This window comes from Raphanus sativus, chromosome 3 (genome assembly GCF_000801105.2).
Source record: "Raphanus sativus cultivar WK10039 chromosome 3, ASM80110v3, whole genome shotgun sequence".
Classification (NCBI taxonomy): Eukaryota; Viridiplantae; Streptophyta; class Magnoliopsida; order Brassicales; family Brassicaceae; genus Raphanus; species Raphanus sativus.
In genome coordinates this window covers 10,960,216-11,032,304 of record NC_079513.1, presented here as the reverse complement: position 1 = coordinate 11,032,304, position 72,089 = coordinate 10,960,216, and the positions used below count along the sequence as shown (strand labels likewise).

The 72,089-nt window shown below is 35.9% G+C and overlaps 4 protein-coding genes across 4 annotated transcripts in view; 2 read left to right on the top strand and 2 right to left on the bottom strand.

Annotated features, from left to right (window-relative positions):
* Positions 1-26,550: 26,550 nt before the first annotated feature.
* On the top strand, positions 26,551-28,181 carry LOC108845122 (uncharacterized). The gene is made up of 2 exons (XM_018618385.2): positions 26,551-27,046; positions 27,178-28,181. Exons 1-2 carry the CDS (start codon positions 26,551-26,553, stop codon positions 28,179-28,181), a joined length of 1,500 nt encoding a protein of 499 aa, XP_018473887.2.
* A 1,839-nt stretch (positions 28,182-30,020) lies between these two features.
* LOC108845120 (uncharacterized) lies at positions 30,021-31,426 on the bottom strand. The gene is made up of 6 exons (XM_057006312.1): positions 31,180-31,426; positions 31,023-31,087; positions 30,735-30,908; positions 30,588-30,615; positions 30,449-30,462; positions 30,021-30,335 (listed from the first exon to the last, which is right to left on the bottom strand). Exons 1-6 carry the CDS (start codon positions 31,424-31,426, stop codon positions 30,021-30,023), a joined length of 843 nt encoding a protein of 280 aa, XP_056862292.1.
* A 16,685-nt stretch (positions 31,427-48,111) lies between these two features.
* LOC108846335 (protein CENTRORADIALIS-like) lies at positions 48,112-51,478 on the top strand. The gene is made up of 4 exons (XM_018619560.2): positions 48,112-48,442; positions 50,535-50,596; positions 50,683-50,723; positions 51,022-51,478. Exons 1-4 carry the CDS (start codon positions 48,239-48,241, stop codon positions 51,240-51,242), a joined length of 528 nt encoding a protein of 175 aa, XP_018475062.1. The 5' UTR covers positions 48,112-48,238; the 3' UTR covers positions 51,243-51,478.
* A 20,421-nt stretch (positions 51,479-71,899) lies between these two features.
* The window catches only part of LOC108845119 (uncharacterized), a 504-nt gene continuing 314 nt past the window's right edge, over positions 71,900-72,089 (bottom strand). Inside the window, exon 1 of the mRNA XM_018618383.2 lies at positions 71,900-72,089. This exon is cut by the window's right edge and continues 314 nt beyond it. Coding sequence (XP_018473885.2) covers positions 71,900-72,089 — 190 coding nt within the window.

Here is a 72,089-nt window from a genome sequence, read left to right as displayed (position 1 = left end):
GTTTAGCTTTTTCAGCGTGTAGTTTCCCAATATATAAAGAATAAAAACATAAAAGAGTTTAAGTAGATTAGAAGAGAAAAAATTGATGAAATATAAATTTGACATGATGCAAATCATAATTTCACTAACCTGATTTTAACCATCATTTGCAGACTGCCAACTCTCCCAAACTTTTTATTTTTCCATTTCTCAGTTCATTATAGGAATCAAATAACTTAGCAAACGAAATCATATATTTTGTTATCTTTGGAGATACTGTTATCTGTGTTGGTGCCAAAGCTTTGTGATCATCAACTTATTTGGATTTTTGTTTTGTCAAAAATCTCAATTCAAAAGACAAATGAAGAACGGGAAAGAAGAATGAGAAAACGCACAAGAGAAAGAGATCACATAGAAAGTAAAAATTAATAGATCTGAAGTTATATAGAAGATAAAACAGCTTTAAAATCATAACCATTATATACCAAGACTTTTTGAACGTGGAGTTGATGATTAGAGAAAATTTAGGATTTTGTTTAGAATTTTAAAAACTGGAATCGAAAATTCATTTTTGTATTAACATTAATCATAATTTTTTTCAAAATATATTTCATCTGTCATGATTTGATTGGTGAGGCGACTTGCTATTTAATATATAAAGAATGTGGTTGTTTGTACATGAGCTTGCCTTAGGGCATCTCTAACCCAACTCCATTTTTAACTCTAAAATGGAGTAAAAGTGATTATGGAGTAACATATGCTCCAACCCAACTTCATATCTCACTCCATTTTGAAGTTTACTCCATAAATGGAGTAATCTATTTTTTGTTTGTTCATGACTCCATTATGGAGTGAAAAATGGAGTTGGGTTGGAGCAATTTTACTCCATATTCACTTTTACTCCATTTTGGAGGAAAAAATGGAGTTTTACATTGGAGATACTCTTAGCTACGTCTCTCTGTTCCCGGTCATCACCAATCAGCTACCACAAACACATAAGCAGTAAGTGTCCCTTCCTACAATTCAGTCTGAGTAGGAAAACTTGAATCAGAAGCAGGACTGCCAATCTTATATCCAAGAACCGTCAAAGCTTTCTACCATTCAACTGTCGCAATTGGACGTCTCTTTCTTCTCCCTCCACTCAAGGCAATGCTCCGTAGATGATATCATGCGTGATTGGGTTTAGCTTCGTTTTTTTTCAGTTATGTATTTTGATGTTGTTGTTACAGCATCTCAAAAAAACTATATAACTCTATAACTCCAAAAAACTCTATATTTGAATTTATAGAAATTTTTTGTCACAAAAAAAAAATTTCAAAACTTCAAATTTGGAGTTTTGAGAAATGATAATTGGCGTAGCGTACGTGTGAGTGAACGGTCGATTAAGGAACTTTGAAGGTTCTTCAAGACCTGTTCTTGAATCGATCAAGAGTTTCTTTCGATAACTTCTCAATACCAACTTATTAAGAGACGAATTGAATCGAATCGCACAAGGTATTTAAAAGCAAAAGCTCTAAGTTTATATAACCCCTTCCCTTCGACAATAATATCAGGATAAGGATCTTATAACCTATTCTAATAAGGAATAACAAACAAGAAACACCGACATAAAAAAGAAATAACTAAAACCAAAACGAATTTGAATCTTTGCAACTTTGGTTATATTGGCGCCAAACTCAATGATGTTGCTGCATCAGGAGTCCCCGGGTAAGAAGGATTCGACCATGTATCTGAAGTATAACTGGCAGGAACATAACGGGTTAAGTACTTGACGTTGAATACATCTGAAGTTGAAATTATCATTTATGCGCTCCAAGACCTCAAGAGGACCAATCATCTTAGCCTTCAACTTATTGTAAGCATGAGCTGGCATACGATCACGAGTAAGTTAAGTCCATACAAAATTGCCAAAGTCAAAGACAAGACGACGCATATGTGTATCCGCGGACTTTTTTTTTGAAGTAGAGGCCTCAAAATTTGCCATGGCTTTGACATGAACATCTACAAGAGCATCCACAGAAGTCAAGGCAGTGCCATGGATGCGAGTACGATCCGAGAAAGTGGAAATGTCTACTGGAGCTCGTGGAATGATACGATAAACAACCTGAAAGGGCAAAATCCAAGGCTGCGGTTCAAAGAATGGTTATGTGCAAACTCGGCATGCGGCAACTGCACATTCCCACGTCTTGATTGAATCTCCAACGAGACAATGCAAAAGATTTCCCAGTGAACGATTTGTGACTTCTGCCTGGCCGTCCGTCTGACGATGGTAAGCAGAACTCATATCCAACGACGTACCCAGCTGCTTCCATAGAGATCGCTAAAATTGTCCGAGCAAACGCGAATCACGATCCGATAAAATTGAAAGAGGCAATCCATGAAGACGATTGATGTCACAGAAGAATAAAGACGTCACCTTCAAAGCATCAATAGTATTTTTTATGGAATAAAGTGAGCCATATTAGATAAGCGATCAACTACAACGAAGATTGAATCAAAGCCTCGTTGAGTCCGAGGTAAGCCTAAGATGCAGTCAATACTGATATCTTCCCAAGTTTGTGTGGGAATAGGCAACGGCATTTAGAGACCAGCATTAGTCGCATTACCCTTGGAATGTTGACACACGACATAACGAGTGAGTTCGACATCGCGCCAGAGAGAAGGCCAGAAGTAAGAAGAGACTAGCAGTTGTAAGGTGCGATCTCGTCCAACATGTCCCTCCATATTAAGTTCTGCAATAATCTGAAGACGCAAACTGCACATTAGAATACAAAGCTGCGTACTGCAAAAAAGAAACTCTTCAGGGTTAAGTGTAGTCAGCCGTATTGTTCATTGATGCTACCTGAAAGATAGGACCGAAAACGGATCTGTAGCATAGAGATCAGCAAATATATCAAACCCTTGGACATATGAATGTAAAACGGCCAAAAGAGAGTGGTGTCGGCTAAGGCCATCAGCCTGAAGTATGCTTGATCATGAAGATACACTGCTGCAAGTAAGCTATCCACGAAGCTTGACACAAAGAGACTTTCCCTTGACTACTAAAATGCTTTAAAGCATCATGATCAGTATATAGCACGAAGTTTTTGTGGAATAGATAATGGCGCCAATGCTTAACAGCTTGGACGATGGAATAAAACTCCACATCATAAGTGCTATACTGTGAGTGTGCGCATGCTAACTTTTCTCTGTAGAAAGCTATGGGTCGCCCTTTTTGACTAAGTACAACACCAATACCACCTTGGATGCATCACAATGTAACTTGGAGACAAAGGTAAAGTCAGGCAATGCAAGAATAGGTGCTAAACAAAGCTTCTCTTTAATAAGAGTAAACGCTTTATCAGCTTCTGGTGTCTAGTGAAATCGACCGTTGCGGATTGTATCCGTAATGGGAGCCAGCAAGCTACTATATTGATACACGAACCAGCAGTAAAGAAATGCAAGACCATGGAAACTTTGTACCTCCGTAATTGTAGTTAGTGTTGGACATGATTTGTTAGCTGAGATTTTTCCAGGATCCACAGACAAGCCTTTATCGGACACAATATAACCCAGAAACTGGACCTCCGACGAACTGAGCTCGCACTTCTTTAATGTAGCGAAGAACTGATCCCTGCGAAGGACCGTGAGGATTTAACGAAGATGACCCAAGTGTGCTTCCAAAGATGAACTGAATATTAGAATATCGTCGAAGAGCACAACGAATTTCCCAATAAAAGGACGCAGTGCTTGGATCATCACTCACATAAACGTACTTGGAGCATTTGATAACCCGAAAGGCATGATGAGCCATTCAAATAGACCTTCTCGAGTTTTGAATGTAGTTTTCCATTCTTTTCCTGGATTGATAATAATCTAATGATACCCGCTTTTAAGGTCGAGTTTAGAAAAGATCTTTGCAGTGCCGATTTGATCAAGTAGATCATCTAGCCTTGGAATAGGAAAGCAGTATCTGATCGTGATCTTATTGATGGCTCTACTATCAACGCACATTCTCCACGAAGCACCCTTCTTGGGAATTACCAAACCTGGAACTGTGCACAGACTTAGAATTTCACGCAAGAATCCCTTGGAGACTAGTTCTTCCACTTGGCGTCGCAACTCTTCATGTTCGCAGGGACTCATCCAGTAATGTGACCTGTTGGGTAAGGACGCATCAGGGATGAAGTCAATTCGGTGTTGAATGTCCCTAACAGGAGGGAGACCTTCTTGTAAATTGATACTTGCTCAAATTACCATATAGCAATATTATTCTCATCAAAAGAGGTCAATTGTAGTATTTAGGGATCAAATCCACAGGGAGCTGAGGAATCAGTAGATCTTATCTTAACTAAGCTAGGTTGGAGATTTTCAAAACAGTAAGTAACAAGTAAATTAATAACTGGTTTGAGAAGGACAATTACTCGATAGTTATTGAATTGAGTTAACAGGTATGATTTAAAGAAGTTAGATCTAGGATTACTATTCAGGTTATCAAGATTATAGAGGTATGCATGCCTATATGAGATGCTTGCATGATATTAAAGAATCCAACTAAGCAATAGCCCAACTGTCGTTGTGACCATCTATTACTAGAACCGATGAAACACCCCTTTGGCGAGTCATAGATTAGGGCGTCAACCGGTGTGCTGCCGCCAATGTCGATAGACATGTGCCTCGCGTCCATCAATCGATTACTCTATAGGAGTATCAATCTATGCGCTACTAGCAAGCTTTAAGCGTGAGGTTGAATAGAGTTCGCCAAGTAATCCACCCAGTCAGCCGTCGCTTGTTCCATGTAAATTACTAGTTCAGAGAAGATAGATCTAAGGATTGATATCTCTGTATTCATGTGTAGGTTAGCTACTCCTACACAAGCATTATGCATGATCTTCTAAGATGAATATCGCATGCTCAAGTAATCATATTTTGGGCTAATCCCTCATACCTATTTGAACCCTAAATCTAATAAAGGTGTTTACTCAGACATCAATACAATTAAATCAGGATCCTTTTTTTAGATTTGCCCTTACTTTTACTTGGCATATTACTTTTCATACCATCATGGATTTGCCTAATATTTAAAAACTCATTAAGGGTAGTTTTGTAAATGGAAAAGAGACCAACTATATAACCTATTAACTAATTAATCACCTTATTAACAGTAACAATAATTTCCACTCTATCGACATATTAAATAATCCTATATAGAAATGACACAAGTTACTTTATGCAGATTTATCTTCTTATACATTATATCACACGTTTTTTAATATATATTTTTCAAACACCATCAAGAACTTTATCCTTGGTGTTAAGATTAATGATTTAACAAATTCATCACAGAAACTGCATAAAGATTTGTGTAGAGTAACTTAATATATGATTATAGTAGCCGCTTAAAAATACTATAAAATTTGATATAGTACTTTGCATAGTGGAACTACATAAATAATATTTTATTTAGTCATGTATATTTTTTGAGAAAATAATTTAGTCATGTATTATAGAGTTCATAACGAAATTGACTGTTAAAAGTAATATGCCAAGTAAAAGTAAAGGCAAATCTAAAAAAAATCCTGATTTAATTGTATTGAATATAGTAGCCACTTAAAAATACTATAAAATTTGATATAGTACTTTGCATAGTGGAACTACATAAATAATATTTTATTTAGTCATGTATATTTTTTGAGAAAATAATTTAGTCATATATTATAGATTTCATAAAGAGATTGACTGTTAAACACAAGTTTTAATAGACATTTACTAAAGTAGTCTCAATTTTTACCTTATAGTTAGTAGATTATATATTAATTAGTATATCTCATTATAACCAAAGAAGTATAAATTAACTCAGTTTGTTAACTAAATCAATAAACAAATTATTTTCAAAATCCTGGAACTTCTAACTAATATATTCTCGCATTAATCTACAAATTTCATATGTAGTTGCCATTAAGTTATTATATATTGTAAGAGTTTTTATCTAATTTATTTTAATTACTAAAATCAACTTCAATATATATAGGTTTATAAAAGATAAGAAGTACTATTATGTATGATAACAATTATTCTAATATCCTGATAGAATTGAATCACTCCAATATTTTTAAAATATTCAAAATTTTCCAGTTTTTTTTCAAAAGAAGCTAAAAGTTGATTTTAATAAATATAAAACAAAAAATATATCCATCAGTTTAAGGGTGGCTCATAAATTTAATTCAACTATTTGAAAAAATTGATTTGCGGATACGGGTTATGAGTATTTTATTCGGGGTGGGTGTGGGTCGGTAGATTTTGGATTGCGGATATCTGCCGACCCGAAAAGTATTTAAAAATAAAAATAAACACTTTTTTAAATATATGGTAACAAAAAACAATGTTAAATTTTTAAAATATATAATTTTTATTATAAATATATTTTCATATTTTTATATTTTGTATTATAATTTTTTATAATAATTAAATTAAGTAATTATTTTTTTAAAATTTCTAACCCGCAGATATCCGAAAAATTAAATAGGGTAGGTGTCGGTACAAATTATTTGTCTGCGGGTTTTTGCCGGTCATATTTTTTGATCAAAACAAAATTAAAATTCACGGTTTGGCGGGTTTGACCGGCAATATTGCGGATTAATTTTTAAATTTCTATTATTTAATTAAAATATATTTTAACTAAGATTTATATACAAATATGATTACGAAGAAAAATACAAATATAATTACAAATAAAACACAAATATGAGAATTAAATTAAAATAAAAAATATACCCGCCCTTTAAAGGGCGGGTCAGAATCTAATGGTTTAGTAAATCACAAGCATAATCATTAAAAGCTTCATAGATAGATAAAATAAAAGGTGTTCAAGATTGCTCTCAATTTGATAACTCTCTCTCTCTCACCAAAAACAAAGAAACTAAAGAAACTCTTGTAAAAACCGTGTATGTGCCAAAGGCCCAAAACACATAGGCATGACATAAATACTAAGAAAATTAGACTGCGGTTAAGTGTCGATCGATAGCACTGAGTGTGTATTGATCGACGCATGTCTCTCCTTGTCGACCTCGGGTGGTCGATAATGTTCTCTCGCGTATGAACTCTAAAGTGCTCCAAAATGCTTCAAAATCATCATCTTTCTTCCATAGCTCCTGAACCTATAAATATGCAATATAGACCCAAGAATGGATATAATATATCCTAAAATACTAATATACCATGACTAAAAGTGGGTCAAATTTATGGTATATCAACTCCCCCGGACTTAACATTTTGCTTGTCCTCAAGTAAAAACAATTGGTAGTCTCTAGAAAAGGTTTGAAAACAGCAGGGACTCATGTCTATCAATCTTAATCATATCTTTCTAGTAGTGCAATCCAAATTATAAACATCCTAACTACAAAAGTTCACTATACAATCTCCTAGTATAACAACCAAGTTCTCCTAGTCAGCAACTTAACCTATCATGTCTAACATTCCCCTCTACTAACCTCAGTTCTTGCATAGAATAAATGTGTAGGCTTTACCTTGGGAATATCGATCACAAGATGCAAGGATGTTCAAACAAGTATCTCGACCTGCAGATAAACAGTAGTTCATATTCTTTCTCTCTTCTAATTTCTCTCCTAGTCAATTCTACTATATGTAGATTTATTGACCAAGATTGGACAGGCTTCTATGAATCAAGCTTTAATGGTTTTAGCCACCAAATCATGTTCACTTCTTTTTAACATATATCCTAGGATTTATATGAAGCAAGCCTTAATGGTTGTAGCCACCAAGTCATGTTCAAATCCTTTACCTATAAAATTCTTATGAGTCAAGCCTTAATGGTTGTTGCCACCAAGTCCTGTTCGAATTCTTTTCTTAAATAATAAATATAAATCTTTCTCTATTTTTTTTTTCATATATAATCTATCCTAATATTTCGAAATTGAGAGAGAAAGAAGCAAATGTACAAAGCTTTACCTTCCAGACTTGTTTGAAGAATCTGATCACATGTATACAAAACTCCAAGACAAGCAAGTGATGTCAGTATTAGGTTGGAGGTCAGCTTTGGTTCCTTCAAACATTCTCAGTAAGTGCAAACATAGTAGACATGTTGATCCACTTTAGTATCTCAAGCACTTCTGTAATCAGTAAATCTAAAACTGGTCTAGAAAGTGGTTAATGATAAGCAAAATATCAATAAGATCATTGTCCCCTTCTTGACTCAATAATTTTTTTTGAAAAACATTTTTATAAGACTCAAAATAGTAGATAATAATTAGTAATCTCTCCCAGACTTAAATTACACTGTCCCCAATGTAAAACAATCGGAGTTTATAAAAACCATAATTATAAGTACTGAATTTTAACAAGTTAGAACGTTATACATGATCGATACCATATCGACCGATGTGAATGAAAGAGTGTCAATTATGGCGGATGTAATGTCGCCAATCGATGTCGACTTGGTCGCGTCGGTCGATAGAGAAGGTAAACGTCTACTTGGATCCTTTTTTATAAGACCTGCATAAAATAATGACGAAAATAAGTAGTAAACATAGATAAAAAATAGTAGTAATACCTAATAGTAGGTTGGCTCCCACTCAGCGCTTTGTTATAAGCCCTGTTCGTTCGGTGAACGCAGCGTCAACCACTCGCGATGAAAAAAATGTAAAAGAAGTTAATTGACAGCTCAGCAACCAATCAAATTAGAGAGTTAGAAGGTGAAATCATGGACGCCAGCGACACCACAATGGATGAGCGGGAGACGCTGTTATTTGCAGCGGCAAGCAAAAAACGGAAAAGACGAGTACTGACAGACGCCGGCGACAATAATTATATAAAACAGACAGTTAAAATTTCTTCCATTTGTTCGTTAATTTTTGGTCGCAGCTTGTGACGCTGCGTCTGAAGAACGAACAGGGCTATAGTCTTTTAGCTTGACTTTGGAGGTTGAATGACTTAGTTGTGGTTGGAGCATTTGTTTGCTGGTGTGCAAGCATCTCATTCTTCTGTGGACTGAGTTGCAGTGAGGCTTCTTGTGGCATCATCTGATCTGGTCCATCTCTGGTGCATATCTGCTAAATCGTCTGTTAGCAGTTGTAGTCGCCTCTCAAAGTTCTCAATGCGATGACGGTCTCCAATCTTGGAATAAAAGTATCATGACATATCTGTCATTTCGTCTTGCATTGCATATAGCGCAGCCATGCTTGGTTCTTGTCGGACTGATGGTGCATCAGTATCAGTCGATGCAACTGTTGCGTAGTCGATCGATTTTGGGTTGCCTGTATCGAGCGATGCATGTGTTGGCATGTCGGTCGATTTCCTAGTTGAAAGATATCTCTGAATAGCCTTTATCTCCTTGCCCAAACTGTCTGTCCGTGGGTACAAGGTGTTGAAGTGGCCATCAAATGAATCATAGACCGCATCAAACTTTCTGTTATACTCATCCTCTGCAAACTGTAAGGCTTCATAAATCTCAGCGATCATCTTGTCAACTTCTTCTTTAGTGTGTGTAGCTTTTCTTCTTTGTGTGGCTGGATTTTCTGATGTATCTGTCCAGCTTTGCTTCTGTCCCTCATTGGTTCTAGATCCATACTTTGGTTTGTAATGGAATTCTGAATTCCATTCATCTTGGTTGGTGCAGCAATCGATCGATGCGACTTCTCTTGCGTCGATCGATTCTTGACGTCTTCTGCTTGTTGCGTAGAAAATCCAAACTCATTTTGCATAAGTTCTCCTCTCTTGCTTATCCAATCCATGTTGCCGTGGATGCTGCAGTAGAATACATCAAGTTTCTTCTGTAGGCTTTCTGCATCCCATTGGTTGTTTGTCGCAATGATTTTGTTTATCTCCCTTTTCAAAGCTTTGAAGAGTGCTGGTTTTCTCTCGTCGATCGGTAAAGCAGTGATGATGTCGATCGATTGATGGTATTTCGTGGCTTCTTCTTGCGGAAAAGGGATCGATATACGTGTAGGCGTATCAATCGATGGAAATATCTTCCTTCGAGAATCGAGTTGCTCGAAGTTTCTGTCGATCAATCTTGGGTAATCCGCATCGGTCGACGGTATCCATCTGTCATCGGTCGATGTTGAGGGCATATAATTTCTTGCTGGAGTTTCTCTTGTCTGTCTCTGGATAATGGATTTGATGTCATCTGCAAGGAACTCCATGTTTTTTGTTAGCCATGTAATCTTTTGATTGAGCGAATGGTAAACACTATCGATCCTCCACTTGAAATAATTGAGGGAATCGATTTGCGTGATGTGAGCCTTTGTGAGTATCTCATCTATCTCTTCTCTACTGTAAGGATTGGATATAGCTTTCATTGGCCTCTTTCCAGCTCCTACTTGGCCTTCTGTGTCCCTGAAATTACCAAAATCATATGGTGTTAGAAATTCATTTTCTAACTTAGCATGATTATGAGAATCGGATGGTAAGGGTTGAGTATCGATCGATGCTGAGGACTGCTTGTCGATTGATTTGTGTTGTGTAGCTGATGGGGAAGTCTGCAACTGAATGCTTCTCCATATGCTTGAGGTTTGGAATGTGGCTGATGCATCTTGACTGCTTCTAGGGTTTGAGAAATATCTTCTACCCCGTGGTTCCTTTATAGTGCTTTTTATCAACCACTTTTCCAAATTTGGAATTTCCAAATTTCTTCATGTCGGCTAGACCTGTATCGATCGATTCGCTAACAGGCGTGTCGATCGATTTTCCTCGTGTTGTCCTCGCCTTGGACTAGTGTCGATCGATGCTGACGGTATTGCATCGCTCGATTCTGGTAGTATGGTTCCATGTGATGGAGATCCATATCTAGTGAGAACTCCTTGTAGATCTATAGCACGTGCTTCCTTGCGGTTCATTTCGTGTTCTTCCTCATATTGGGAAGGTGTAGTAGCTTCTAGGGCAAAGATAGGATAGTAGTGTGCTGGCAAATCAAATCGCTCTGTAGAAACTTTTGTATCGATCAATACACAATGGGTTGTGTCGATCGATTTCGCTTTGTCTGATCTCTGGATCGGTTTGTGACTGGTGCCTTCCTGGTAGGTGTCTTCATACTGTCGTGATGGGATGAATGGGTGGAAAACACATCGGGTGGGCACTTCATCTCTGCGAAGGAAAGAGTACTCAATCTCTCTTTCTTCCCAGTAATCCTCATCATACTCATCATCCCTTGTATCCACTGGAGGGTGGTATACATCTTGGGTGTAAGTATATGGGATGTTCCTGTTGTAGTCTTCATCATACTCTTCTTCTCTGCGGAGGAACAAGTATTCTACTTCTCTTTCCCTTATGTATTCCTCATCATGCTCTTCTTCATGTATCTCTACTGCGCATGTAGGCTGGTAGTAGTCTGCTTCCCAACTCCCAACTGAATAATCATCGGAAATTAACTTCGTACATAAGTGTACTATCAATCGATTTGGAGTGAAAAACTGTCGCCTGAATCTATCGATGTGATGACAGACTGGTCGATCGATGGCTGGTTAGCTGTGTCGATCGACGATTATGTGTGATTGTCGATCGATTCCGAGTACTCTATCTCGTACTCGACTCACAGTAGCAAATGTCTACGAGTTTAGCTTCATCTGGAGGCTGGTTACATGATGTCTGTGGCTTGACAATCTTGACTGGATCATAGTGAATCTTCGGGTTGATCAGTGTCAAACACATCTTGTTTGTTTACAAATCACAAACAGCTCCAACAGTGGCTAAAAATGCTCTTCCAAGTAATAAAGAAGAGTTCCAATTTATTTTGATGTTTAGGACATGGAAGTCAACTGGAACTAGGGCATTGTCAATCTGTACCTCAAGGTCTCTGGTGATTCCCAGTGAACTTTTCTTTGAACAATCTACAAACCAAAAGAATTCCTTTGTAGGTTCTATCTTCAGACCTAGGTGGTCTGCCATAACTTTTGGTAGGATGCTGGTTGATGCTCATGTATCACATAGTGCATAGGTGAATTCAGTGCCCCTAATACGGCATGAGATAATGAACCCCCCATGATCACTCTTCTTCTTCAATGTAATCTTCTTCTACAGCTCATCTCTGATTTGGTTGAACATCTTCTCAATGTCAGCCTCTGTTACTCTTGTCTCTCTGAAGAACATCCACAACCTGTGTGTGAAGTATGCTTCTTCAAAAGGTCTATATGTTGGGATCTTCAAAACTCTCTTCTTGAAGTTCTCCAACTCCTTTGTGTTAGCCTCTCTTTTAAGGTGCTTGGAAACCTTCTCTTTCCTTTTTCTTAAGGTTCTCTTTGCACTTTCCTTTTCTATCTCCATAGGCTCTGATGTATCCTCGACCTTTTCTATTGGGTTATCTGAAGGTTTGGGTCGGGATTTGAGTGCATCGAGTAGGGCTACGTCGATCTTTGGAAGCGGGGTGTAATAGGTTCGCATCGATCGATGACAGAGGTGTCATGTCGATCGATGGGGGTAGCAGTAGGGTGATCGATTTCTTCCTCTTCTGATCGATCAGCGAAAGGGTGGAGTGGGTTTGGGTGTTTCTCTGCAAACTCTTCGTGTGTCATGATCCGGACTGGTTTACTCGTAGCCGTATACCTCATGGAATCTGTCGATCGATTCGGTATCTCAAACATTGAACGATAGTCTTCTTCCCATGTCGATCGATCGTAATCATCTTGTATCGATCGATGGGTGTCGACATTCATTGAGTCTCCGGCTTCAACATCCTTTCTATGGGGGTTCCCATGTTCATCCATTTCCCAGAAATCTTCTACCACAATAGCATTGATGAGATCTTCTTCTCTCCCTTTGATGAAGGCTTATTACCTTTTAATAGCTTCTGAAGTCTGAACCACCTGTGTCTCCAATTTCTTCACATGAGTGCTCAAGCTGTTGTACACAACATCTATCTTCCCATTGATATCCACTGTGAGCTTCTGTTGACCCTCTAGAAATGAGTCAAGCATGGCTCCAATCTTGCTCTCCTGAGTAGGTGGTGGTGGATTCTGGTAGAAAGAATTGGTGAGATTCTTGTTACTGTTGTAGTTGTTGTTGCTGAAGGGTTTCTGGTACTGCCAATTCTGGTTGAAATTACTCCTCTTACTGTTGCCAGAGATGTTCATGTTTTGATTCTGATTCCCATATCTATGGAATCCTTCTATGTAGTTCACATCCTCTTCCTCAGCTTTTACTTCTTCAGCGAAGCTAACTTGCTTCTTCGGTATCTTGTTAACACTGTTTAGCTTGGTTTGCATGTCTAACAACTGCTCCTTTCCTAGGGCATTGGCAGCTTTTCTTCTCTCATAGTCAGTGTTCTTGGTATTGTTGCTAGTTTCCAAGTTCTCAATAAATCCCACAGTCTCTTCTGGATTCCTGGTTTTGAAGTTTCCTTCACTAGATGTAACTAGAGTTGGCTAGTAGACCAGATCTAATCCTCTGAAGAAAGTGCTAAGCAGCTGCACTTGGTTGAATCTATGGTGTGGACAGTCTCTCTAATAGATCTTGAAACAAACCCAACATCGTCTGAAAGGTTCTGCAGGCTTCTGCATAAAAGTAGCAATCTTGCTCTTCAAGTCTTTTGTGCGTGCCTCATCAAAGAAGTTGATCAAGAAAGCATTCTTGATGTCATTCCAGGATGTAAGAGATCCTGGTGGTAGTTGCTTAAGCCATTTCAAAGATTTTCCAGTAAGAGAGTGCTTGATAAGCTTGCAAAGTAGGTAGTCAGCTGGTACTCCATTAGCTTTGACAACTGATATGAGATCCTCGTATCTCTCTAGATGGTCCATAGGATGCTCGTTAGATGCTCCACTGTAGGGTATCTGTCCTACAAGTGTAGTAAATAGGCTTCACCTCAAAATCAGCCCTCTGAATTTCTGGAGGACGGATTGCAGATCTTTTGGCGGTATGGATCTGGACGGTTGTAGTCAGCCAGTGAACTATTTCTAGTGGCCTCTTCTGCAGCTTGAGGAGCAGCTGCAGCAGATTCAGCTTCTAGATCAGGGATTGAAGCCCCCTGATCATTGATCTTTTGACCTGCTGCATTAAGCAGGTGACCATCTTGATTACGCATGTTTTCTTCTCTATCTTCTCGGAGTATCAACGTCGCGACCATGTTCTCAGTATCGATCGATATGCCAGTAGTGATATCGGTCGATCTCGGATGAAAGATGTGAGTCGACAGGTACTGAAGAGTATCAGTCGATGTGGATGGAATAGTATCGATTGATGTCAGAGTGAGATCGATCCATGTCAGTGAACTGGTATCGCTCGGCGGTGTCTGAAACTCAGTAGACGATTGGTGATGAAAATCAGTCGATTCACAGGCAGGTGTATCGATCGATGCGGAACGGATCTGTTTGCGGATTAAGCATTCCAAAGCAGCGGGGTCAGCAGACAATAAATCATTGTTTTCCTTGCTTCTGGTTATGCTGGGCATGCACCTGAAAAGAGAAGAAAGAAAAATTTACCAGTGACAAATTAAAAAGTAACAAAAAGTAAAACCTAAACTTAAATAAAATCTAATGACGATCAAAGCTCCTGGCAACGGCGCCAAATTTAATACTTGCTCAAATTACCCTATAGCAATACTAATCTCATCAAAAAGGTCAATTGTAGTATTTAGGGATCGATGGAGCTGAGGAATCAGTAGATCTTATCTTAAATAAGTTAGGTTTGAGATTTTCAAAACAGTAAGTAACAAGTAAATTAATAACTGGTTTGAGTAGGACAATTACTCAATAGTGATTGATTGGGGTTAACAAGTATGATTTAAAGAAGTTAGATCTATGATTACTATTTAGGTCATCAGGATTATAGAGGTATGAATGCCTATATGAGATGCTTGCATGATATTAAAGAACCCAACTAAGCAATATCCCAACTGTCGTTGTGACCATCTATTACTAGAACCGAAGAAACACCCCTTTGGCGAGTCATAGGTTAGGGTGTCGCGATGTGCTGTCGCCGATGTCGATCGATATGTGCCCCGCGTCTATCGATCAATTACTATATAGGAGTATCGATCTATGCGCTACTAGCAAGTTTTAAGCGTGTGATTGAATACAGTTCGCCAAGTAAATACCCAGTCAGCTGTCACTGGTTCCAGGTAAATTACTAGCTCTGAGAAGATAGATCCAAGGCTTGATATCTCTGTATTCATGTGTAGGTTAGCTACTCCTACACAAGCATTATGCATGATCTTCTAAGATGAATATCGCATGCTCAGGTAATCATATTTTTGGCTAATCCCTCATACCTATTTGAACCCTAAATCTAACAAAGGTGTTTACTCAGACATGGCTACGTAAATCACAAGCATAATCATAAAAAGCTTCATAGATAGATAAAATAAAAGGTGTTCAAGATTGCTCTCAGTTTGATAATTTTCTCTCTCACCAAAAACAAAGAAACTAAAGAAACTCTTGTAAAAACCATGTCTGTGCCTAAACACATAGGCATGACATAAGTACTAAGAAAATTAGGTTAAAACTCGTCAGGGGTGTTTTGGTCGATAGATGGTGTCTTGGGCTTCAAGTCGGCTGTGACCAAATCCGGGCTTCTGCGGTTAAGTGTCGATCGATAGCACTGAGTGTGCATTGATCGACGCGCATCTCTCCTTGTCGACCTCGGGTGGTCGATATGGTCCTCTCGGGTATGAACTCTAAAGTGCTCCAAAATGCTCCAAAATCATCATCGTTCTTTCATTAGCTCCTGAACCTATAAATATGCAATATAGACCCAAGAATGGATATAATATATCCTAAAATACTAATATACCTTGACTAAAAGTGGATCAAATTCATGGTATATCATAAATCCTTTGGAAATACAATGTGAATTCACAGACAATGCTAGTAAAAGGTGTCGGGATATTAGCGACACATTCTGAGGTTGAAGCTTTGCAAAGAAGTAAGATGACAAAACATTCTTCGCGCATTGCATTTTCAAGCAGGGAGCTCTGTAGCATGAGAACAGGAATCGCTGGTGGTGACTGATGCGTGAGAGGGGATGACTTAAGGACAAACTTGCGGTTGTCCATAGAGAAGGTATATGTATTTAGGAACCCATCATGGAAAACTCGGCGATCAAATTCCCGGGGTCTTCCATTGAGAAGGTTGTTATGGTATTTTTGTGTAGGGTCGTTTTAGTACTACGGAACACTAGAAGATTTGTATAAAGAGTAAGGAATTGTGGCTTATTGAGATATATTATTGAGTCTATGATTCGGGACTACAACGTTGGTGTATAAACCTAGTTCTAAGTCGCCTAAACTCTAGTCTCTTAGCCTCTGAAAGTTGATCCCTTGTTCTAGGGTTTTGGCTCCCCTTTTATAGTTGTAGCGTCGGTTTAAACTAGGGTGAACTCTTCCATAATCAGAAAATGGAAGTTTTCTCTCAGGCGGAAAACTTCTATTTTGCTTCAAGGGTCGGTCTGATCAAGAGGGTTGGATCTATAGCAGGGGTCGGTCTCTGGTTTCTTCTCAAGCAAGGGTCTGAAGTCGAGGGCCTATCCGGAAGCTGGAGAAAACTTGCACTTGAATATTTTTTCCCAACAGTTTACCCCTTATTCCTTGATTTTCTCGTGAGAATCAAGGGATAACATGTGTTTTTTGGACCTAATTTTGGTAGTTTTCTCTTAAGATGGATATAGCTTCAGATGCCTTGGTTCCTTGTGCTAATTGAGGCCGTGACCCCATTAAGGACCGAGGCGATGATTTCACGAGGCATGGAGCCTTTCGACTCGAGAACCAAGAAGCTTATCGGATTGCACCAGATTACTTCAATCTTTTCTCGGATCCACTTTCCTTTTGGGGATTCTGTCATTACTTCGAGAGATCTGGGTAGCGGGATTTTTCGGATTCGAATTTCAAAATCTCAGTCTTGGGAGTTCCGAGATTCTAGATCGGCGGATTTCCCGCGAAGATGCTCAACGACTCTTTTCTTTAAGTATATATATATTTTTTCTTGTCTCCTTTTCGTCGCAGCATCTTCTTTATTATTGTTTCCATATTCTGTCGTTCTAATCAGGCCACGAAACTGATCTTTACTTCGTTATCTGTTCATCTGGAAACGACCTTCGCGTACTAATCCCCCGCATCCCTCTAATGGCAGAAGCAAGCGAATCAGAGAGGAGGGTATACTCCTCGTCGTCCAGAGATAGTAGCCCGCCAACACATCATGATAAAACCATGCAAGATCCTTTGACTCCAACTCCCTTGTCGTTCGTCTCTTCGGGATTTCCGCAGATAAGTCCCGCATCATCGGTTAGAGAGGATGAGTTGCGCGACTGGCGAAAGAGTTATTCACCCCTTCCTCTGTTGTCCTCCGTATTCCCAAATCGTCAGAGCGTGCTTCCGGCGGTATGCCCGAGGAGATCACTATTTATGAAGCTTTCTTTGAATCCGGCTTCAGAGGTGATGTGACATCATTGATCGTAAGTCTTTACGACTATTTTCATATCTCTCCATCTCAACTTAATCCTCCGGCCTGGCGCATCCTCATAGCAATCCAAAATATCGGGGATGAAGAGGGCCTGGCCCTGAGAGTTAGTGAGGTCCTCTTCTCCTATCATCTGGCTCCAGTTAATGGAAATGAAGAGTGCTTCCATCTCCGTCCACGAGCTGGAATTCCCATAGTCGAGGAGCTTCCCAAGACCGAGCGTAAAGGATTGGCTTTCGGGAAGAAATGGCCAGGAAGATACATTTTTATGACTCTCCCAGGGTCTTGTTATCGATGGAATTTTGTAGGTAGGGGATTTAGTAGGTACTTTATCTGTGGACTTCGATAATGGAGTCTGTTTGACTCATCCTCTTCTTTTCTTTTTCAGAGGGAACCCATTCTGCTCCTGTCGAGGGGGAGGGCAATGTCCTCCAAGCTGGGAAGCTTCCCCTTGAACGGCACCGTGTGACTTATCTTCTTAGTATGGAGGTATTGCGTTGCAGCAAGCTATGGGGTAAGTTCGTCCTTTATAACTCGTATGAACTTTTCGTATCGTATGGTTGCCCACGGGATATTCCTCATTAGATGGCGTAAGAGAGGGAGATTCAAACGACCCGATGATAGTCTTTAAAAAGGCCACGGATGCTATCTCGACAAGGAGAGATTCGTCTAGCCGGAATGCTTCTGGCGATGGGACCACGGCCGCCGGGAATAAACGTAGGATGATAAGGAGGAGTGATGATACCTCTTCATCTCAAGGCGGTAGGCCTATGGAAGGTGTGAGCACAAGATCCCAACGACCATCTCTAACTGGATGTTCGTCCGGAGGGTTATCTGGCGTGTTGGCTGATCTGAGTGTGAACGTGTTTGCACGGATGCAGGCTCTTCCCTTGGATAAGGAATCTTTAGGAATAATTCAGCAGTTTCAATGCGAACTTCTTCAAGTGGGTTGCGATTATGATCCTGTATTACAATTCTTCGGGTTACGATGCTTGTTTTTCCTATGCAGGTTCTTTCTCATTTGCATCATCTGAAGGACCGACTAGCAGAGGAAAGTTCATCTGTGAACGGGGGCGAGATAACGGAACTATCTCGGCAGTCGTCCGAAGAGAAGAGCAGGCGAGTTGCTAAAGAGTTGGAACTTCGGGACCTTCAAGCTAAAGTCCGAGCTATTGAAGGTTCAGTAGAAACTGCTTCAGCCGAATCGCTCCAATTGAGCCGAGAGAAACAAGAGTTAGAAGAGACTATTGTTGAACTTAGAGCGGAGGCGGAGACTTCGAAAAACATGATGACAATGGCCGTGAGTGGAGCGAAAATCAATGCCCATTAGGAAGTAATGAGAGAATGGCTCAGAGGGCAGACCCATAAGTGGAACTTAGCCAAGGAGTTTTCTCAGTTCAAAACGGTGGTCTTAGCCGAGGCGGATCTTAAGGGTACTGAACCTACCTCTTTCGAAGACGAACCAGCTATTCCTTCGTCCAGGTGTGGCAAATCTTAGAGAGTGCTTGAACCTTTTCTTGTAATAATGGCCCTGCGTGCTCTAGTTTTGCAAACTTTTTGTTTTTCATATTTCGTACTCTTCCGGTACTTTTCGGATTGTCTCTCTGAAGATTCTTTTTAAGGGAGGTAGATTTCAGTTCTCTTCTTGAGTAGGTGATGACCCCGAAACGAGTATTTCGGAGCTGACTAAATTGGACTTAGTAGGATGTCAGAACCTAGGACCTGGGCCTTGTTAGTAGACTGACTGAAACCTGAAATCATTGAAGAAGCATTAGACTTTGTAATCCAATATTAAAAAAACCTGAGTTTTAGGGGGAGTTATTGGAATCAGAATTTGGAAGGAGTTTAGTGATTTTAAAAGTTGACAGATTTTTAGAAGTTAAGTAGAGTTAACAAATTTCTATCAAATACTTTGTATTGATTTCAACAGATTTTATTAATTATCATGGATTTGCATAATATATTTTTTCAAAATATTTCTAGTTATAAGGCAATGTATACAATCTCTCTAGAACTTTTCCAAAAATAAAATCTCGAAAAAACCATATATATATAAACATCAATTGATACAATGATACACATTTCTCATTTTCCTTATGTTTGGTGAGTTCCTCTTCTTATTGGTTTTCTTGTGATAATAATCAGTCTTATTTTCTTTTGACTTTTGTGATTTTCTCGAAACACTATTCTAGTTATCGTATGAGTTATATTTCTTCACCATTATTAAATCAAACAGTTCTTTTGTCAAATATGAAACTATAAAAAAATATAATGAATTACAGATCATGTGAGTTTGGTTGCTTCAGCATTATTGAGTTTCGTGTAGTGTGTTTACGTAGATAAATATTCAATATGTGTATGTTTTTCTTATTTCACTGATTTCAGAAATCTTATGAGTATAGGTGATATTTTCAAAGTCTAGTCTCATGAGTAAAAATATAAGGAATCCACTTTCCAATAACAATAAAATTTAATGGAATAGTAAAATCCATAATAACTAAACTTTATGAATAACAAAGGATTTGAGTGGAATTTAGAAGTCATCAAACCAATAACAATGGATTTTAGTATTTTTAAAACCAATAATAGTGGATTCTCAAAATTTTAAAACTCCTTTAGAATTTTTAGACCAATAACCCCCCCCCCCTAGTTTTGAAATGAAAGATTCTTGCTTAGAACCCTGAAGTTCTAGCTTGGTTGGAACCTTGAGGTTCTTGAGCCATAGAACCCGGGAGTTCGTAAGGCCTTAAACCCTGAGGTCCTTTACCTAGGCCCAATGGCTGTTTTATTGAACCCGAAGGTTTGCTCATAACCCTGGGGTTTCTGAGTGCTAAGGTTTAATCTTTAAGTTCGGGGACCGTGATTAAACCCGATTGATACCTCGAACCCGGAGGTTGATGCCTTTGGACCCTAAGGTCTTTGGCAAACCCGAAAGTTGGTATTTGGATCCAGGGATCCTTGAACCCGAAGGTTCTTATCAGACCCGAAGGTCATTTAGACTCGAAAGTCCTTAATCAACCCTTAGTTGACCTTCTCGAATCCGGAGATTCTTTACAGGCCCGGAGACTATATTGAACCCGAAGGTTCTTTATAGACCATGAGGCCGTATTGAAACCAGAGGTTCTTTATAGACCCTGAGGCCGTATTGAACCCGGAGGTTCTTTATAGGCCTGAGGCCATATTGAACCCTGAGGTTCTTTTATAGACGCTTAGGCCGTATGCATTATGGGAGGTTGCGATCGTATTCTGCTTCCCGTGGGTGAGTCACTACCGATCATGAAATTGAGAAACCACACTCTGCCAGCCGGAAGTATAGGCCACTCTCATGATTCTCAATGCTGCTCTCTACCTTTCTGTAGAAAGGTCACGCTTAGACTTATGGTGCTGGCGTGGGCCTGCCCTGCGGAGCGACTTCACACGAGACACACTACTTTCCACGTCTGGATAAGTATTAAATTTTTCGTGCTAACCGATTTTTTCGCACTTTTGTTCCCTACATATCAGCCGTCAGTATCTGATTACAGCACTTTGCAGTTGTACGTCATGCCCCCTGCATTGTATTTAGCTCGTGGCGTCTTTAATGCAGAGTTTGTGTAGCACTAGTACGAGTGGTCCCCCTGTAACTTTTGGCTCATGGCTTTTACGCAGGGCCCGAGGTGCAGACAACGTAATAGGGTTGATCAGACATGTTCCTTATATGTCGTACACCCATGTGAGTAGTCTCACTAATATATGGGGTTTGCTAAGATCTAAGGTCCCTTAGGGCCTGATCCAGCTAATATGCCCGTTTAAGTACACTGGAGTTCATGTAACCCCTTTAACCGTAACTAATAATGTATTTTATAAGCTTAGTCCGGAGACGTTATCGCATACATAGGAGTAGGAAACCAGTGTACTTAAATATATAATAGTAATAGTAGTATTATAGAAAGCTTAATCCGGGGACCTTACTTTAGAAATGATAGAATTTGAGATGCATGTCGTTCCAGCAGTTAGGTTGGACCTTGTCCTTGCTGTCTTGCAGCTTATAGGCTCATGCCCTCTTCACCTCTATTACCTTATAAGGACCCTCCCATCCAGGGGCGAGTTTTCTGGCTGATTTGTCCCTTTTATAGTCGTAGACTCGCCTTAGGACCAGTCTCCTTTCTGGAAGGTTCTGGATTTGACCTTCTTATTATAGCTCTTGGCTACTTTCAATTGATAAGACGCGTTTCTAAGGCGGGCCGCCTCTCTTTTTTCATCGAGTAGGTCTAGACTCAGTGACATTAGCTCGTTATTCTCTTCCTGGGAGAGGAATTCGGAGACCGTGGTTCTGACGTGCACCTCCGTGGGTATCACTGCTTCAGCATCATAGACAAGTGAAAAAAGAGTCTCTTGGGTAGCTGTTTTCGGGGTTGTCCGATAGGCCCAGAGTACTCCGTGCAACTCTTCTGCCCATCGTCCATGGGCGTGCTCCAAGCACTTCTTGAGTATTTTTACCACCGTCTTGTTGGTGGACTCTGCTTGCCCGTTTGATTGGGGATGTCGTGGTGCTGAATATGAGAGTTTGATGTTCCAAACCTTGTAAAATTTTCGGAAGTTGTAGCTCGTGAACTAGGGTCCGTTGTCGGTGACGATTTCATGAGGGGTTCCGAAGCGTTGGTCCATAGGAACTTCCTGATCTGGAGATCCGTTATCTTGGCTAGTGCTTCAGCTTTCACCCACTTTGTGAAATAGTCATTCACGACTAGGAGGAAGACCTTTTGCCATGGTGCCATGGGAAATTTCTCCACGATGTCCATGCCCCACTTTCAGAAGGGCCAAAGGGAGCTTAGAGATTTAAGGTTCTCCGGTGGAAGATTAGAGACAAGTGCGTGCTTTTGACATTGGTCACAGAGTTTAGCTTGTTTGAGAGCGTCCCTCGCCATTTTTGGCCAATAGAATCTGGCCCTTCTGGCTCTGAGTACCAAGCTTCGACCACTGGAATGGGAACCGCATTCTCCCTTGTGGAGCTCTTCTAGTATCCTGGCGGCTTCTCTAGGATAGTTTCCCTTCAGAAAGGCAATATTTGGCTGTTTGTCTTCTTATTTTTCGACTTTCGTATCGATCTGCAGGCAAGGTGCCGTGCCTGAGGTAGTCGGTGATGGGAGTCATCCAGGTTTATCCTTCATCCACTATGGATACTTCTTCGGGCTGTGCCTCTTTTTCGGTTGCGGGCCATTGAAGCAAGAGTAGTGGGATGCTCATGTGACTCGTGGTCTCTAGGGCGGACCCTAAATTAGCTAAAGTGTCGGCTTGGGAATTATGTTCCCTAGGGATCTGAGTGAGCTTACAGTTTCGAAATCTGTCAAGTAGACGTTTTGCCACTGTCAGGTACCTGATCATGCTTGGATCTTTCGTCTGATAATCTCCTTGGACCTGGCTTGTGATTAGCTGTGAGTCGCTGAAGATCTGGATGTCTTCCACTTCCATCTGTTTGGGCGAGTGTCAGCCCTGCTATTAGGGCTTCGTACTCAGCCTCATTGTTCGTTGCTTTGAAGTTGCATCGTACGGTCTTTGAGGCTGATTCTCCCGTAGAGGAAGTTAGTACTAGTCCCACGCTTGCGCCCCTTACGTCACTGGACTCGTCGACGTATAATGTCCATTCGCTTTTTTCTCCTTCACAACCGCGAAGCTCTTCACTTCTTGTTCCAAGGCCAGAAGCATGGCGGGAGAGAATTCGGCCACGAAGTCAGCTAGGATTTGTGACTTAATGGTTGTGGCTGGTCGGAAGATCACATCGTATTCTCCTAGCTTTATGGCCTACTTCACGAGTCGTCCAGGCACTTCTGGCTTGTGAAGGACTGCTTTAATAGAGAAAGAGGTGACCACCACTATTTGATGAGCCTGGAAGTAGGGACGTACCTTTCGGGCCGCAGTAACTAATGTAAGGGCTAGTTTCTCAAGGTGACTATAGCAGGTCTCCCTATCAGCCACAACCATTAAATCACCTAATGCAAGGGCTAAGGGAATAAATAATATCAGGTGGTTAAGGCGAATGTCAGCCTCTAGTCCTTACATTAGTAAAAGAATAAATAATAAACCACATTAGATGGTTAAAGCATCATGTTTTGAATTCTATTGTGAAAAGACTTTCTAAAAACACCAAATTTAACATGGATCATGTATTCGGACCCAAAATCTCTCAGAGCATCCTCAACCCAAAAATCCCTTTTGAGTTTCTAAATTTTTTTTTATCTAATAAAAAAAAATAGAAACACAACTAACCACGGACCGCCACATATTGTGGGTCCGCAAAATAGCACAAGAGACAGAATGCCATCGTCTTTTCCCCTGGAACATTTTTCCTATGATTTCGCGTGATGGTGGTCCCTCCCTCCTAAAAACGCTTTTAAAAGACAGTGTTGATTTTTGATTGCTGTCAAACTAACTGAAAACAAAGTAGCTGCCGGCCATTTTTTTAATTAATTACAAGTTTTAATTTTTATTATTTTTCTTTAAATTCATTATATAATGCAGATACTTTTCAATATTCATGTATAGTTGGTTATGGTACATTGATTACATGCATATTTTCTTTATTAACTTTCTCTTCATCATTTATTTCTCTAGAAGATTTTTGGATTGAGGAGTTGAAATTCTTGAAGAAAACCCACCAGACATATTAACTTTCACATTATTTTCTTGTTTTCCATTATCGAAATTCAAAGAGTAGCTAGATGGATCATATCGAAAAATGCTTCCGTGACGTGCCGTTGCCGAGTGTTTGCTAGTGCTATTTCTCTTTTCCAGCTTTCCACACATGTTTCCCATTATTGTTAAAGTCTTTGTATAGATTTTGGGTTTCTTACGAATGGTGCAATTCGCTTAATTGTTCTAACTGTTGGAATTTCGTCTGCTTTCTACCTGTCAAATAATGTAAGAATTGTCAAATTATTATTTGTGTTCGTGTTTACATATATATATATATATAGAAAACGATCTAGTTATTGATTTTGCATGCCTCATTAATCTACCATTTGGCTTTTGTTGATAAAGACCTTGATTAACCTCATAAATTAAAATCGCACGCATCCCCTTTATACTAAATGAGAAACATTTTAAAAGTTATAATTTGTAATTTGTACTAATTAAAAAAATGTTGTATTGAGTTGTCACTTAGTTGAAATGTTAATTTTGTTAACGTGGCGGCGTGAGAATCAACCGAGAATTTTGTTGGTACAAAATTAAGTTGCTGAGAAATGTTAAATTATATAAAATTTCCGTTGTAGACCATTCATATATCAAATTGAAGTTTATTATTTATTCTTTACTTAAATAAAAACTATGAAATTACCTAATGTGATTAAAAAATATATGGTAATTAATAACTTTAAATATAAAAATTTGCTAACAGTCTGTATACTTTCTATTATTTTGTTTAATTTTTTATTATTAAATAAATTATAAAATTACAATAATAATATAATAAAAATTTAAATTATTTTTTATATGTTGTAATTTGAATTTTTTAAAACAAGTATAAATTACTAAGACTGTTAAAAGTCTCACATAAACTTTTGTGATCAAGGTTTAATTTTGTTATGTAATAAGATACAATGATTATAAATTATAATAATTTGACAATTCTTACATATAAAAGGTGTTTATGTTAATATAATTTCTATATTTCATATCGTTTAAATTAATCTATACATCATATGGAAATACATACTTATATTTTGATATTTGCATTGAGCATATATTCAAAAATTAATATTTTAATTTTGACATTTTCATTGTTTTTTAAATGATTATAAATTATTGAAAATACTAAACATCCCACATAAAAATTTAGATTTTTTGTATATGTTGTATTTTGGATTTTCAAAACGAGTATAAATTACTAAGACTGTTAAAAGTCTCACATAAACTTTTCTGAAAGGTTTAATTTTTTTATGTAATAAGATACAATGATTATTAAATTATGTCGATATGAAATATATATATATATACATATATAATATATATATTTCATATCGTTTAAATTAAACTATACAATACATACTTATATTTTGATATTTGCATTGAAGATATATTGAAAAGTTAATATTTTAATTTTGAAAAATTCATTGTTTTCTAAAAATGATTCCGAGAAGACTTCCCAAGAAGTCTTCTCTGGAAATTTCAAAATTTTTGTTAACAAAGAAAAGTCAGAAGACTTCTTTTGAAGTCTTCCTTCGTAAATTTGCAATTGCAAAAATGACCTAAATGAAAGACTTCATTTGAAGTCTTCTACGTAAATCCTTATTAAAATTCAAGTTTCTTCAAAATTTAAATGAATTTTTAATATTTTCTTGTTAATATATGTTTACTAGTCAATATTGGGACTACTGAGTGGAATTCATAGTAGACTTATAGAAGACTTCTTTTAAAGTTTTCTCTGATGATTCTGGTTTATTAAGTTGATTTGTGTGTTTGCTAATGTGTTCTAATCTGATTTTTTTTAGATGAACCGTCAGTTACATGTAGTCTATGGAGAATGGTTGTTCAGAGATAATTTTTTGGGATTTTGTGGTGGATAATGTCAAAGGATTAAGAATGTTCTTTTTGAGTGATGGTTCTACACATCCTGAACTTGTTGAAATGGCTCAAGAAGATTATAATCTGGATATGAACAGAGAGGTTGTGGATTTAACTTACTCTTTTACCAGAAGAAATGATGCAACAAATGGCTCCAAATACTCTTCATATTCATGTCACAAGTAATAGATAAGTTCGGAACTTAATCGAGATAAGTAAAACCCATGTTGTGCGTCTTTGTGTATCAAGCCGAGGCAAGATGAGGATTGTTAGTGATGCCAATGAAGTCTTAGATGAGGGGAAAGATGTTAATGAAGTCTCAGATGAGGGGGAAGAAGAAGATTATGAAGATGGTAATGAAGTCTCATATGAATAGGAGGAGGATGCCGATTTCCCCAATGTTGTTGAAGTAGATGAGAATGACTTTGTAGATTACAGTGTGTATTTAAAAGTGGAGGATGAGGATGAGGATGAGGATGAGGATGAGGATGAGGATGAGGATGAAGTAGAGGCAGATGAAATGTATTTGGAGGGTTTCAAGGCGACATATGCTAGTCAAGGAGGCAGCTCGAATGTGGCATTTTCTGACAGTGTCTATGTCTGCCAAATTTTTATTAGCAGAGATGCACTGGTTTCAGAGTTGCGGTTGACAACAATGAAGCAGAAATTCTCCTTCAAACTATACAAGGTAACTAAAACTCTGGTTGTGGCAAAATGTTGTGTTGCTGAGTGCGGATGGAAGTTTAGAGCGAGTGTGAAACATGGAACAAACACATTTTGGGTAACCAAGTATCTGAAAACTCACACATGTTTGGTTTCTGACCGAGTGGCTCTACGGAAACATAGTACTCCAAAGTATGTTGGTAAGCTTTTCATAAATCGCATTGGAATCATTGATGGGTTAAATCCAAAGCATATCAAAGATGCAATGAAGAACATGTTTGGAATGACGCTTGACTGCACCAATTCATACAGAGCATTGTTATATGTCCAAGAACTGGTAAGAGGAACAGCAGAAGATGGGTATGAGTGGCTGCCTTCATATATGGAACAAATCAAGTTAGCAAATCCGGGTTCTATCACTAGTATAGAACTTGATGATAAAGATAGATTTAAGTATCCGTTTCTAGCTTCTGGAGCTTCTATTATCGGTTTTTAGTATCAGAGAAGGGTCATTGTGGTAGATGAGAGTCACCTAAGCGAGAAGTATAGAGTGTTATGCTAGTTGCAGCTGCACAAAATGGTAATTTTCAGATATTTCCACTGGGTTTTGCAATTGTAGATGGGGAAGATGATGAGTCTTGGGAATGGTTCTTCACAAAATTGAGCAGTTGTATATCTAACCAGCATGCTTTGGTGATAGTCTCTAACTGGAATGCAGCTATTAAAAACGCATGTGATAAGGTGTTTCCTTGGGCAATCCGAGGAACATGTTATTATCACCTTCAACAGAACATTGTCCAAAGGTATAAAGGAAAATATCTTTTGTACTTGGTTAAAGCTGCTTATGTTCATACTGTATATGACTTCGACCGGTATATGGAAGAGATTCGGAGTGCTAACCCGGCGCTGGCAACATACTTGGAGAAGGCGGACGTCAGGCTATGGTCACGGGTTCATTGTCATGGAGATATGTACAATTTAAAAACAAGCAACATAGCTGAATCTATTAACTCCGCGCTCAAGCCAGCAAGAGGATTTCCCATATACTTCCTTTTGGAGTTTATAAGGGAGAAGGTGGGAAGGTGGTATTGGAAAAGGAGAGAAGATGCTTTGACTCTCACATGTGAGCATAGTCAGGGAGTTGAGCGCTTATTGGCGATTCGGTCAGAGATAGCAGACACTATGTCTGTCCAACCAATTGATGGATGGAAATTCTTTGTCACAGGTGGCAGGCGGAACTGTATTGTTGATTTGGAACACATCAAGTGTGAATGTGGTGTCTTTGGAATCGAGAAAATATGTTGCTCACATGCTATAGCAGCTGGAACATTTGCTAAAGTGCATATCGCCTCACTTGTGAGCCCGCTATACTCAAGGGAGAATTTGCATGCAGGATACTCACATAACATATATCCTTGTGCTGGAGAAGTTGAGATCCGCAAATGTCTTCCTCCGGATGTAAAGCATGGTCCGGGTCGACAAAAGAAGTCAAGATGGCAATCTTGGTTGGAGTTATCCAGGTTCAGAGGACACAAACCACAGAAGCTACACAAGGATTACAGCTTCTCAAACTGCAAACAACCTGGTCATACACGTCCAAACTGCAACCAACCTGTTCAGTAAGTCTGCTAAGAGTCGTCTGCGAGTCCTCTAACAATCTTCTTCAAGTCTTCTTTAAGTCTTCTTTGCTGGAAGTCTTCTCAATGTCTTCTGTAAGTCTTCTGGAAGTCATCCTGAAGTCTTCCAAAAGTCTTCTGGAAGTCTTTCACATATCTTTCTATCTGCTTGTTATGTATTGTGTTATGACTTATATATATTGTCTTTTGACTTATGTTGGTCCTCTGTGCATCTTCTGGACGTCTCCTGAAAGTCTTCTGGAAGTCCTCCACCTATATTTCTATCTGCTTGTTATGTATTGTGTTATGACTTATATCTATTGTCTTTTGACTTATGTTGGTCCTCTGTGCGTCTTCTGGAGTCTCTTGAAAGTCTTCTGGAAGTCTTCCACCTATCTTTCTATATCTGCTTGTTATGTATTGTGTTATGACTTATATCTATTGTCTTTTGACTTATATTTTGCGTTATGACTTATATCTATTGTCTTATCAATTGAACATTTTATTATGAAAAATAGAACAAGTTCCTTCTTAGATTCACTACCAAACTAGTTCTACAAGGCTAGTTTAGTACGAGGATAGGTTACAAAAAATGTTAATCATATCCTACCCTTTTAACGTACTACAAGGTTACAAAAGAGGACAAAAGCATCAAGGTACTTGTACAAATTACACATCATTTTTCTTCTTACAAATCCAAGCAGGCATAGTCATCATCATCTCCGTCGCGATGGTAGCAAAGATCATGTTCGAACATCTCTGTCGCCATCTTATCCCTAATTTTCTTGGCATATATCAGAAAATGCAGGAGGAAATGATGACATGCCAGGAGCATGGCACTCGATGTACTTCAAGGTGTACACACCACAATCACCAGATCGTGCAACAGGTACTCCGGCTCTCACTCTCTTAAATGTGAATGGATCCAGCATGTATCTGGCTCGCTCTTCGTCGGTTGAAGAGAGTTCAACCAGCAAATAAGGGATTATTGTGGTAAAGAGCTCCATTAACTTGACGAGTTGAGGAGGTTTAATATGAGTAGGAATGCTGTCCCAGATGGTGATGTGCTTGTTAGGGATCGATACCCAAATAGCAATTCAATAGTCGTTTTTGTAGTTCACTGTGGCATATATATATCATCCACATATTTTCCCAAAATCTTATCTGACTGGCGATAATTTGGAACCAGACATGCATAATGATCAAATGCCTCGGCAGGGAGCCTTCTTCCTAAGCCGTTGAGACCGGGCTGTGAGCTCTTAAATTCTCCTGTAGTTCTCGATCTACATTTGTCCAAAATGATGATCAAGAAAGAAAAGCCTATCGGACCTAAAATGCTCTGGATGTTTGGAATATCGAAGCCTCAATTAATTGATAAAACCATCCATGTGCTGCATTCAAAACGTAACAAGTTAGAACGTGTCTTTAAAGACAAAAGACTTCATGAAGACTTCAGGAGGACTTCAGGAATATTTCAAGAATACTTCCTGAAGTCGTATGCTCTGAGGAGTAGTGAAGTCTTCCTGAAGTCGACTGCTCCGAGGAGTAGTGTTTAGGAGACTTCAGGAAGTCTTCAAGAAGTCTTCCTGAAATCTTCTTGAATTCTTCCTGAAATCTTCCTGAATTTTTCGTTAAGTCTTCCTGAAGTCTTCCTTAAGTCTTCTGCTTCGAGGAGTAGTATTTACGAGACTTACAGAGCCCAAGAGCCATTTATGGAGGTTCGGAGGATGGTAAACCACAAACTTCGACTTCCACAAAGTTTTTTGTCAAAATGTAGTTTATGGTTCCTGTAAACGGCAAAATTCTATCAACAAAACTTGACATTTTTTTCAAACTGTATGAGATATCATGACTTATGGATCTTTTTCAGAAAGTCAAGAAGCACTTTCTCAACCGGTGCAAATGGATCATATCCATGAACAAACTTCTTGGTTGAAACGAGAAGGAGATTGCTGTGACGCGGCAAGCTTCCTTTCTCGTTCACTTTTTTCACGAAAATATTCTTTAATAGCATCATTTTTTTTTCAAAACGTCTTTCTTCCTCCTTCTTTAAATCTGAGTTAGTTGGTTTTGTTTTGTCCATAATGACAACACTTGGTTCTTTCATGCCATCGGGTTCTGTGTTCTCCCTTTCTCGTTTGTCCCCGTTCACACTCTCACTCTGCAATTTCGATTACAATGGGAATATCAACACGAGTACCAAATATAATAACCACAGTAATAAAAAAGGCAACAATCACTTAGAGGAAGCAAAGTCATTCATACATAACAAACCAAATCCAAGAATTCTGGCACACAAAGCACAAAAATTCATACAAAACAAACCAAATCTAAACCAAATCCACTACGGTATCTTGGTATTTTTCCTAGTATTTTGTAGCACTCGTATTTTGGAAGAGGGTTTGGTACTAACCCTGGTTCACGCTCAGTCTTATTCGGGTCTGAAAATGTGAGTTGAATTTCATTAGAGTCATTGCTTTTCTGGTTCATTCCCACCTTCTTCTCCACAACTTATATCCTATCTCCGAGAAGCTTCATCTCCTTTACGCACTCACTAAACCCAGCAGTCATTTGTCATCTCCTTGAACATTTGCTCAATCTCTACTCTCGTAAGCCCATTCCTAGCAGCAGAAGACTCTGGTGGAGGCTCAATATGATCATCTGATGGAAGAGATTCTGTATAAGCCACTGTACGAGCTTTTTTCGGAGCTCTTCTTTCTTCGTTGAAAGGGAGCTGAGGAGGTTATTGCTTCACATAGACATGATTGGTCCACGTCTTAGTACCTTTGACTGGCCAGCACTTTTAAGTCCACTTCCAGTTAGCTTTAGCAGCAAACATGAACTTCACCAAGTTTTCAACCGCCACATCACCAACATCATTGTCCCGTTGAGGGAACATTTCATTACGCGAGTCTGCATTAAGTAAATATCAACTTTGATACCTTGTTGATCAGTAAGACATTAATCAGTACTCTGTTTTATTGGTGAAACCTGTGTGGTGATACCCTCTTTGACAAATTTTCGTCCTTTATGTCCCTTGTAAGCCAGAAAAGGGGGACTCGATTTGTTTCGTATGGGCTTCCCAAAGACTGCAGCAAAGTCGGGCAGAGCAAAGTAGATCCAAACTTGGAGAACTTGGGCAAACCCATCTATGGTATAAGTCTTTGTAAAATCTTTACGCTTCACAGAGTTTATCAACCACTTAAAAACCAGTCTCCCCCACGGGTACGTCTCAAATTCTTCCAAATCCATCACTAGCCTTGCAGGGTTCGCCCGTGTAGCGGATGAGTTTTTTTTCCCTTCAATATAACCTGTGTAGATGGTGAGGTATCCCAGGCACATGTGGTCATCCCCATACCACTCTTGACATCTCTTACATGCTGCTATTATTTACAAGGTACTTGGACCAGCATCAATATCCACACCCATCAGCTCCCAGAAACGAGCCAACTCATCTGTCACCTCTACAGCCGGATTATCCAAGTTCTCATATATTCGTAGTTTAGACCGGTGAGGTGCTCGAACTCAATTAGTGAAAATCTCACCAGGTGTGGACCAATAAGAGACCAGAGCTCATACTTTTTCTTGATATCCAGTTGGTAACACAACATATAATGAACCAGCCTTGACGCCCGTCCAAATTGCAGCTCCTAAAACTTGATGAACATTCCCAACCTTTAATTCTTCAGCTCCTCCCATTCATCTTCGTTAAGAGCAGCCTTTATAAAAAGAAGCAAGTTCGGATAATCTGTATGATATGCACTTTTCATTGGAACAGGCTCTTCACATAAGGTGAACAACCTCATAGGAAATTCTGGTAATCCATTTTACAGTCTGAAAAAAATTGAAAACCCAACACTTCAAACACAAACAGAAACGAACAAACAAACAAACAAACAGAAAAACATGCAAAGACTTCATGCTGTCTCGGAAGAATTACAGGAGAAGACTTCAAGAAGACTTACAGGAGAAGACTTTAAGAAGACTTCTGGAAGACTTCAACAAGACTTCCGGAAGACTTACAGAAGACTTCAAGAAGACTTCTGGAAGACTTACATAAGACTTCAAGAAGACTTCCGGAAGACTTCGTGAAGACTTACGGAAGACTTCGTGAAGACTTACAAAGTCTCCCGTAGTCTTCTGTAAGTCTTCTTGAAGTCGTCTCATGTAAGTCTTCTTGAAGTTTTCTCCTGTAAGTCTTCCGAGACAGCATGAAGTCGTCACGAAGTCGTCCAATAGAAAACTAGTCAAATCTGAAGATAAACCATGATACATCGAACAACTGGGTGAACATACCGTCGGAAAGCGGAGAAGTCGAGGTCCAAAACAGAGAAGTTACATTCGCCGACAGCTACGGTTGCAGATCTGTCAAAACTCGACAAGAAGGAAGAAGTCACGATGGAGAAACGAATGGTTTCAGTAATGAAATGAAAATTTGACAGTAAAGAGGAAGAACTTACTGGCGGTGGAGTTAGAATACAACACAAACGGTTTCAGATCTGGAAAAAAATAAGCGGCTTAGTTTAATCGACGACAATGGCTCTCGAAGACGAAAAAGAAAGAAGATTTACCAGAATAACAAGATTACCAGAGATGAAAAGGACGAAGAAGATTTTTCGACGGAAATCGCCTTTACAATAGCCTCAGAGAAACATCTAGGGCTTCAACGTGTTATTGCTAACATTTTTTTTAAAAACACCAAAAAGTGAAAAAAACATATTTATGTCAGTAAATTATTAGGCTTAGGTTAAATTAACTTTTGGTTTACCTTCGGTTATATTACAATTTAAGGTAAAATTAAGGTCTGGTTCGGTTTGGAAGACTTCTTTGGAAGTCTTCTAGCATAAATTGTCTTCTAACTATTCATCCTAGACAACTTCTCAAGAAATCTTCTAAAAGTCTTCTGACAGTCTTCTATACCCTAAAATGAAATAACTATGCAAAAAACACTTTATTAAACTTAAAAGAAACTTAGAAAGTGTTTAAATCAAGTTATTAGATAGTTACTAAATATATATAGGTCGATTTGAGAAAAAATGAAGATAAGATTTCAGAATCTAACCCTACAAAATATCAACAGTACCACAACATATGTTACCATACCCTAAACCAAAGACTATCATGACTTAATCTACATTCACTCATCTTTGTTAAAAGTAATTCAATTTCTGGTAAAAAAAAATTACCTTTTAGAAATGTTTATTAATACATGATTTCGATTTTTTCTCTTTGAAAATATTTTTTTATAAAATTTATTAATTACTTTTAAGATCTAATCCATGGGAAGCCTTCTGGAAGACTTTGATTTAGACGGGAAACCTAAATTCTTCTAAAATTTTAGACGGGAAACCTAAATTCTTCTAAAATTTTAGGCGGGAAACCTAAATTCTTCTAAAATTTTAGGCGAGAACCCTAACTTTTACTAAAATTTAAGCGGGATGTGCGAGAAAACTTCTTTTTAAATCTTTTATGAGTTTTCCAGACCATAAAATCAAATAACTATACAAACTCATTTTTTCTTAAACTTAAAATTAACTTAGAAAGTGTTTAAATCAAGTTATTAGATAGTTACTAAACATATATAGGTCAATTTAAAAAAATAAAAAACAAAAATAAGATTTCAGAATCTTATCCTATGGATACCAACAATAACACAACATATGTTTCCATACCCTAAAACAAAGACTATCATGACTTAATCTACATTCACTTAGCTTCGTTAAAAATAATTCAATTTCAGTAAAACTAAATTTCTGTCTTTCAGAAATGTTTATTAATACATGATTTCGAATTTTTCTCTTTGAAAATAATTTTTTATAAAATTTATTAAATAATTTTAAGATCTAATCCATTGGAAGTCTTCCTCTGGAAGACTTAGGGAAGACTTTGATTTATGCGGGAAACCTAAATTCTTCTAAAATTTTAGGCGGAACCCTAAATTTTACTAAAATTTAGGCGGAATATGCGAGAAGACTTCTTTTTAAGTCTTTTGTGAGTCTTCCAGACCATAAAATCAAATAACTATGCAAAAACATACTTTCTTAAACTTCAAATTACCTTAGAAAGTGTTTAAATCGAGTTATTAGATAGTTACTAAACATATATAGGTCAATTTGAAAAGAAAAAAAAATGAAGATAAGATTTCAGAATCTAACCTTAAAGATACAGTTAATACTATAACATATGTTACCAAACCCTAAACCAGTGACTCATGAACCAATCTACATTCACTCATCTATGTTGAAAATAATTCAATTTCAGATAAACTAAATTTACATCATTGAGAAATGTTTATTTTTACATGATTTCAATTTTTTACCCATCAATATAATTTTTATAAAAATTTTAAATTATTTTCAAGATCTACTGAAGGAGAAGACTTACAAAGAAATCTTCCTTGAGAAGACTTAAAGAAGCCTTCTTTAAGTCTTCTCTAACGGAGGGTTAAAATGGTAAAACTGAATACATGTTTTTGTTTGTTTATAAGAGGACTGTTGTAATTTCACTAGGCATTTAGGTTACTTTTGCATTTGACTGACTTTGTGCTATATTTTTGTGTTTGACTCAAAGTTTTTAGTCATATTTAGCAAATTCTCCATAACTAAATACCTAAAAAAAGATTCTCTTAAATTTACAGAATTTGATTTAATATATATTAACCAAAATATATACATAAAGGAATATTTTCAAAACTGTAATTTTTAATATATACATATATTACTAAATATACATTTAATAAAAAGTATTTATTTAATCTTAAATTTTTACGTATGATTAAATTAAGTTTAGGTATTGTAAGCAAATAAGAAAATCAAAAATTAACAAAACTTTTATTTTAAAATAAAATTTAAATTTTATAAATTTTATTTCTTCACATGGTGCAGGAAAATACCTAGTATTGTACAAAGTTTCCGATAAATTATAGCTGATTTGAGTCACAAAACGGTTCTATGTGTTGGTATCGACGAGTTTTCTATTGGCTGGAGATCCAATTCAACTTTATGAAAAAAGTGAAGTGTGGGTTTTTTCTACCCTTGAGTAATGTTTTTCGAACATAACAAAGAGAACTTGTTAAGTTTATTTAAAACTAGGAGTGGAGCCCCGCGTAAGCGCGGAGATGTTTGGAAAACTCAAATGTGGTAGTAGATAATGTATGTGGAGTGTAGGAAAAAGGTTAGAGATGTATAAGAAGGAGAAGTCTGAAGAAATGTCAAGAAGGAGAGTGGAGATTATTATAATTCTTATACGTGTTAAAGCGTGAAGCCTGAATTTTATATGTGGAAATTTTATGGGAAAATTGGAAAAGAAATGACACTTTGAACTTTTGTTTGTCACAATAGGATTTCTAATATTTTTGGCAATTCTGGACATATTTTACCATTTGTTTATAGGAAAAATAGTAAACTGAATTTTAAAAATATAAAAAAATATGAAAATTATTAGAAACATAAGTATGACAATATGTATGTTTTTAAAAAAAAATTGGAATCATATTTTTTTTATCTTCTATCTACACTCAAAATACACATTCTTGTAATCTACTTAGTCTATAAATCCGATTCAAATTTTTAAACATAAATATATCAAAGATATATAATGTAAACTAACATTTCTTGAATATTCTAACAAAGCTAGAATTTCTTACGTTATAATCAAGAAAGATGTCTTCAGTCTACCTACAACTTGATAATGCCATATAGCAACAACTCAATGATATAGCTCGGATACATTACGTTCCATAACATGTTCCGCCTTTTACCTTATATGACGCCTAAACGAAGAATATGTTTCTCGCCTACTATACTTTGTTCTGCATAGATAATATACATATTCTAGGTAAATCCAAAAAATATGGAAGCTTATATATTTGGTTAAAGATGTTCCCTAAATCTAAACTAAATCTACCATAAATCTCTCAAAGAATATTTTCTCCATGTTCTTCTTTCTTAAATCTACCCTAAATCTTGCACAATATATTCTCTCCCAGATCAAAAAAAAAAATCATCAAAAAATGCTCTCTCTTTCACTCGAACCCGAGTTTAAAAAAAAAACTACACACAAACCACTAAACCAAAAAGGATTCACACTACTATGATATGAATACTAGTTTATATACTACCAAGTATAATAAAAATCTGAAAACTAATCCTGGTTTAATCCACAATTAATTTATGAGTTTGTAGATATTGAATTTGCATATAACAGGGTCAAAAGTGCACGTTTGGAAGTTTAAGGTGAAATCGTAAAATTATCTTTGTGAATTTAGAAGTATTGGAGTAACAATGAAAATAACAGAAACTTTACGGACCAAAACTACAAAATAGGAATTCTCGCTGGTCTAGATTGCGCAATTGAAAATTTTGGAACTACTCAAGAGTAATATGTGCAAAAATAATGTTATGGGACAAATCCGTGATTGGTCAAATGTCTAAGGACCTGTTTTGCAAAATTACCCAAATTGGCCATTGTTGCTCTCCGTGGAGCTTTCCATCGATCTGTCACGTTCATCTTTGCTTCTCCGCCACAAACAAAAACCAACACGAACCCTAGTTTCCCCCAATTAAAATCGAATTTAGAGAGACAAAAATTCAAAATCAAAATCTGTCTCAACCTCCTATCGTCTTCCACCGTGACGAGTAACTATGAAGAATAAGAACTACAAATTTATCTAGGGTTAAAGAAAATTTTTATTTGTTTCTTTTTTAATGTTTAAAATGTATTAATTAAATTATATAACAAATACTATATAATTTAGATTAATTCAAAGGTATAATGGTATTAACAGTAATTAAAATTCTATAGTAACAAATAATCTAGATAAAGTCTTTGATGACTAATAATAGTCTTGGACGTATATGTTGATTATTCTTATTTAGTATTGGGATATCTTAACTTGTAATTGACGTTTTTTATTTGATGACTAATAAAAGTCCTTGGATGTATATGTTGATTATACTTGTTTAGTATTGGATATCTTAACTTGTAATTGACGTGTAACTATAACGTGAACCTTTTTCATATATTAAAACTGAGAAAATGTTATCCTCCAATGAGGTACATTTGAGGGATTTTTTTAAGAAAAAACAAGTAATAAAGGAGAAACCGTAAAATCATAAAGAAGAAATGCATAGTAATAGAGAAATTAGTAAAGATACGGTAGGAGGTTTAGGTTCACGTTTGGGTTGCTTTCAAACTCTCACTCACTTGAGTTATTGGAGCCACCTTCTTTGAGCTCAGTTGTTGCCGTGTTGGTGGCAGAAGTGGAAGTTGATGCTTCTCTATATTCCACGCTGACATTTTTGTTTGCATTGATGATGAAATTCTGGATAATGGTATATAAGTGGTTTTTTATAAACAGTGATGCAGATGTCAACGGGTAGAGGTTAATAAACTGTGTAGTACCTCATTGTTGCAAATGTTACTGATTCCAGAGACGATGAAGGTTTGGGTGTTTGTTGTGAAATTGTATGGGGTCACAAGTACCTGATAAACAAAATCACGGCCCCGAAGTTCTTCAAGGCATTGTGGGAAGTTGTTTCCCAGTCCACGATTCACCTGAGATACGCTATATGTTTGAGTGATTGTAGAAGTTTGCACGGAAGGTGGGTGGTAAGAAATAGAAACCTCATCATCAAGAAGAGTTGCTGCAGCTTGTTTAGAGAGCTTAAGCATGTCCTTGTCGAACACCATGAATGTTGCGTAATTGTTACCGTCATCGACCATAACACTAATTCTGAACAATCATAAAATGCTTATATTGTAAGCCTTTTTCAGAAAAAAATGCCTATATTATACATAGTTTCCAATAAATTATAGCCGATTTAAGTGACAAAACGGTTCTATGTGATTGTATCGACGAGTTTTCTATTGGCTGGAGATCCTATTCAATTTTATGGAAAATGTGAAATGTGGGTTTTCTTTACCCTTGAGTAACGTTTTTCGAGCATAACAAAAAGAACTTATTAAGTTTATTTAAAATTTATAATACACATTCTTGAATATACCTAGTCCATAAATCCGATTCAAAATTTTAAACATAAATATATCAAAGATATATAACGTAGACCAACATTTCTTGAATATTCTAACAAAGCTAGAATCACTTACGTTATAATCAAGAAAGATGTCTTCAGTCTACCTACGACTTGATAATGCCATATAGCAACAACTCAATGATATAGCTCGGATACATTACGTGCCATAACATGTTCTGCCTTTTACCTTATATGACGCCTAAAGGAAGAATATGTTTCTCGCCTACTATACTTTGTTCTGCATAGGTAATATACATATTCTAGGTAAATCCGAAAAATATGGAAGCTTACATATTTGGTTAAAGATGTTTCCTAAATCTAAACTAAATCTACCATAAATCTCTCAAAAGAATATTTTCTCCATGTTTTTCTTTCCATAATCTACCCTAAATCTCGCACAATATATTCTCTTCCAGATCAAAAAAAAATCATCAAAAAAATGCTCTCTCTTTCACTCGAACCCGAGTTAAAAAAAAAACCTACACACAAACCACTAAACCAAAAAGGATTCACACTACTATGATATGTATACTAGTTTATATACTATCAAGTATAATAAAAATCTGAAAAATAATCATGGTTTAATCCACAATTAATTTATGAGTTTGTAGATATTGAATTTGCATATAACAGGGTCAAAAGTGCACGTTTGGAAGTTTAAGGTGAAATCGTAAAATTATCTTTGTGAATTTAGAAGTATTGGAGTAACAATGAAAATAACAGAAACTTTACGGACCAAAACTGCAAAATAGGAATTCTCACTGGTCTAGATTGCGCAATTGAAAATTTTGGAACTACTCAAGAGTAATATATGCAAAAATAAAGTTATGAGACAAATCCGTGATTGGTCAAATGTCTAAGGACCTGTTTTGCAAAATTACCCAAATTGGCCATTGTTGCTCTCCGTGGAGCTTTCCATCGATCCGTCACGTTCATCTTTGCTTCTCCGCCACAAACAAAAACCAACACGAACCCTAGTTTCCCCCAATTAAAATCGAATTAAGAGAGACAAAAATTCAAAATCAAAATCTGTCTCAACCTCCTATCGTCTTCCACCGTGACGAGTAACTATGAAGAATAAGAACTACAAATTTATCTAGGGTTAAAGAAAATTTGTATTTGTTTCTTTTTAATGTTTAAAATGTATTAATTAAATTATATAACAAATACTATATAATTTAGATTAATTCAAAGGTATAATGGTATTAACAGTAATTAAAATTCTATAGTAACAAATAATCTAGATAAAGTCTTTGATGACTAATAATAGTCTTGGACGTATATGTTGATTATTCTTGTTTAGTATTGGGATATCTTAACTTGTAATTGATGTTTTTTATTTGATGACTAATAAAAGTCCTTGGATGTATATGTTGATTATACTTGTTTAGTATTGGATATCTTAACTTGTAATTGAAGTGTAACTATAACGTGAACCTTTTTCATATATTAAAACTGAGAAAATGTTATCCTCCAATGAGGTACATTTGAGGGATTTTTTTAAGAAAAAACAAGTAATAAAAGAGAAACCGTAAAATCATAAAGAAGAAATGCATAGTAATAGAGAAATTAGTAAAGATACGGTAGGAGGTTTAGGTTCACGTTTGGGTTGCTTTCAAACTCTCACTCACTTGAGTTATTGGAGCCACCTTCTTTGAGCTCAGTTGTTGCCGTGTTGGTGGCAGAAGTGGAAGTTGATGCTTCTCTATATTCCACGCTGACAGTTTTGTTTGCATTGATCATGAAATTCTGGATAATGGTATATAAGTGGTTTTTTTTATAAACAGTGATGCAGATTTCAACGGGTAGAGGTTAATAAACTGTGTAGTACCTCATTGTTGCAAATGTTACTGATTCCAGAGACGGTGAAGGTTCGGGTATTTGTTGTGAAATTGTATGGGGTCACAAGTACCTGATAAACAAAATCACGGCCCCGAAGTTCTTCAAGGCATTGTGGGAAGTTGTTTCTGAGTCCACGATTCACCTGAGATACGCTATATGTTTGAGTGATTGTAGAAGTTTGCACGGAAGGTGGGTGGTAAGAAATAGAAACCTCATCATCAAGAAGAGTTGCTGCAGTTTGTTTAGAGAGCTTAAGCATGTCCTTGTCGAACACCATGAATGTTGCGTAATTGTTACCGCCATCGACCATAACAAAAATTCTGAACAATCATAAAATGCTCCTTTTTCAGAAAAAAAAATGCCTATATTATACATAGTTTCCAATAAATTATAGCCGATTTAAGTCACAAAACGGTTCTATGTGATGGTATCGACGAGTTTTCTATTGGCTGGAGATCCTATTCAATTTTATGGAAAAAGTGAAATATAGGTTTTCTTTATCCTTGAGTAATGTTTTTCGAGCATAACAAAAAGAACTTGTTAAGTTTATTTAAAATTTATAATATTAAATGATCATATGCATAGTACACTAGAAACGTGTAATCTGAAGACAGATAGATGTCATCAGGGTTTCTATAAGAGGAAATGCAGACCTTATTATAGTATATTTCATAGTTTTTATGGAAAAGGAAAGAAAATATATACATAGAACGAGAAAAAAAGGAGTGACAGAGGAAATGACTTTTTTTATGTTCTGAAACTAAAGTGACCTTTCATATTTTGTCAGCCTTTTGTGTATGGGGAAACGCATCGTGGTTGTGGGTCGCCAACATTAATTTTCCAAATATGGTAAGTCTAAAGAATACTATGAGTTGTTTTGAGATTTATTCTTCGCAATACATGCACACACCTAACAGAGAATATATTTCTTTTACTCATACTTCATGTTTTATAACTTTTCTAGAACATATTGAATTTTCTTATTACCCTTATTGCAAAAGTGACGTTTAGATTTATAAACAAAATAATGACACTTGAAGTTTCCGTCTTTCTTTAATCTTTCATAAGAAAACACAACGAAAGCTGTGATACATGGTGGACACTGGCACTTGGAATAGAAATGTTCTTTTTCGAACATCTATCTGATGGTTAGGATACTTAGTTAATTGAAGAAATAGATACATGTATATATATAGTCGAAAACGAATTGAGGAATTTTAAGGACCATATTGGTAAATCAGCCACTTCTCATCCACTCATATGTTCGAATGTTTTAAAAATACAAACGCACAAATTCCTTATTAGTGCTAAGAAGGGAGTTAATAAACAAACTATTATTTTATATAATTAAAATTTTATTTATTTAATAATTTCCAAAATCCATAATACAAGAGATAAATATGGAAAAAAAGTTGGTTTGTGGAAACCCCATTTGTCCATTAATTTTGCTATTGGTTCATTAATGTTTTTAAATTATGAGGGAAGAGTTCCGAGTCCCACAGAACACGGAATTAAGAAAATTAATTAACAACTTTGCAGAACGGTAAAAAAAATACCGTCAAACATGGAGATTTAGATGATATAGTCAGGCATGGATCTGATAGTAGGTTTTTAATTTAACTTATCAAAATAACCTAAAAGTTAATAAGTATCAAATCACTTAAAATTGTATATTTAATACACTCCTTTATGATCACACAAAACCCATAACAATAGAAATTGTTTTCCACATAATAGGATTTTCACTAAAATTGTATTTTACGGAAACTTAAACATTTACAAATATAAAAATTTAAAACTAAAATGATGTAAATTTAATTTTACAAAATATTTATATTATTATATATTTATTTTATAAATTTATTACAAGTTTGAAGATAGATTAATAGATTTTGGATCCTATATAATGGTTTTACCAATAAATAATATATTTCATGATTAAAACTACATTAAATTTATTAAAGAATTAATTCTGTTTGCCTATATGCACAAATATTACCTAAGAAAATAATATGTAACAAAATATGGGGTTTTAATTATCTATGAAAGATGTGTATAACATTAGTTGTTTTATCACTATTGATTTGAAATAAAATGAATGCATAGAAGTTATTTTCAACCAAGTATAAAGTAACAAGTTATTCTGAACCTGTATGATTTCAGAATCTTCATATAAATATATAAGGACTATTTGCAAAATTGACTCAAAATTCAAAATCAAACACAAAACTAATCTATGATTTTTTTGGAAATTTCATTTGCCTTATTCATCCCAAAAGTTCAGATTATTCACAAAAATACCACTAAACTTTTTTTTAGAAAATGACTTTTTTTATCCTTTCGACCTCATCATCTTCAAGTATTTACAAGATTGTCATTGCCATCAATACACCAACCACCATGAACAACCAATTTGAAACTCTTAATGCACCAAAAAAATCAAATTATACTCATTCTTTCTCATTTCTTATGAACTAAAAACAACATATCTTCCACTTTCTCTCTATATTCATCCCAAAAAACCCAAGATTTTGATTCTAAATTTTTTATGGTTCATAGAGCCATTCAAGCTTACGATTCTCGGTGTGTCATTTTTTGAGCTTATGGGTGCTTGGAGAAGATTTATGCGTGTTAAAGAAGTTATCTCACTAGTTGAAACTATGAAATCAGTTTTTTTTTTGCAGATCTGTTCGTCAGACGACTTCCATAAAAGTCTTTTGGCAGTAGAAGACTTACACGGAAGTCTTCTTGTCAATGCAGATGTCATTTTTGCAATTGACTTTTAAATATGTTTTCTAGAGACAACTTATCTGGAAGTCTTTCCAACTTTCTTTGTAAACAAAATATCTCGAAAATACATGAGACGACTTCCCTCTAAGTCGTCTAGAGTAAGCATGTTAGTTTTGCATTTGACGGAATTGTGTCAAAATTTTGACTTTTCCTGGATGACTTACAAGTAAGTCGTATGAAAGAAAAATAAAACTTTAATATTTTATTATAATTAGACAACTTTCGTGTAAGTCGTTTATAGTTACTTTTGTAATTGAAAAATAAAAGTTAAATATTTAACTTCTTTCAGGCGACTTACTTGTATGAAAGTCGTTTTCTTTCAGAAGACTTACGGAAGCTCAGAAGGTCAATGGAACCTCAGAAGACTTACAAAACTTCAGAAGACTTTACGGAGTTATATTCGTAAGAATGATTTCTGACTTTTTGTTTGGTCATAAGGGGCTATTATAATTTCACTAGTCTTTTGAGTTAATTTTGCATTTGATTTAAGTTTGGATATACTTTTAAGGTTAAAATCAAGTTTTGAGTCATATTTGAAAAATTCTCCTATTACATATATCATATGTAGTAATTACTCTTTACAAACATATCATTAACACATGTGATGATAGTATAATAATTATTAACTAGATCTTTATTAATAACGAATATAATATAACTGAAAAAGAAATTTGGAAAAAGATGGTAATTTATTTTGTTCTTACAAACGGTTAGTTAAAAATCAAACAGAAATACCAAAGGTTATTACAAAGGTTGTTTTAAATTTAAATAAAAGTGGCATACAATATACGTATTTTGTAATTTAAGCCTGTTTCTATATTTTTCTAAGAGGTTCTCTAGTATTAATACATTAACTATTAACTAGATTTTGATTTTCGTTTTTAAACTGTGAGATGGTTTTTCGTTGAAATTTTTTTCTAATCACATTTTCTCTTTATTTGAAGTAACGATGGACATAAAGTCCATAACTCAAAGTCTGAACTGAATCCAAACAAAAACTCGATTCTTGCCTTGTTTAAAATATAAAATACCAGAATGGATCTTGTAGGATGGTACATAATATATCCAAACTCAAAGTATTATTGTAACAAAAAAAAACAAAAATCCAAATTAATCACAAATGTAAATATATAAAACATAAATATGTACTTCAAATATTTAATTCTATATTTATTTTCAATGATATCTAAAAATAAGTATTTAAATTTTAAATAAATACCTTATATATCCATCTCTATATAACTAAGTATTTATTTCTTATGTTTTGCTTCTATATTTTGAATTTAACTTTATATATATCCAAACCAAACCAATATAACTCAAATACAATGATAATAAAATTAATTTATGGGTTATAGAACGTGGTAAAAATTAGAACCAAACCGAAGTGTTATATCTCAACCTAATCGATACTAACAAATTTTTCAGAGTGAGATCTATGATGTGATATAAATTAGAATAAAAGTTCAAATAAGGATATATAATGGTGAAGGAGAAATAGTTGAGAATTTATTTTAGGATTTTATAATAGTTGAGGGTTTTAATCATTAAACACATTTTTAAACAAATTGGAAGGAGAAATATAAATAAGTTGATATTTCTCTAATTATCAAATATTTTTTGTTAACTAAAAACATTTTAGCTTAGATAGTGGAACAATGGTAGCCTAAGTGAAGAAAAAATGTAGATGTGGTGCAATTCTGGAATGGTTGTCTCTCCCTTAATCACTTGAAGGGGCATGGGTAGATGATTGATGATTAATATGGTCTTCTCCTCAGAGCTATGGAATGCTCAAAAGATGTTTTTCTGCTCCTTAGACACAGGATCACCCTGCTTGGTGCCTAGGAAGGATCACAGAAGGAAGTTAATCCTTGCAAAGAGAGAATCAAAGTCTCGATCTGTATCAAGGCTTGATGTGGGACACAAGAGATATGGCTCTTCCCCTGATACTTCAAGGCTTCTGGTTTGGATATTACACACCAAATCAGAGAACTCAAAGGCTGGATATTACACACCAGCAGAATTGAGAGATTGACCATCTTGGACGTGCCTAATCCTCTTGGGCCAATCATAATCCAAGATGGCTTGTCTTTCCACTTTTTCGACCGATAAAGGCATTTTTCGAACAACTCCAAATCAAGCCCGATCCAGATGCTTCCTGACAAGTTTTCCTTGTTCTCCGTACATAATTGGACGTGGAGAATGGTCCCCATAGCTCTCGTTAAGCTTAGCTGGTTGAATCCTCTTTGTTCAAACTGTTTGAAGGCAGTACCAAGAGTTCTTCTCTTCTCTATCCAGAACCTCATAGATCATGCCAATAAGACCATGAAACTGTCCATTAAGCCAAGCATTGATCAGTAGCTTAGCTAAACCATACAATGGGTTCAATGTCTTGATATTGAGGCTGACCAAGGCTGCACCATTCCCTCCTCCTTTAAAAATATTTGTCCTCAAATCGGAGCCTTGTAAGATGATAGGACCATTCCATTTGTGCTCCAAAAGCAATGTATCTTTTTCTATGAGAAACCTCAGCACATAAAGCCCCCCTCCAGGCTCAAAAACAAATAATTGTAAGCCTCTCACATGTTTTAGGTAACTAGTTGAGATGTTCCCATTGCAAACAACACCTAAGGCACACTGATCCTTCTCATTGTTTAGCTTATACCTGGCTGCTTTCTGTTCCAGAATTTTGTGACTTTTTCTAAACACACACAAGCTTCCTCCAGGTTCAAAAACAACTTGTTGCAGACCCTGGAAAACTCTAAGATGCTCCACTAAACTGAACTGAAGACATCCCACAGATCTGATCAGTAAATCACAAGATAATGTCTTAAAGTTATCACCTTGCTCAACTATTGAAAGCACCACTTCAGGAGACTTAGGTGACCCTCCAAGAACTTTATCTTCATGTTTTGTTTGATCATTTGTATCAATCTTCCCATAGAAGAATGGAATTGTAAGCTCTTCGTCATACCCAGACATAGAATACTCCTTGTTAACTTGGTTAAAACTTCAAACCCTAGCCTTCAAGAGGTTCTGATAGCACTTGGTGCAGCCTGGAATGGTTGTCCTTCCCTGAATCACTTGAAGAGGCGTGGGTAGATGATTGATGATTAATATGGTCTTCTCCTCAGAGATATGGGATGCTCAAAAGATGTTTATCTGCTCCTTAGACACAGGATCACCCTGCTTGGTGTCTAGGAAGGATCACAGAAGGAAGATAATCCTTGCAAACAAAGAATCAAAGACTCGATATGTATCAAACACAAGAGATATGGCTCTTCTTCTGATACTCCAAGGCTTCTAGTCTGGATATTACACACCAAATCAGAGAACCCAAAGACTGGATATTACACACCAACAAAATTGAGAGAAAACTCAAAAAAAAAGATAAAAAATTGTCGATTGATTGATTGAATGCAAAAAACATGCCAACATATGTTAAAAATAATAAAACTTAAAACCCTAAACCAAAACCAAAGTGGTTAATGAAAACTAGATCTTAATCCTATTGCTAATTGGTTTAAAACACAAAACTGACTCCTAATTGGTTTATAAATAACCAAAACTAATTTTAATTGGTTTACAATTAAATTAATCATAAATAAATTAAAGATTAACCATCTTGGACGTGCCTAATCCTCTTGAGCCAATCATAATCCAAGATGGCTTGTCTTTCCACTTTTTGGGCCCATAAAAACCTTTTTTCGAACAACTCTAAATCAAGCCCGATCCAGATGCTTCCTGAAAAGTTTTCCTTGTTCTCCATACATAATTGGACGTGGAGAATGGTCCCCATAGATCCTGTTAAGCTTAGCTGGTTGAATACTCTTTGTTCAAGCTGTTTGAAGGCAGTACCAAGAGTTCTTCTCTTCTCTCTATCCAGAACCTCATAGATCATGCCAATAATACCATGAAACTGTCCATTAAGCCAAGTATTGATCAGTAGCTTAGCTAAACCATACAATGGGTTCAATGCCTTGATATTTAGGCTGACCAAGGCTGCACCAAGATGCAAAGCCAATTAAAAAAAATTCGTTTATCAGATTATGCAGATTCCAAATAAAAAATGTTTGATTAGCAATCATTACGAGATTATACGAAAATAAAATCAGATTGGCGGAACCCAGTTAAGAAAAGTATTTAAGATAATGAGTTAGGCCATTTGATGGGGATATCTAACTAAGCCAAAAATAAAATAAAAAAATCTTCAATTAAGTGTTCGGCTTGGTGGAAAATCTTGAGAAATCCTATTAAAGATGTATTCTCATGTTCAATGGTCTAATTCATTCTCTACAAGAAAAAAACAATATATTACTAGTTTCCATAGAACCAATCTTCTTTCATATAATCTTGGAACGGTTAAAAATTGAACTTCTTTACATGGAATTACAATCTCTTTATTTATCTATTTAGGTTACCATCGTCCCACTCTCAGTTTACATTCATTTTTTCTAAGTTAAAATGTTCTTAGTTAAAAAAAATATTTGATAATTAGAAAAATATTAACTTATTTATCTTTTTCAGTTGGTTTTAAAATGTATTTTACTGATTAAACCCCTCAATTATTTTTGAATTATAAAATAAACTCTCAACTAATTTTTAGTGTTTTAACCTCTCAACTTACAAGTTGCTAACGTATGTAACCTTCTGTTACAGTTATTTTATGAACCTACTAATTTAGTATTTTAATAGAAACCTGTAAAATTTAAATTAATTTGAGATTAAATAAAAAAGAAAAGGCCAAAAGGAAAAAGAAAAAGCTAAATTCTCAGTGCCATCACCACTTGATACATTCGACTTCTGTTTAAACAATGGCTAGAGAAGAAAATGGCCGTATTACATATTCCCTCATACTAAATTAGAAACGTACTAATCACTTGTCTACGAGTTTTATTTATTTGTTACTTAGAAATATTTTCAGTAACATATCTTAGATTTGGAGTACAGTTATTGAGAGTATGCATTTTCATGTCCTTACAAAAAGATATTATCAGTTACATTTTTGATGTAAACCTTTACATATAATTTATTGTGGTAAAAAAAGAAGTTAATAATCTGAAAAGTATCCAAGTTTACTCAGATTTTTAGTGGAATCATCTCTGTAGGTTAAAAAAGGTGTGGTTGTTTTTGTAAAGCCAACTCATACATCTCAAAGTTCCTTGGATCTAAACGTCAAATCAAATTCACTATGGCCACTTATTCTCTTATATCGTCCTATAAATACGTGTTGTTCAGACTTTATGTCTTTATAAAATCAACATTAACAAATCCAATCCTCCAAAGCAAGCCCAAGCTTGTCAACACATACCCACAATCTCATCAACCATCGAAACGTTTTTAATCTTTCAAACTTATTATCTGTTTCTTCGTCTGAATTCTTAAAGAAGCAATCGAGATGGCCCGAATTTCTTCAGACCCGCTTATGGTTGGGAGGGTGATTGGAGACGTTGTGGACAATTGTTTGCAGGCAGTGAAAATGACAGTGACCTATAACTCCGACAAGCAAGTCTACAATGGCCATGAACTTTTCCCTTCTGTGGTTACAAACAAACCTAAGGTCGAAGTTCATGGGGGTGACATGAGATCATTCTTCACTTTGGTACGCATTTTTTTGTCAGCTCACTTTGGTACGCATATATACTATATCACACATACACACACAGACACAAATATTTTTGAAGATTCTTGGTTGATATTCTTAGTTGATCTAACCGTTTCTTGCCGTTCGTGGAATACAGGAACATTCGGTAAGTTATATTTATTTTCTCATTTTTTTCTTTTGTTGGGGGGCGCGGGGGGACGGGGGGCGGAGGGGGGGATCCGTAGAAATACGTAAAAGCTAGGCAAAGTTTTTGAAAACATTACTACTCCCTTTTTGGTAAACATCACTAGTTAGGATACAAACAACCAAAACTATTCTTAAATGGACAAGACTTGGGTTCACCCCTATGGTAAACTTTTAAATTCAACACCTTCATAATAACCAACAAAAGTGCCAACTAGATTAATCATTTAAAAATATTAAATATTTTTTTCAAAAACCAAAATAATTAAAAAAATAAATGGTGTCAATTTTACTAATGCTAATGTCACTATCTAATCCATAAACTCAAACTCTATACCCTAAATCCAAATTCTAAACCCTAAATTCTAAATTATAAACCCAAATCTTAAACCCTAAACTCAAGCCATAAATCATAAACCCAAAAACCTGAACTCTAAACCCAAACCTATACCCTAAACCCAAATCCTAGACTCTAAACCCTAAACGTAAATACAAAACTCAAACCCTATACCCTAAATATTTAGATTAATATTGATGTTGTTCTTTTGAAATTTAAGGTTAAGAATTAAAGTTTAGATTTAGAGTTCATGGTTTGGGTTACGGTCTAAGGTTTTGGTTTAGGGTCTACGGTTTGGGTTTAGGGTTTATGGTTTGGGTTTAGAGTCTAAGATTTGGGTTTAGGGTCTACGGTTTGAGCGGATATAGTTTTGGGTTTAGAATTTAGATTTTTTGGTTTATGATTTATGGTTTGAGTTTAGGGTTTAAGATTTGGGTTTAGGGTATAGAGTTTGGATTTATAAGTTAAAATTTAGGGTTTAGAATTTGGATTTAGGGTTTAGAATTTGAGTTTCGGGATTAAATAGTGACATTAGCATTATTAAATAGACTTTTTATTGGGTTCACCCCATAGGGTGAACCTTTAGGTTCAGCAACCAATAGGAATTAGTTATTTTAGATTGAGTATCTTTTGAAAAAAGAAACAAAATAATTGTCAAGTTATATTATGTTTTAAAATAAAAAAAAAAGTAAAAATAAATAAAAGTAATAGTAATTGTATAAATGTATTTAGAAAAAACTATATATAAATTTTAAGGTTTAGAATTTATCTAAATGTTTAAGATTTAGAATTAAAAAAATTCAGTGTTTTTATGATTTAGAGTTTGATATTTATGAATTAGAATTTATGATTTATCCAAGGGTTTAGGGGTTAACCAAGGGTTTAGGGGTTAGGATTAGGGTTTAGGGTATATTTTTTTTCTGGCGGATTTAAAATTATTTTTCAAAAATTTGTTTTTTGTTAATTACTATTTTTATTTATTTTACATTTATTTTAAAAACATAATGCAATTTGATAATTATTTTGTTTCCTTTTTTAAAAGATACTCAATCTAAGATAACAAGTTTATATTGGTTGGTGAACCTGAGGGGGTGAACCCAAGAATAACTCTATTAAATATGATATTATTTATTTTTTAAATTATTTTATCATTAATTTAGTTGGCAATTTAATTGGTGTATAGAGAGATGGTGAATTTATAGAAAAAATGGAAATTTGATTATTCATCTATCTATCTTAAAAATTCTGAAAATAAAAATTAGTTTATTGATTTTTTATGAAGAATATTATGGTTGAGTAGTTATTATTAATGATAGATTTTTCATCAATGAGATATTCAAAAGTGGTAAATAAAATTATATTCCATGAAATTCCAAAATTTGTTTTCTTGTTTAGTTGTATTTCTCGGTTAGCATTTGCTCACATTGGAGTTTTTCGTTTTTCACGATTTGTATTCGCTCCAGAAACAGGCGTTGCTAATACATGTGATGTCATATATATTGGATGTTTATTTATTCATGATTATCGAATATTTCCAGCTAAAAAATGATTATCGAATATTTCAAACAGGTCATGACTGATCCTGATGTTCCTGGACCTAGTGATCCTTATCTGAGGGAGCACTTGCACTGGTAAGATTTGTTCTTTTCAATTTTTTTTAAAAAAGACATGTGATTCTATGCATATATATAAAAGTTTTTGCAATGACCAAACGCAGGATTGTTACGGATATCCCAGGGACAACCGACGTGACATTTGGTAAGTCATATATGCAAAAGCAAATCAAACAAATGTCGTAGCATATAAGTATGCATTAATTTGTTACTACTTTCGATACGATACTGTTTTCTAACCTAATAGTTTGTATTAATGTTGCGGGCTAGTTGTAATCCATGCGCGTTTACATCCAAGTTCTATTTTTCGTGTAAAAATACAGTTACCTACTTTCAAAATATAAAATATCTATAATTAGGTTTATTGGTCATCTTCTGAATAAACTGTATGTGTGTATTTTATAGATGACAAAAGAGTTAATTTCATATAAAATACAAAACAGGAAAGGAAATAGTAGGGTACGAGATGCCTCGGCCAAACATAGGGATCCACCGGTTTGTGTATTTGCTTTTCAAGCAGAACCGTAGAGGAAGTGTGATTTCTGTGCCGTCTTATAGAGACCAATTCAACACTCGAATGTTTGCACATGAGAACGATCTCGGCCTCCCCGTTGCAGCTGTTTTCTTCAATTGCCAACGTGAAACCGCTGCTAGACGCCGCTGACTGACTTCCGCCCTCCGTTCCCGGACAATATCGGTTGTTCCATGAATTCAACATATTAGTTACGGGAAGCAGATTTCTATTATCATATTTATATATGTGTGTTGTACTGTTTGTGATCTGAATAAACTTGGCTTTTCTTGTTACTCATTTTGATCGTTGTTTTAATCTTTTGAATGTACATGTATTATAACTGATATTTCTTGCTACTTACGTTAAAATATATAGTTGTACTAGGGTTTAACGTTTTCAAAAAATAATAATAAATGAATAAAATGGATATTTCAGGTGAATTGGGGGTTAATTTTATATGTGAAATGCTCTACAATGTCATTTTCCATGGGACATAAGGAGTACCAAATATGCGTTCTATATTTTCATTAGAGGCTAATTAATTTTGGCTTATTTTTTCTATGTGAGTGTATGATCCTGAAGCAGCCTTGAACACCATAGTTCAAACTGGATTTACCATAACAAAGTTTGACGTTTGATACTAATATTACTTAGGGCCCGACTAGTTTAAACGCAGGGGTTGCGGTTGCGGGAGTTTTCGGTTGCGGGTGGTTGCGGTTGTAAGCGTTATTTAGCATTTTGTATAATTAGCACAACGTCTGAAAATTGTTGCGTTTGTGGGATATTTTTGACTTGTTGATTATAAGATGTTGCAGCGATTTAATAATAAATTATCAATATAAATATATTATATCATTATAAAAATATAAAAACATATTATTATGATAAAATATAATAATTATTAATATAATATGATTAATAATAATAATAATATGTTTATTTATTTATTTATTTTTAATTAGTTGAAAGTTATAATTTTAATAATATTTTTGAAGATTATATAAAAACTTTTAAAATGATATTTTGTTTCGCTTTATACATGTATGTATATTAGTTGTTTAAAAAAAATCTAATGAATAGCTAGTTTAAAGTTTTTATAAAATAAATTATAATACTGTTTGTGAATTTAAATTATTATATAAAGTGCGTATATATTTTTTGTTTATAATATATCCATTTTTAATTTAAAATTTAAAATTTTAAAGTATTTTAAAAATTAATTTTATATTTTTTTATCAAACCGCAACCGCAAACGCTAGATGGAACCAGCTTTTGATTTTAAAAAGTTCAGAGGGATTTGGAACGATTTGTAGCGATTTGTATGATTGTTTTGAAACACTTTTAGCCGCTAACACCTACAAACGCAACTTTGCGGTTTTAGCGGGAAACCAGTCTGCCTTTAGTTTAACTCGCGGGTTTGAACATTATTATCAATATTGTGAAACTAGTTTGAATTGTTATTATGTATTCTTTATAATTGTCATCTGAAGGTTAACTAGTCTTGATTGAGTTTTGAAGACCCATGTGTCAAAATATTTCTCTTTTTCAAGCGGTCTCTATTGTTAAAAAGTCTCTATTTAAAGAAAAATGGTAAACCATATTCTCTGGAGAGAGAATGTGAAAAGTCCCGGTCGCCATGCACCATGTTTATCTGAGTTAGGAGTGGATTCGAGTTCGGATCTTTTAGAGATCAACGGAACGTTTTGTGTCACTCGGCCAAAGACGCGTAGTTAGCAGTCTCTATTTAGTTATGCTGCAATGAATAGGCACCAGTAAGAGGGTTTCATCCAATTAGTTTTAGTCTAGATACAAAAACATTAGCACATTAAGAAGGTTGCAGCCAATCGGTTTTAGTCTTGATATGTTGTATCTGTTGAATTTGGATTTTTCTATACAAAAATCGTCGAAATTGATCTATCAGAAGTTTTTATTATTATTAATATAACCTATCTCAAAGAGTACAAGTGAAGTTCCATTTTCTAAAATTAAGAAAGAATTGTAAAAACTGAAATGAAATACATTTTAACTTAAGTTTGTCTTAACAGAATTTAGATATTAGAAGTTGTGAACTAGAATTTAGATTAACATTAATATAATTTTTATACTATAAAATTTAATTATTAGTTAATTCTTTTCAATTCATTTTTAATTTTTAACATAAAAAGAAAAAGAAAGACTTTTAACTTTTACCCTTGAGAACACACCTTTTTTTTTTATCTTTCCTGAAATCTTTTCTTCTTTGAAACCTCTTCTTTCAAAGGTTAACTCCTCGTTCTAGTCTATCATGATTTCTTCTGTGTTCTCGTTCTCTTTCTTTCGTCCGTTTTTCTATTTGTTCTTTCTCCTTTGTTTCCTTGAATCCTATTTGTGATTTGCTTATTATAATTTAATAGGGAAAATCGCATAAAAAACCTTCGAATAGTCATTTATTAGCATTTTAACCTTGAAGTTTTTTCACTAACAGTTTTAACCTTCAAAGTGATTTTTGTATCATAATTAGTAAAATAATCAAAAAAATAAATAAAAATCAGAAAATTAAACAAAAAATCGTGGAATTTAATAAAAACTCATAAATTAAATAAAAATCAGAAAATTAGAAAAAAATCAGAAAATTAATTAATATTTAGAAAATTAAAATTCAAAAATAAATGAGATAAAATTAAAAAAAGATGAAAAATGAAAAATTCATAAATTTCAAAAAAACAAAAATTCAAAAGTTTGAAAAAGATTTATTTTGGTCATTTTCAACGATGATGTTGGAAAATATCATTGGAGGTATGACAATTATCGTCATTGTTAATGGTTGGAAATATGAAGTCGATTGAAGATCAATTGGTGACAGCTTATCCTGTGGGAGAGTTGTTAAAGGGTGAGGTCATGGGTTCGAGACTCACCAACAACCTAATTATGGAGTTAGAGAGAATTCATAATAGAGGGGTTGGGGTCGGTGCGTTGCAGCGCTGTGAGTCTGGTCCATGCGACAGTGAGGTCCACGGGACGGGTTGTTACATATTGACGGTTTTAGCTTCGTGAAAATATACTTTAAGTGTTTAAAGAAGCAAAACAATGTCGTTTGACTAAATTTTTTAAAACGACATTGCTTAGAGAGTTAACGACATCAATTTTTATAATCGAGTTTAACAGTTGACTATTCAGGTTTCTTAAATGGCCGAGGCAACAGAATATGATAGTTAAAACGGCCAATAATTGAAAGTTGGAGATTTTTTTTAGCTCAAACATAAATTTGAGGTTTTTTTGGCTTTAATTTGAAAGTTCATTGTTTTAATGAATGTTTTCTCATTGGGGCAACCAAAACTTGAATATGTCTTATTTTAATAACTCTTTCTTAGTTAAATTATAAAAAATGAGCTAATTGGAAACACTATTTATTAGTTTTTGTGCCGATTGTGGATCTTTCTCTCCGATGCTTTACCTTATTATTTATTCTTGTTCTTTACCTTTATTTCTTGAGATAGTGTTGTAACTCGATGACAAAAATATTTGATTTGAAACAAAAAATTGAACGCACAAACTTGATGATACACTCTCTAACAAACATTTCATTGTAAGTTAACGAATATAAGTGTAGAATTATAGATAGTAGAAGAAAAACACAAAGAATTAGAAGATGAACACAATCAACTATTTACTCAGAATTCATCTAGAATGACTACGTCTTTTGGTGCTGGTTAGAGACAATCACTATAATCTTAGAAAAATAGTAAGCATCTCTTCTCTCTCTCTTAAGCTTACAAAATCGGCTTGCTTGATGTGTCAAGAGAAGAGAACACATGAGCTCGCTTATATAGAGAAAGTCTATCAAATTAACCTAATTTGATTTAGGTTTCTCATCTATTTGCATAATTATTAGGAATATTTTCAAGTAGTATCAACTTCCATAAAACCATGAAAATAATTTTCTTTTTCATTAAATGAATTTCCTGTCTTGCTTTAGACTTTTCAATCTTATTCTAATTCCATCACCAAATCCTGACGAAGTCCACGCATCCCAAAAAATCCACCTTGGTGATATCAAACACAATCCACTATTTAGGTCATGCAAACCTATGTATTGCCAGACGATGCCGATATTCCTTACTGTTCAGACATTTCGGGGAAATCCACCGCTTCCTCAAACTTATTAGCATGAATCATCTTGGTTAATGTAACAGCATAATTCTTTGAAATACAAATCTTCTCCACACTTACATCACCTTGAGCGATAATAACCCTAAAGAAGTGCAATTTATGCTGATGTTTTTATTCCTCTAGTGATACATATTGTTCTTTCCTACACACATAGCACTTTGAGAGTCCTACGATATCTCAATTATGTCTTGCTTTAATCTCAGATCTTCCACTAACCCCTTAACCAAATTCTTTCTTTGACAACTTTAACCAGTGCCATATACTTTGTTTCAGTCGTTAACAGAGCCACTACTACACTTTGTAGTCTTAATCTCCAATTGATGGTATTCCCACCAGCCATGAAAACCTAACCTCAGATTGACCTCTCTTGTCCAAATCTGAAGTAAAACATGAATCACATAATTTTCAAATTTAAACACTTCATTTTTTCTGAAGCACAAATTCAGATTTCGTGTTCCCTTGAGATATCTCATACCTAATTAACCACAATCAAATAAACCACCCTTGGTTTACTCAAAAAGATGCTAACCAACCTTAATGCACATGCGATATTACACCTGGTACCTATCATAACATACAATATGCTTCTGACAGCATTCACGTATGGAATATTCTCCATACTAGACTCTGATACATTTTAATATACAACAAACAATTTGAAATGTGTACCAACAGGTGTTGACACACTCTTTAACTCATTTATGTTGAAGACCTGCATGATATACCCAGATTGAGATATGTGAAAATCCTCTTTTCACATTCTTTGAATATCCATTCCCAAAATTTGTTTTGCTGGACCCAGGTCCTTCATTTCAAATATATTGTTGCTTTAGTTTCATGATCTCTGATGTATCCTTTGAGCAACCAACATGTCATCCATATATAACAACATATAGATGTATGTATCTTTGGTAACCTCTTTGATGTACACACAATGATTGTATTCACTCTAAAAAAATTCATGACTAACCAAAATTTGATCAAAACCCTTTTTTCATTGTCATGATGTTTGCTTTTGTCCATTAAGATCCTTCCGCAGTAGACAACCATGATCTTCTTTCCCTTTAACTCGAAACCCTTATGGATTCTCCAAGTAAAAATATTCTTCAAGTGTTCCATGAAGAAACACTATTTTTACATCTACTTTCTCAGACTATAAACACTATTGTTAAGGGCTGTAAACAAAAGTTAGATTTTTAAAGCTTTAGAAAATAGGTTGATTAGTGAACAAAAAGATAAAAATGGTTTTCAGTGTTCTTAGGAGACTTTAAAGACTTTTAAAGTAATAAAATATTGGGTACTATCTGGTTTTTAGGACTTAAAAAAAAAATCATTCACAGCCTCTTAAGTCTATTTACCAATCATAGCCTTATTCATTAAACCAATCATAGCCTTATTCATTAAACCAATCTTATTGATTCTGAATGACTAGCTCATTTTTAACTATTTCCCACCTTGAATTCTTACCACTGTTTTATTCTCATGTACTTTTGATTCTTTCAGTTTATTATCTGCAGATAAACTCAAGATGATGGGAAAGGAATGGATCAACGCAGCCCTTAACCTGTTCTTGTTGCAATAAAGTCGATCAAAAAAGGAGCAAATCGTTTACACGAAAGATGGGTGGGAAAACACAAAATAACGAAAGCAAAGACCTCATGAGCACGACAATGATGATCAGTTCATCCTTTATATTCTCATCCGAAAACAAACCTAAGAGAAAAGACAAAAAATCATTAAAAGATGATGGAGAAGGGGAAGAAACGATAGCACGGTCGTGTCTCTGGCGAGAGAACATCCAGGGAGCGTGGAAATCAAGTTCAAGAGTTGAGGACATCAAAACATAAGCAATGGTGAGAGGCTGTGGACATCAATGGATCTATCATATCTTGTTATTTTGTATGATCTAATCCTCTACATCAAATTGGTAATCCTCAAACACGTTTAGATCCATCATTAATCTAGCATGTTATACACCTAGCATCTTCTACCACGAATGATGCATGTATTAAGAAGCTCATGAAACCCTTAATTGAATATAAAGAGTTTTTTGTCTGGTAATTGGAGCTTCTGAAAGTTTTAAATCACAAGAACATAAAGAGTTTGAGAAGACGTCAGAGAGGTTTCAGTAAGGATATGTTGTTCAGGTTTTATTTGTGTGTGTGTGGTCTGTGATCTGTGGTTATGATTAGATTCCTGAAAATTTGAGAGTTCCCACGTTTTCAAACCTCTCTTATGAATTGAGGTTCTTATTTTTTTTAGGACAGTCAATGATCTAAGTTTGAGGGAATTGATGAGTCATATTTTTGGTTCTATCAAACATTGTTTCTAAAGTGTTTTCGAGTCACGAATCTTCGAGTCCTCTTTAAGTCACTTCAGGAAAATGTTGATCACAGCAATAGATTGACCTCAAACTAGTGGTATCAGAAAGCTAACTCATTTCTCGAAATTTAATCTCAATCTATCGAAAAGAACCTTTCCATCGATCTCCAAACTTATGACACTTAAGCATTTAACATGCTTCTTTTCACATAAAATTTCTCTTTTTCTCCAAAACGGCCTAATATCCATCCAAAATGTCCATTGGTATGTCTGATGCAAACATGCAGACAAAGATGGAGAAATTTCTCCCTTCTGGTAGGAAAAAAAGAAAATAAAAATATCCAGTTTACCTAGTTTCGACAGATTATTCCCTTGAAACTTATTAAGCTGTCTATAGACTCTGTTGGGGAAAATAATCCAGCAAGGAAATCCTTCAGCCTCCGTGCAGGATACAGGCCTTCGGGTTCCTACCTGAAAATATCCCTGCCAAAATCCTTGCTTCCATCTCTGCCTTCCGGTAAAATGGAAGTTTTCTACCCAATGGAATTGTTCCATATTTCCGAATACATAATAGTTTAACCTAATCACCGACTATGACTAAGTTATAAAAGGGGAGCTTAAACCATGGAAAAAGGGATCAACATTCATATACTAAGAAATTAATGCTAGGCAGTTAGAACTAGGGTTTATACACCAAACGTTGTAGTTCCTACTCATACGATCAGTAAACATCTCTTTCAATCTCGATTCTTGTTTTCCTCTTGTCTACTCGTTGTTCCGTAGTACCATCAAAAATCGTATCTAAATATACCCTAACAGTTTGGCGCTAGAAGGAGGGGGTAATCTAAATTACATGGCGATGGCAACGAACGACCAAGAGCAACGACTTTCGGCAACTCCAAGAGAGATTGAGTTAAAAACTCAAGTCGATGCTTTGCAAAACTAAGTCAGCGAGTAAGAAAAATATCGAGATGCGGTCGCCGAGAGCCTCGAGCTTCTCTCAAAAGTTCAAAACTTGAAGAAGAAGCTAGGTGAGCACTCCAAACTGCTAGAGCAAAGCGTGGATAAGCTTTTGCAGCTCGAAGCTGAAAAATTCGTTCTCTGAGACGAAAACCAAGCTCTGCATACTACGGGCAATAATCGATGTGGATTCCAAACGCAGGTTTGAACCATGTGCAGTCTCTAGAGACGCCGATTGCTGAAATCGAATATACCTAGCAGCCTTCCCACTGAATGGAGATTCTGAGCCCATCTCACGGAAGATAGCGACACATAGATGGAAGCCAATGAGAAGACACCATAAGGAGTATCAGAGCAAAGTCCACTATAACCATCTATCTCGAGCGGGTGTTTTCTAAGAAATTTTTGGCCATCCACTCCAAGGTGGAAATGCTTCCGGGCGTGGCTCCTCCGATCCGGAGAATCAACCCTAACACCTACGCCCGCACTCCCTCCGGAGAAGAGATTGCATCGATCGAGACTCACCAATGATCTGTAGAGTACCATTTGCAAGATAAATACAATTACAATAGAGAGCTAAGTAGGTAAATAGATGGCAAACAAGTTTTCCCATCCCTTACCACAGCGGGTTCCTCTTCAAGCGGGTCACGGCGGGTCAGGTCCGTGCGGGCCGCGGTTCCCTAAACGGCTGACCAAACCCGCCCGCCAAAGATTTAGGTGTTTGCAGGTTGGCCCGTGGGACATGAGATTATATACGGGCATACAGCTTATGGATGCTTCAAGACATGATTCAGGTGCTTCAGGATGCTTCAGTATGTGAGTCAAGTCATGGATTGAATTTGATCAGGCTATACACTTGTTTAGTGACGGTCACAATGTGAAGCTTAGCTGCTGCAGGTAGAAATGACGTGAGGACATGAATCACCATTAGAGCTCTACTCTTCATCACCAGAGGTTCTACTGTTCTGCCGGTGGAGAAAGAACTGAACCTCCTCTTCATTCTCTCTCTCTCTCTCTCTCTCTCTCTCTCTCTCTCTCTCTCTCTCTCTCTCTCTCTCTCTCTCTCTCTCTCTCTCTCATTTTCTTTTTTTGGGTGGAAATTGAAGTGAATAAATGAAATTCGCAGGTCTTTGTTCACCCTCATGACCAACTTTTTCCCATCCCGCAGAAGTTCCATCCCGCAAGAACCTGTCTCACAAGTCCCGTAACTTTACGGGGCTATAATATCATGACCCAATACTGCCCTGCTACAAGCCTTTGCGGCCAGGCTCACGGTCCAAGTCCAACATTGCCATCTCTTCGTAGATATCATCCTCACCACTTTGATCTAGAGATGGCAATTGGGAACTTGGACCGCGGGCCTGGCCCAATAGAGACTGTTGTGGGGCGGGTTTGGGCCGGCATTTCTTAGGCCCAAAAAAGTGGGCCTTGGCGGTACCGCAAGACACGGGACACGTGTAATCCTCAAAATTCTTCAGATGGCAAGCTTCACGAAAATTCTTTTGACTTTTCGTGTTTTCTTCTTCAATGAGAGGCGACTCTTTGGGTTTTCTTCTTCTTCGATCCACCACCACTCCACCATGAATCGTCTTGTTCTTCACCTTCTAGTTCTAATCCACTACCACACATTGTTTTCTTCCTTAGTCACTCGTCTAATTCATAGTCACTCGTCTAATTCATCACTTTGGAGTTTCCGTCCACCTCCACGAATCTTCTTCTAGTCACTTTGAAGCCGTTCTCGACGCCGGAGTTTGCATTTACCTGCTTCGTCTTCTCACTAGTTCTGATAAAAAAATTACATTATTTGTTGGTCTCTGAATATATGTGAATATGTGGTCAAAGGAATTTCTTTAGTTGTTTGTTTGTCGGGTCTTCACTCTTGAAAAGAAAACATTGTCAAGTCATGAGTAGAAATCTTGTTGAGTACATGAAAATGCTTTATGATTTGATTTGTTGTTAAGTTTCTCTAATCTTGAGTACATTAAAAATATTTTCTAATACGTTAAATAGATATATTCTTTGAACTGAAAATAATTTATGTAATGTTGTTAAGTTTCTATAATGAATTTTTCTGTTTTAGTAATGCTAATTAAGTTCTTAAACTGTTGTTTAGTCATGTGTCTGCTTGCTTTGTATTGTGATAAAGAGCTTAGTATTGCTATATTGTGACTGAAAGTAACTAACTACACACAGAATAGTACATCTGTGTGCTTGCTTTGGTATGAACTTATGAATTTTTTTTTTGCACTTTCCCTTCACATGTCGAATTGTTGATGCCAATTGTAATAGAAATTCATTCATTTAACTTATGCATTATAATCAAACGAGATTGCATTCTTGTGCAAACTTACAACAACAAGAAACTACAAAACACAAAGTGTACTGATCATGTCATTTTAGCTTGTGCAGGTAATGGAATTTTAGACGTCCTACAAAGGCTTGTACATATAGCAGGACAGGTTTGGATAGCCATTCTGGAGACCATGGTTCATGCGGACCTGACCCGGCGCCGTAACCTTCTTGAAGACAATCCTGCTGTGGGACGGAACAACCTGTTTGCCATCTCTACTTTGATCAAAATATATATTAATATATTTGTCAAAATTCGTTGCAATAGTGAAATCTTTGGGAAAATTGTCAGCAATGTAACAAACCCAATTTTTTGTGACTTCGATCTGGGGGCTTGACTTTGATATGAACACTCTTTTATCGGTCCAAGTTTGTTGTCTTTATCATGATGAGTTGTGATGACATCGATGTTGGTGGTCCTTTGTACGGATTGACTTGTTTCATGAGTCTGAGGTATTACCAATAGTGGCAGATCTACGTGGTAGTAGGGGTGTCATGACACTCCTTCAATAATATAAATTTGCCTTCTAAGTTATGTACAAAAGACCAACACAATGCAGCTTGTTATTTTCTTTTAGTCTCACATCCCTTAAATATCCAAACTCGGGTTCAGTTCTTAACTTTGCACTCTTTTTTGTTTATTTGTTACGGGCCAAAGGCCCAATATACGTTTCCAAAATAGTCTTTTGTCCTAATTTCAATTTAGTTATTGTCTTCTTATTTATTTGGATTTCTAAATCCAATTAAATAGTTGTGTTTATTTTGTAGATAACAATTTGACAATTTTTATACTATTAACTTTTTATATGATAATTATAATGTTAAAATAACAAAATATTATGAAATTTAATATTATATATTTACTATTTAATAACATTAATTTAATTATTTAATGAAAATTTTAAATTAAATAATAATTAAATCTATGACACCCTTAAAACTTTTCATGGATCTGCCACTGTAAATCTCTAAGGGGGATTTATTCAATTTAACATTTGATGTGATTTGATTTTTAAAGGGATTTTAGATGACTTCAATAAGTTGCAAAAATTCATGTGATTTTTATTAAACTACTTTAGAATATCTAAAACCATAGGATTTGGGTGTTAACTTTTTTAAATAAGAAACTTTATCCGAACACTCTAAAATCATCTGAAAACTTTAAAACTCCACAACTTAAAATATTTTCAATAACATTGAATTTCAGAGTACTTTACGAAATGTCAAGTTCAATAACAATGAATTTTAAATGGGTTTTTAAAATTCATTTTTAATAAAAGTGGATTTGTCATTTTAATACACGTCACCTACAAATCTCGGTTGAATACACCCCCCTAAATGTTTACAGTGAAACTTTTCCCAATCATCGACTGATTGATTTGTGGCTGAGTCGACTAGTTTTCCCATGCTATGATTTTTAGAAAACAAATATGGACGTGAATGTACTTGCTAAGATACCAAATTGATGCAGCGTAAGCTTTCACACTAGGTTTGTTGAGTTTCAAAGAATACACAAACACCAATGTGTTGTTGCTTATCGTTGATTCGCAAAGAATAACCGATAAGCAGTGGCTGACCCATGAATTATTTAAACCTGGGTCAAAGATAATGGGTTTTAATTGTGTAAGTAAAAGAAACTAAAAGTATGGTGTCAAGTGAGATAGAACCCATGTTAAGGGGTGTCATCATAGAAAAAGAACCATGAGAGCTGATGAATTTCTATTGATTGCACGTAACAAACCTATTTGTTATATTTTAAGGGGTGTCAGCTGATCCCCTTCTATGCACATGGGTCCGCCACTGCCGATAAGCAAGGATGATGAACTTGAAAAGCTTTTAGATTATTATCAGTATAAACATGTGTTTATAAATGGTTGACATGCCCTTTATATACTAACTAGTGATCATAAATTATCTTCTAAGTAGCACTTATCTAGAATAAAAGAAATTAAAATAAAAACAAATCCCAAAAAACAATGTTCTAGAACTGTATGATAGTTTTTTCTGAAAATAGAAGTCCACAAAGACAATCATCACTGCATCGAAATGTAGGTTACATAAGAAAAAAATAGTGCTAATTTCGTCAATTTTTGTGGACGCAACGCAATACTTAAAGAAACACATAAATGATTAATTAAAACATTTTAAAAAGGTGACTTCCTTGGTTTGGGCCTAAGCGTTTGCACTTTGCACGGCTGATAACATAAGTGAAGAGACATTAGTTCGTACGATGGAAATTTCAATTTCTCCACTTTGACTTTTGATCTAACTCATCCACCAACAGAAGACCATTACGGAACGCAAGTATTTTTCATTGCAATAATACTCAAATATTGTTTCCACAGTTGTAATCCGTATAAATATTATTATTAAGTACCCAAAGAATTAAAATATTTATATATTTTCAGGATAATATAGGATTCTGGAATTGTCGACTGCAGTTTTTAGGATTCTTCTTCGAATGAGTTAAGCTGAAGGATAAAATATTTAGAGTGAGAGAGAAAGAGAGATGGAGATTTTAGATTTTGAAAAGTTTGGTTTGTAAATATCAAAAAAATTAAATGTAGCACCTGACATAAAGCAGTTTTGAGTAAAAAATAATATTATGGCAGTATATGATATCTTAGTGAATCTTCCTAAAAGATTTTTCCTACTGTTTGTCGTTTATCAACATGCTTAGAGTGTAGAGGTACCAAAGTCATATTTGATTTGTTACAGTGTTCGAATAGTTGAATTTGGTATTTTGCTAATTTGCCGAAAGTGTGTTGGTAGGAGCACTAATTTCTCTAATAATTAATATATTTTTGAGGATGATTAAAATATTTAACATAATTAAAACAAAGAGTTAATTGGGTCAAAAACCATAGACAAAGCCCAAATTAAGAGTTTGCCATGTACAGTCCGCGAGAAGAAAACTTCCAGGATTTCAGGTATGGTTGATTACTGAAATGCCCTCTTCGGTTGATTTTTGGTACGTAGGGTTTGCAGGTAAATCAAATATATATCGTAGATTAGATTTTGGTTAGATATTGTTTAGATATTACAGGATTTTATTAGATTGCATCGGTAAACATAACTTAAACAGTGTGACTAGAAATTACTTCCCCTCCACATATTTTCTGACGGAAGCGGCGCATGCCAAAAACGTATCAAAATAAAAGATTTGGCTTCTCTACTTACGGAAAATGTGTAAATATATAAGTGTACAGTCCTTCATCTTTGAGGCGTCTATAAAAGAGAGAAGACAGCTTTAGGTTTTGGAAGTAAAAGAGAGAGAGAAACCGAAGTTTAATCAGAAATTGGTGAAGGATATTAAAGAGATCTTCTTGGTTGACAGAGCAAATCGAAAGTGTAAGTTTTTCGGAAGCCTTATACCGTTCTAACGATTTCCTTGTAAACCCTACTGCATTGAAGTTACAGTTATACAAATTTATTGTTGACAATAAATATCTTCGTCGGACCTTTATGAATGTCTCGTTATTAGAAGATCTAAAGTCCATTTTGTCTGCTGTTAAGGATAGTGTTATTTGTACAGAAATTAATCCACTTATTTATTCGTACCTCTATTTTGTGCACTCCATTTTTGATGATAACTGCGTTTGTCTATACCCAGTGACTAACTAATTTAAATAACCGCAGGAGATGGGGAGATTGTTTAGAGTTTTCCGTGGAGATTGGAAGAAAAACCTAAGGGACCACTGGCATTTCCTCCCTGCACCTGGCGATAACGGGTGGACAATGTATGTGGAGGATGCTGAGAACTATTTTATCGTTGAGGGAGCAATAAGGGAGGAGTATCTCCTAAGTGAGGAGACGCCGGTGGTTATCACCTATGGGATGCCGGAGTGGATGGTTTTCCCAAGTGGTCACGTACCCCCACTCGCGATTGCAACATCAGATGATCTTCACACTTTGTTAACCGAGACACCATGGCTAACTGAGGTTACTATACTGGCTACAATTGGTGCGAGGAGCGTCGCGGAGTATAACTTTCTGCGCCGTTCAAACTTCACTATTGGCTTAACAACGTATGTTGTTGATGGTTCACAGGATGAAAGAGCCAGAGCCACTTTTGAGGGTAACATTTCTTATTCCACCCCCTTTTGGTTGAGTTTCAAAAGGAAAAAGTTGGCTATTTCTCATTATTTTCTCGTTTATTATTTTGCAGGTTTGGTTTACGCGGAACGCATTGAAACAAGTGAAAGGGTGATGACAGAGATTTTTGGAGAGCAGGAGATGCAACTACTCTACCGAGTTGCACTAGAGATGCGTCATGTTGACAGGGGTCTTGGCTTGCATGGAGTAAATGGCGTTGGGCTGGGAATGAACGTCATACAAATTGAAGATGATGACATGGTGGATGCTCCATACATTGGATCACGTGCTCCTGAAGTTGGTGGCAGTAGTGGTAAGTATTTAACATCTTTGACACTGTAATAACCTCTGTTGTATTCTTCGATCTCCTGTATTAATGATAGAGAAATAACCCAAATAGAAGGAAGTATTATTGTTTTTCAGTGTTATCATACGTTTGAATATTAACGTCATTTTTTACTGATTAGGAGGCCCAAGTACACTTTCTGCCACAAATGGCCAACTCGTTCCAGTCAATGCTTCCCAAGCACCATCTGTTCTCTGGGAAGTTGGGGTAGACTTAACCAACTACCCAGCTTTCATCAATGCTTCCGAAGCACGAGCTGAAGCAGATTTCTGGAGAGAGGTTATTGAAGAAGAAGCCAACTCAAGGGAAAACTTGGAGGTGGAGGATGGAATCCGTATTTCAGCTGTGAATGCCCTAACGGCAGTGGGTGACACGGCTGTGGTAGAAGTCGCCCCTTCAGCTGGGTCAGCTGCGATTGTTTGCTCTCAGTATGGTGGTAGTAGTTCCACAAATGTTAGGGAGTTGGGAGAAGTAAACTCCAACCCTACTGCTGCCGAAGAAACCAATGCCGGTACTGGAACTAAAGAAGGTTAGTAATTGTGTTTAACCACTCAAAAAATTGTTCTTCTCTAATAAAGTTAACACAAAATTCTGTTATTTATTGAGCTCTTATTTATTACAGTTATTAATAAATACTTTTTTGTTGCCTTTGATTCGAAACAGCTCAGCTTGGGAATGTGGCTATTGGCTCCATAATGGTTACCATCTCCCCACCAAACGTGCCTGCTACACCGCCTTCTCCTTTACCCAACACAGCGTTCACTGAGGCTTCTGCTTCAAGCAACGAAGGCTTCACTCAGGCCTCTGTTTCAGGTGATCCGAAACAGGGAGCAACTAACATGAAGACTGACAAGCCGGTGGACACTTCCTCGGAGGGCAGCCACACTGAGGGTGGGTGATTGTAATCTTCGGTTGGGAATTACAAACAAGTTTGTATTATATTAAGGTTATGTTGTCGGCTAAGGGGTTATGTTTATTTTGTTAAACGGTTAACGTAAAGTTTAAACTTATGTTTGGTTAAACTTTTGTGTAACCGTTTTGGTAGTAAGAAAAAGGATGTAATGGAAATGAAGCTGCGGTTAGTTTTAGGTTTGGGTAGAAGATGGTCGGATTTTGTGTACTCAAAACTTTCATGTAACCGCTTAAGTATTAATGAAACTTTCACTTTTGTAATAACTGATTGTTGGTTAGATCTCTTGTATGAAAGGAAACAAGTTTCCCTTAAAATAGATCTTATGTAATCGTTAACAGAAACTGAAAATGGTAGAGTTATGTTACGTTCATGTTTGGAACACTTATCTACAGTGGCATTGTTTTTCCTCTAAATTGTAAATTAATGGGTGAATATTCAGAAATACCATATTCTATCTTAGATTTGCACATGTGTAATTGTATATATATATATATATATATATATATATATATATATATATATATATATATAAATATATATATTGTTTCTGAATGACGCCATTGTATTACGCCTCTAATGTTTATGTGAATTCAAATTTGACAGGTGAAATAGGTGATCATGGTATTGATCTAGCCGTGGGAATGATGTTCCGCAACAAAGAGGCATTCAAGCAACATATGGCTCTCTATGCAATTGCCAATAAGTTTTGCTTCAAAAGTCCGAAGTCAGACCAAACGTTGATGATCCTTGTTTGCCAAGGGACGGGCTGTCCGTGGCGTGTTTATGCTGTCCGGTTGAAAGATTGTGATGTCTTTGAAGTGAGGAAGTTTGAAAGCACTCATACTTGTTCAATAAACGAGCGTGCCAATTACCAAAATCAAGCAACATCAGCGGTAGTTGGAGAGTTAATGAAGACCAAATTTGCGGGTGTTGCTGGAGGACCGAAACCAAGGGAAATCAGGCGTATGATGCGTGGTGACCATAACTGCAATATCTCCTACTGGAAAGCCTGGAGATCCCGCGATCTGGCTGTTGATAACAGTCAAGGATCCTGCAACGCCTCATATTTACAACTCCCATATTATCTAAACGAACTAGTAACCGCTAATCCGGGGACAGTGGCTCGTCTACACACAGAGAGCAATGATGAGGGGGTACAACGCTTCAAATTTATGTTTCTGGCTATGGGAGCTTGTGTCAAAGGGTATGAGTTTATGAGAAAAGTAATAGTGGTAGATGGAACTCATTTGAAAGGCAAGTACGCCGGTTGTATGCTTACCGCATCTGCGCAAGACGGTAATTATCAGATTTACCCGTTGGCTTTTGCCATTGTCGACAGCGAAAACGACTTGTCATGGGAGTGGTTCTTCCAGCAACTTTCCGCTTTTGTGGCCAACGACCCAGACCTGGTTGTCGTATCTGATAGACATCCTTCCATATTCAAGGGAGTTAGCAAGGTAATATTTTTTTTATACGTGTAATAAAAAGTTTAGAGAGCTAATTATATTACGTTCATAAAGTCAAAAGAACAGAGGTGGTTTAAACTGAACATTATGTCAGACGCTAAATTTAACTTCTGAATCTCAGGTTTTCCCAGGAGCGGGACACTGTGTTTGCGTTGGCCACCTTAAGAGGAACATTAGATCCAACTTTAAAGCGAGGCACTTGGGATATCTTGTCGCCAAAGCAGCACGTGCATATCGCTTGGAAGATTTCAACAAAACGTTTGATGAGATCAAGTTGATGGACCCAACCTGTGCTACCTACCTCGTCGAGCTAGGATTCCACCATTGGGCTCGATCCCATTTCGATGGCAACCGATACAACATCATGACCAGCAATTTAGCTGAGTCATGGAATTCGGTTCTGCGAGAGGCCAGAGAGTTTCCTATAATTCCCTTGGTAGATTTTATAAGAGCAAAACTAATGAGTTGGTTTGCAACAAGGCGTGATGCAGCAAACAAGAACGCTGATATTCTCACTCCACGAGTCCTTGGTATTGTCACAAAAAACTTTGAGTTAACCGGCGGCTATGAAGTGGTACAAATTGCTGATAACGAGTACGAAGTCCGCAACAAGATCGGAGGTAGCTTCCATGTCAACATTTCGAGTAACACATGCAGTTGTTACGAGTTTCAGACGCTCTCAATTCCATGTTCCCACGCTATTTCAGCTGCATTGAAAGCCAATGTGGAAATTCACACACTTGTTACAGAGGCTTACAAGGTCGCCTTCCTGCTTATGAAGGAAGTATAGCTCCCGTCACAGATACTTCCTCGCTCGGACCCTCTCTCTCCGACTTGCCAACTGCTTTCTCCGGACTTAGATTGTCCCCACCGGCAACTCGACGCCCCCCGGGCAGGCCAAAGAAGCTACGCTACTTTTCTCGAGGAGAGAGACTGGTATGTGTTATCTTGCTCAACATGTAATAGATAATAGCGAACGATCCCTAACATTCATCTATTTCCATGTCCTGAAGGTGAAGACGATTCGAAGGAAGTTGGCATGCAGCAGGTGTAAGTCGCTTGGACACAACAAAGCGACATGCAAAAACCCTATATAAGACTCTATATAATGTAACGCAGTGAAGGAGAACTCAACGCACAAGGATGAATTGTATGGAATGAAGGTGGGGCACTGGATGGACAAATGAAGTTATGGCTTTAATATCGTACTGTCTGTTGGTGTTGGGTATGTAGGGGATTTGGGATATAGCGTTCTGTTATGATAAATAAAGAAGTTCCTTCTTGTTTAATACAATGTCTATCATTAACTTTGTTCTCTACAATGAATGGGTACTATAACAAAAGTTCAATGCAAACGAGATGTGTTGCTAACAAGATTAGTTCGACAAATATAATTAAATTTGGACGTTTAATTTTTAAGATTTAGCCGTAATCCCAAACTACATAACCGGTTACGCATTCTATTAAAAATACATTAAACGTCAAATCCCTTTATCTCAACTTCAAACACTTAACCAAAGGGTCAAAGAGTAAAGGCTCATGCTGAAAATGGTAAAAATGGTAAATCCTAAACGAAAAGGATTAATCCTATATAAATCCTAAAAAGAAAGGGTATAATCCTTCACACAAATCGGGTTAATCCTATGTAAAATGGTAAACCCGAAAACAAAAATGGTTAATCCTATATAGAAAACCAAATCACTAAGCCAAATGGTTAAACCTTAACCACTTTTGACAAGTAAAAGTTTACCTTACTTCTCTTATACATAGACAGTTACTGGAACGGATATTGGCCTAATAATATTAAACTTTGAGTTATATGTGTATATAACTGTTCAAACATTTTAGTTAACCGGTTAAATACCTCCTCCAAACTAAAATGTACACGTTAACCGAAAATTACTAAACGTAAACGCCAAATTTAAAACTCGAAATAAAGGGTAAACCGGATAATCTAAAGCAAATGGGTAAATATAAACTCTAAACCGAATGGGTAAACGTTAACCCAAAGGGAAATCGATAAACCCTAAACCCTAAAGCCTAAAGCCTAAACCCAAAATCCAATGGGAAAATCTAAACCCTGTGGGTAAATCTAAAAACTAAACCCAATGGGTAAACACCCACAGACGGGGTGATCTATAAACCCTAATCCTTAAGCGCATATAAGCTATACCCTAAACCCAACTGGTAAACCTTAACCCAAAACCCTAAACCCTAAACCCTAAACCCTAAACCCTAAACCCTAATCCTTAAGCGCATATAAGCTATACCCTAAACCCAACTGGTAAACCTTAACCCAAATGGTAACCATTAACCCAAGGGAAAATGTAAACCAAAAGGGTAAATCTAAACCCTAAACCCATTCGGTAAACCTAAACCCATGGGGAAATCTATAAACCCTAATCCTTAAGCGCATTTTTGGTAAACCCAAAATCGAATGGGGAAATCTAAACCCAATGGGTAAATCTAAACCCTAAACCCAATGGGTAAATCTTAACCCACCGAAGGGGTCAAATCTATAAACCCTAATTCTTCAGCGTATATACGCTATACCCTTAAACCTAATGGGTTAACCTAAATCGAACGGGTAATCTATAAACCCTAATCCTTAAGCGCATATACGCTATACCCAAAACCCAATTGGTAAACCTTAACCCAATTGGTAAACCTTAACGGAAGGGAAAATGTAAACCAAATGGGTAAATCTAAACCCTAAACCCAATGGGTAAACCTTAACCCAAGGGGAAATCTAGAAACCCTAATCTTTAAGCGCATATTCCATAAACCCTAAACCATTTTGGAGAATTATAATTTTATCTTACTTCTGTTGTACTTACATAGTTACTGCAACGGATAGTAGAGTAATAATATTAATCTCCGTAATAGATATTTGTAACTGTTCAACAAAAATATATAAACGGTTAAATACATTTAGTGCTCTTCGGTTAACGTTTTTTTTTTGTTTTATGGGATGTATTTAACCGTTTATATATTTTTGGTGGACAGTTACAAATATATATTACCGATATTAATATTATTGGTCCAATATCCTTTGCAGTAACTATGTAACTATAATAGAAGTAAGATAAAATTAAAATTCTCCCAAATGGTTGAGGTTTTACCCGATCCTTTAGTGATTTGAGTTTTTATATATATTTAATCTTTTTGGGTTAATGCTTAATCCTTTGGATTCAGGGTTAACACTTTTTTGGTTAATATTTTTTTTCAAAGTAGTCTATAGAGTTTTAGGTTAATAGATATCCCCTTCGGTTAAGATTAACAAATTGGGTTAACGGTATAGCTTGTATGCTATATCCATTGGGTTTTGGGTATAGATTTACCCTATGGGTTAATAGTTATTCCCTTGGGGTAGGGCACACGGTTTAGGGTTAAGGGATCAGGGTTTAGGGCTCAGGTGTTACAGATATTGCCCTTGGGTTAAAGATTTACCCATTGGGTTTAGAGTTTTGCTTTTTTGCGCTAAAGGTTTAGGGTTTATATATTTTCCTTTGGGGTTTAGAATAAACTCTTGTGGTTTAGTGTATAGATTATCGAGTTAACTCAAATCAGTAAAGGATCGGGTAAAACCTCAACCATTTGGGAGAATTTTAATTTTATCTTACTTCTGTTATAGTTACATAGTTACTGCAAATGATATTGGACTAATAATATTAATATTGGTAACATATATTTCTAACTGTCCAAGAATATAACCGGTTAAATACATCCCATAAAACAAAATACAAAAGCATTTACTCTAATCAGGAAATAAAAGTTTACGTGAGAACTTTTGATAATAGCGATATATATTGTTCTATAGCTGTGTAAGCTTCTGACTTAACCATTTATAATTACAGACTCTTATAATTACTATGGTAATGTTATGTATATTTATAGGGTTTTCCATCTAAATAATGTTATATCCTGATGTAATATCATTGCTTATTTTCGGTTCCTTTCCGGTTAGCTTGACAACTTTATCTACCCAATTACCTCTTATATCTAGAGAAAATCATTCGAATTGCGAAGATAGTTTGAATAACATTGACAAAATATTCCAAATATTACACAACAACAACCTGGAGGGATTGAAATACAGGTGCTCGGTACTCCGAACACATACATTAGGAGTGGAATACAAGAGTCATAAAAATACTTAAAGATAGGGTTCAACGGAAATAGATTCGCGGCGGACACTTGTCGACAATTACTTCTTAGTCATGCTGATGATGATGGCGGTTGCTGCAAGAAAACCTCCCCACGAAATCAGAAGCACTTGTCGTAAAACTCTCTCTCTCTCACTCACCTTCAGCACCTCTGACTCTAATTGATTGTACTCCTCAGATTGATCCGCTCCTGCCCTAGTACAGTCCAGATTGTCTTCGGAACCCGCCGGC

Bases quoted from the DNA above. Each gene is read 5' to 3' on its own strand.
- LOC108845120 (XM_057006312.1), bottom strand. From the start codon at position 31,426: ATGGATTTGGAAGAATTTGAGACGTACCCGTGGGGGAGACTGGTTTTT. The intron at 31,088-31,179 runs GTATCACCACAC...TACTTAATGCAG, and splicing joins ACGAAAATTTGTCAAAGAGG to ACTCGCGTAATGAAATGTTC. The intron at 30,616-30,734 runs GTTTAGTGAGTG...TCACATTTTCAG, and splicing joins AGATGACAAATGACTGCTGG to ACCCGAATAAGACTGAGCGT.
- LOC108846335 (XM_018619560.2), top strand. From the start codon at position 48,239: ATGGCCCGAATTTCTTCAGACCCGCTTATGGTTGGGAGGGTGATTGGA. The intron at 48,443-50,534 runs GTACGCATTTTT...TATTTCAAACAG, and splicing joins TGAGATCATTCTTCACTTTG to GTCATGACTGATCCTGATGT. The intron at 50,724-51,021 runs GTAAGTCATATA...AATACAAAACAG, and splicing joins GACAACCGACGTGACATTTG to GAAAGGAAATAGTAGGGTAC.
- LOC108845122 (XM_018618385.2), top strand. From the start codon at position 26,551: ATGAAGCAGAAATTCTCCTTCAAACTATACAAGGTAACTAAAACTCTG. The intron at 27,047-27,177 runs GTTTTTAGTATC...TTGCAATTGTAG, and splicing joins TTCTGGAGCTTCTATTATCG to ATGGGGAAGATGATGAGTCT.